Source organism: Mobula birostris, chromosome 25, assembly GCF_030028105.1.
Source record: "Mobula birostris isolate sMobBir1 chromosome 25, sMobBir1.hap1, whole genome shotgun sequence".
Classification (NCBI taxonomy): domain Eukaryota; kingdom Metazoa; phylum Chordata; class Chondrichthyes; order Myliobatiformes; family Myliobatidae; genus Mobula; species Mobula birostris.
In genome coordinates, this window is record NC_092394.1 from 4,236,466 (window position 1) to 4,297,413 (window position 60,948).

The 60,948-nt window shown below is 48.9% G+C and overlaps 2 protein-coding genes across 3 annotated transcripts; one reads left to right on the top strand and one right to left on the bottom strand.

The window, feature by feature from the left end:
* The first annotated feature begins 10,998 nt into the window (after positions 1–10,998).
* On the top strand, positions 10,999–14,946 carry LOC140187788 (cardiotrophin-2-like). Its single transcript, XM_072243512.1, has 5 exons — positions 10,999–11,009; positions 11,451–11,606; positions 13,051–13,152; positions 13,758–13,925; positions 14,538–14,946. Exons 2-5 carry the CDS (start codon positions 11,460–11,462, stop codon positions 14,718–14,720), a joined length of 600 nt encoding a protein of 199 aa, XP_072099613.1. The 5' UTR covers positions 10,999–11,009; positions 11,451–11,459; the 3' UTR covers positions 14,721–14,946.
* A 6,791-nt stretch (positions 14,947–21,737) lies between these two features.
* scarf1 (scavenger receptor class F, member 1) lies at positions 21,738–60,125 on the bottom strand. Of its 2 annotated transcripts, XM_072242917.1 has the most exons (11): positions 59,608–60,124; positions 46,530–46,591; positions 44,655–44,756; positions 43,643–44,165; positions 38,171–38,389; positions 33,809–33,937; positions 32,336–32,439; positions 30,729–30,831; positions 29,944–30,068; positions 27,213–27,338; positions 21,738–26,903 (listed from the first exon to the last, which is right to left on the bottom strand). In XM_072242917.1, the coding sequence occupies exons 1-11, from the start codon at positions 59,730–59,732 to the stop codon at positions 26,065–26,067; spliced, it is 2,457 nt and encodes an 818-aa protein (XP_072099018.1). In that variant the 5' UTR covers positions 59,733–60,124; the 3' UTR covers positions 21,738–26,064. The 2 variants fall into 2 exon arrangements, with proteins under 2 accessions (XP_072099018.1, XP_072099019.1); XM_072242918.1 differs by lacking the exons at positions 30,729–30,831; positions 32,336–32,439 and having other exon boundaries at positions 59,608–60,125.
* Positions 60,126–60,948: the final 823 nt, after the last annotated feature.

A 60,948-nucleotide genomic window follows, 5' to 3' on the forward strand; every position in this document is an offset into this window, starting at 1 on the left:
TCCAGTCCTCTGGCGCCATGCCAGAGTCCAATGATTTTTGAAAGATCATTTCTAATGCCACCACAATCTTGAACGCTACCTCTTTCAGGACCTGAGGGTGCAGTTCCTCTGGTCCGGGTGACTTAAGTACCTTTAGGTCTTTCAGCTTTTTGAACACCTTCTCTCTTGTAATAGTAACTGCACCCACTTCTCTTCCTTCACACACTACAACATCAGGCACACTGCTAGTGTCTTCCATTTCTCTTTTATTTTTAACATACTTGAAAAAAACTTTCACTATCCACTTCGATATTATTTGCTAGCTTGCTTTCATATTTCATCTTTTCCTTCTAATGATTTTTTTAGTTGCCCTTTGTAGATTTTTAAAAACTTCCCAATTCTCTATCTTCCCACTAACTTTTGCTTTGTTGTATGCCCTTTCTTTTGCTTTTACAATAGCTTTGACTTCCCTTGTCAACCACGATTGAATTATTTTACCATTTGAGCATTTCTTCATTTTTAGAATACACATGTCCTGCACTTTCCTCATTTTTCCCGGAAACTCACGCCATTGCTGCTCTGCTGACATCCCTGCCAGCAGCTCCTTCCAATTTACTTTGGCCAACTCCTCTCTCACACCATTGTAATTTCATTTACTCCTCTGAAATACTGCTACCTCAGACATTACTTTCTCCCTATCAAATTTCAAGTTGAACACAATCATATTGTGATCACTGGTTCCTAAGGGTTCTTTTACCTTAAGCTCCCGAATCACCTCTGGTTCATCACATAACACCTAATCCAGTATAGCGGATTGCCTATAGGCTCAACGACAAACTGTTCTAAAAAGCTATCTCATCGGTGTTCAATAAACTCACTCTCTTCACTCACTCTCCATCACCAACTTGATTTTCCCAATCGACCTGCATGTTAAAATCTCCCATGACTACCATAACATTGCCCTTTTGACTCGCCTTTTCTATTTCCTGTTGTAACCTGTGGTCCACCTCCCAGCCACTGCTTGGAGGCCTGTAGATAACTGCCATCAGGGTTCTTTCACCCTTGCAGTTTCTTAACTCAACCCACAAGGATTCAACATCTTCCAATCCCATGTCACATCTTTCTACTGATTCGATGCCATTCTTTACCAGTAGAGCCACACCACCCCTCTGCCCACCTTCCTATCCCTCTGATACAACATGTAACCTCGGACATTCAGCTCCCAACTACAACCATCCTTCAGCCACAATTCAGTGATGGCCACAACATCACACCTGACAATCTGTAATAGTGCTACAAGGTCATCCACCTTATTTCTTATACTACGCACATTTAGATACAACAGCTTGAATACCATATTTGCTGTCCTTTCTGACTCTGCATCCCTAATAATTTGATACTCAGCCTGTTGGCTGCAACTAAGTCCCATCACCTGCCTGCCCTTCCTGACAATCTGACTGTATGCTATCTTTACTTTTTTACCATCTGTCCTGTCCTGAGTCCCTTCACTCTGGTTCCCACCCCCCTGCCAAATTAGTTTAAACCCTCCCCAACAGCTCTAACATACCTGCCGCGAGAATATTGGTCCCGCTCTGGTTCAAGTGCAACCTGTCACCTTTGAGCAGCTCATACCTGCCCCTGAAGAGATCCCAATGATCCAAGAACCTGAAGCCCTGCCCCCTGCACCAGCTTCTCAGCTATGCATTAATTGCCAAATCATCCTGTTTCTACCTTCACTGGTGCGTGGCACAGGCAGCAATCCAGAAATTACTACCCCTGAGACCCTGCTTCTCAGCTTTCTACCTAGCTCTCTAAACTCTCTTTTCAGGACCTCTTTGCTTTTCCTTCCTCTGTCATTGGTACCAATATGTACCAAGACGTCTGGCTGCTCCCCGTCCTTCTCCACGATCACAACGCGATCTGAGACATCTCTGACCCCGGCACCTGGGAGGCAACATACCAACCGGGTGTCCCACTGCCATCTCCAGAATCTCCTGTCTGTTCCCCTCATTACTGAGTCCACTATCGCTACCACTGCCTTCTCTCTCTCTCTTTCCCTTCTGCATCACGGACCCAAGCTCGGTGCCTGTAACCCGGTCTTGCTGTGGCATTCCCCTGGAGGTCATCTCCCACAAAAGTATCCAAAGTGGTATATTTGTTTTTGAGGGGAATGGCCACAGGGGTGCTCTGCTCTAACTGCCTATTTCCATTCCTCCTGTCAGCCACCCAGCTACTCGCTTCCTGCAACTTCGAGGTGACTACTTCCCTGTAAGTTTAATCAATTATCTCCAGACTCTTCCGTACAAGCTGAAGGTCATCCAGCTGCTGCTCCAGATCCCTAACACGGAACTGCAGCTGGATGCGCTTCACGCAGATGTCATTCCCCTGGGAGACACTGTGTCTCCCACTTCTCCAACATCTGGCACGAAGAGCACACCGCAGCCATTTAAATGGTACAGTAAGAGAGGGAAAAAAGCCAGAAAGGAAACCTTAACAGATCCTTTACACATTATCTAACAGGCAATACCCAACAATTGGCCCAAACTCAGCAAATGATATTACCTAACAGGCAATACGCAACGATTCACCCAAACCCAGCCTTGGCTTCATAGCCATCCTGCCTTCCTGCCGCTATTTATTAATATCTGCATTTGCACTGTTTACAGTTCCTGATGTTTACAGTTTACAGATCCTGTTTACAGTTACTGTTCTGTAGATTTGGTAAGTATGCCTGTAGAAAAAGAGTCTCAGGGTTGTATGTGGTGACATGATGTACTCTGATAATAAATTTTACTTTGAACTTTGAGGTTTTGAGCTCCCTGCCTGTTTTTCTTGAAATCCCCCCCTACCCCGTAGCTCAGCCAGGACCCCCACCTCTTGCCAAAAGTCCCAGATATCCCAGGCTCAGAGTCTTTCTTATAATAGGGGTGGTTTAATTTTAAGGGATGAATCTCTTTCTTGACATATTAGTGACGACAGAATCCTCTTGACCTTCTCTCATTCTGACTGCTGTTTTGAGATTTCTAGTAGGTACCCCTCATATGAGGGCTTTCCCAATTCCCTCTCAGAACTCGGACTGGATATGTGTAGAGGTTGCAGTCTGACACCGCAGCCCTGCACTTCCTCATTATCTGAAATTCTTTCAACTGCCTTAGAAATACTCTCCATGCTGTCATTGGGTATCAAGATCTTGCTTATCTGTTCTCTGCCCGAGGTTTCCGATCACGTGATCACAATAAGGACATCACACTCACAGTTAGAGCCCATGGTCTAACGTACAGCAGCAGAGAGGAACCTACAACTAGTCTGCCCTGCTCTTCCCGGCTGGCAGAAGTGACAGCTCAGCCCCGGAAGCTCGACGCCAGCAGCCCCACAGTTACAGATTCAGATTCATTTATTTATCACATGTACACAGAAACATTTGGTGAGACAATCTTCTTTCCCGGAGTTGAAATGTCTAATACCAGAGGGTATGTGCTTGAGGAGAGAGGAGGTAACTTCAAAGGAGATGTGAAGGGCAAGCTTTTTCTCCTCAGACGGTGGTGGGTGCCTGAGGTGGTGGTAGAGGCCGATACATTAGAGATTTCTAAGAAATGTTTATAAAAGATCATTGGGTCCATTGAGTCTGCTCTACCTTTTCATCATGGCTGATTCATTATGCCTCTCAACCCATGTTCCTACCCTCTCCCAGTAACCTTTGACACTCTGACCTATCAACCCCTAGGTTGGCAGGATGGAGATAGGCCTCTACCGAAGGAGGTGTAAGCCTGCAGGCCACCCTTGGGCAAGATGTAGCACCTCATGATCAGGGTCACGGGAAGCCATGCGAGCAGCTGGTGGATGGTCGTATGAGCCGCTGGTGCATATCACGTCCTGGTTATGTGACCACAGATGCCAGGCAAACAATCTCTGAAGAGTATTGATAATGGCTGGGGTCACCTGTCTTGTAAAGACACTGCCCAGAAGATGACAATGGCACCATTTCAGCAGAAGAATTTGGCAAGGACAATCAGGGTCGAATATCATGATCGTCCACGTCATAAAACACAGTGCATAGTGATGTTGACATATGACACAGCACATATTGATGATGTCATATGGCATGGCACATAATAATAATGTCATATAACAGGAAATAATGATGGTGATGATGATCAGCCTCTGTCTTAAGTCTGTGGCAACATAGGCAGATGAATGTGAGGAAAATGGGAGGATGTGGACGTTGTGCAGTCAGAAGGGATTAGTTTAGATGGCCATTTGATTACTAATTTGTTTGTTTCGGCACAGCTTTGTGTGCTGAAGGGCTGGTTCCTGTGCTGTATTGATCTATGTTCTATAGAAATTATTTGCATCAATCACCGACACACCCAAGGATGTGCTGGGGACGGCCCGCAAGTGTTGCCACATATTCTGGCGCCAACATAGCATGCCCACAATGTTCAATTGTTACCATAATGTAAGGTGATTGGAGGAAAGTACGGTGAGGGAGGGGAGATGTCAAAGGAAGTTTTTTTACACGGAGTGGTGGTAGAGGAGATACATCAGGGACATTTAAGAGACTCTTAGTAAGGCAGATGGATGATGACAAGTGGAGAGATACAGTATGTTTCAATGTTCCCTGTTCAGCCAAACAACACAAGCAACACCAATTTGACCAAGGTCTTTATGCCCTCACGGGCAGCCGGCAAGGACCGGATAACCGGACAGTAGCTGATGTTGTTCCTTTGTTCAAGAAAGGAAATAGAGAAATCCAGGAAATTATAGGCTGGTGAGCCTCACATCAGTGGTAGGGAAGCTATTGGAGAGAATTCTTCAGGATAGGATTAGTGCTGATTTTGAAAAGCATGGCCTAATTAAAGGCAGACAGCTTGGCTTTGTGTGGGACAGTTCAAGTCTTACAAACTTGACTAAATGGACTTTAGTGAGGTGTTATTGTGTCATAGAGAAGTACAGCACAGAAATAGGCCCTTCGCCCATCTAGTCCATGCCAAAATCATTTAATCTGCCTAATCCCATAGCCCTCCATACCCCTACCATCTTATACCTATCCAAACTCTTTTAAAAATTGAAATCGAGCTGGCAGCTCTGATTGAAGGTTACCCCTCATGTTCCCCTTAAACTTCTCACCTTTCACCCTTCAGCTATGACCTTTGGTTGTAGGCCTACCCATCCGCAGTGGAAAAAGCCTGCTTGCATTTGCCTATCTGTACTCCTCATAATTTTGCACCTTCTCTCAATCTTCTACATTCTAAAGATACAGTCCTAAACTATTCAATCTTTCCTTATAACTCAGGTCCTCCACGCCCAGCAACATCCTTGTAAATTTTCTCTGTACTCTTTCAACCTTGAGTAGGCACTCAAAACTGCTGTGCAGTTTGACTCTGGTTAAGAAGGCATACAGTGCATTGGCCTTCTTCAACTGTGGGATTGAGTTTAAGAGCCAACAGGTAACGTTACAGCTATACAGGACCATGGTCAGACCCCACTTGGAGTAACATGCTCAGTTCTGGTCGCCTCACTACAGAAAGGATGCAGAGGAGACTTACAAGGATGTTGCCTGGATTGGAGAGCATGCCTTATGAGAATTGGTTGAGTGAACTTGGCCTTTTCTCCTTGGAGCGACGGAGGATGAGAGGTGACCTGATAGAGGTGTATAAGATGATGAGAGGCATTGATCGTGTAGATAGTCAGAGGCTTTTTCCCAGGGCTGAAATGGCTAACACAAGAGGGCACAGTTTTAAGGTGCGTGGAAGTAGGTACTGAGGAGATGTTTTTTTACACAGAGAGTGGTGAGTGCGTGGAGTGGGCTGCCGGCGACTGTGGTGGAGGTGGATACGAGACCCCTGGACAGGTACATGTAACTTAGAAAAATAGAGGGCTATGGGTAACCCTAGGTAATTTCTAAAGTAAGTACATGTTTGACACAGTATTGTGGGCCAAAGGGCCTATATTGTGCTGTAAGTTTTCTATGTTTCTTATTTACATCTTTCCTGTCGGTAGGTGACCAGAATCGCACACAAATGAGGTCTTATACAACTTCAGTATAACATTCCATCTTCTGCACTTAATATTTTGATTTATGAAGGCCAATGTGCCAAAAGCTTTCCTTACAACCCTATCTACCTGTGACGCCACTTTCAACAAACTATGTACCTGTATTTCCAGATCCTTTTGTTCTACCACACTGCTCAATGCCTTACTGTTCACTGTGTAAGACCTATCCTTGCATTTGTCTGCATTAAACTTGTTTGGCAAGGTCCCTCAAGGCAGGTTAATCCAGAAGGTGGACATGGATGAGGTCCACGGTGACTTGTCTGTTTCGGATTCGGATTGCCTTGCCCGTAGAAGATGGAGGGAAGTGGTGGAGTGGTGTTCCGGCTGAAGATCCACGAGGAAGAGTGTTACACAGGGATCAGTGTTGGGACCTCTGACGCATGCGTTGTATGGAAATATAGATGGGTGGGTGAGCAAGTTTGCAGACAATGCAAAGATTGGTGCATTTGTCAAGTGATAGGGTGGAGGGCGGAGAAGTGGCAGATGGAGTTTAAATCAAGGATATGCAAGAGGCTACATTTTGGGAGATCCTGTGTAAGGGAGGACCGTCAGCAGCTGATATACAGAGGTTATCTTACGGGTTAAGTTCATTCATAGTCATAGTCATAGTCATAGTCATACTTTATCGATCCCGGCGGAAATTGGTTTCGTTACAGTTGCACCATAAATAATAAATAGTAATAAAACCATAAATAGTTTAAGAGTAATATGTAAATTATGCCAGGAAATAAGTCCAGGACCAGCCTATTGACTCAGGGTGTCTGACCCTCCAAGGGAGGAGTTGTAAAGTTTGATGGCCACAGGCAGGAATGACTTCCTATGACGCTCAGTGTTGCATCTCAGTGGAATGAGTCTCTGGCTGAATGTACTCCTGTGCCCAACCAGAACATTATGTAGTGGATGGGAGACATTGTCCAAGATGGCATGCAACTTGGACAGCATCCTCTTTTCAGACACCACCGTCAGAGAGTCCAGTTCCATCCCCACAAGATCACTGGCCTTACGAGTGAGTTTGTTGATTCTGTTGGTGTCTGCTACCCTCAGCCTGCTGCCCCAGCACACAACAACAAACATGATGGCACTGGCCACCACAGACTCGTAGAACATCCTCAGCTTCATCCGGCAGATGTTAAAGGACCTCAGTCTCCTCAGGAAATAGAGACGGGTCTGACCCTTCTTGTAGACAGCCTCAGTGTTCTTTGACCAGTCCAGTTTATTGTCAATTCGTATCCCCAGGTATTTGTAATCCTCCACCATGTCCACACTGACCCCCTGGATGGAAACAGGGGTCCCTGAAAGTGACACACAAGTAGATGAGGTGGTAAAGAAGGCATGTGACATGCTTGCCTTCGTTGGTTGAAATCAAATTGCAGCTGTATAGAAGTCTGGTCACGCCGCACTGTGCAGTCCTGGTCTGCCCATTAGATTCAAATTCAGACTCACTTATCACACGTTCACTGAAACAGACAGTGAAATGTGTCTTTTGCATTAACAACCAACACAACCGGGGGACGTGCAGGGAGCAGAGGCTGAGGGGAGACCAGTCACATTCATAAAATTAGGAGAGAAGTAAAGAGGGGAGACAGCCAGAATCTTTTGACCAGGGTAGAAATGTCAAATTTCAGAGCACATAGGTTTAAGGTGAGAGGAGGAAAGTTTAAAGGAGATGTGAGAGGAAAGTTTTTTTTACACAGAGTGGTTGGTGCCTGGGGTGGTGGTGGACATTTGGGAGTTTTTAAGAGACGTTTAGATAGGTGCATGAATGTGAGGAAAATGGAAGGATACGGACATTGCGTAGGAAGATGGGGCTAGTTTAGTTAGTCATTTGGTTACTAGCACAACATTATGGGCCACAGGGTCTGATTCTGAGCTATACTGCTCTACGTTCAGTGTAAATTTTTCTCCTTTCACATCAACCTACAACCTTCAGTCCTAGTCTCACCTACCACGTCTTCTGCTGGCCACTCGTTCTTTCACAACCCCCCCCTCAGGTTCCTCTTAAATATTTCACCTTTCACCTTTAACCTGTATCCTCTAGTTCTAGTCTCACCCAACCTAAGTGGAAAAAGCCTGCTTGCATTTACCTTATCTATACCCCTCATAATTTTGTATAACTCAGTCAAATCTCCCCTCATTCTCCTGCACTCCAGGGAATAAAATCCTAACCTCTTCAACCTTTCCCGATAACTCAAGTCCTCAAGTCCCGGTAACGTCTATGTAAATTTTCTCTGCGCTCTTCCAGTCTTATTTACGTCTTTACTGTAGATAGGTGACCAAAACTGTGCACAGGACTCCAAATTAGACCTCACCAATGTCTTATACAACTTCAGCATAACACCCCAGTCCTTGCAAATCTTCTCTGTACTCTTTCAAGTCTAAGAGATTGTTAGCCATGCGAAGGTGCGGGGAATGTGGGGATCTGGCACGTGTGCAAGTGGAAGCCACTTGGTTTCATTTGGCACAGACATTGTCTGGGCAGGGCCTTGACTAATCAAGAATCTATCAACTTCTGCTCCTGGTCACTGACCATAAGACCATAAGATTTAGGACCAGAATTAGGCCATTTGGCCCATTGAGACAGCTCCGCCATTTCATCATGCTGATCCATTTTCCCTGCCTTCTTCCCATATCCTTTCATGCCCTGACTAATCAAGAATCTATCAACTTCTGCCTTAAATATACCGAAAGACTTGGCCTCCATAGCCAGCTGTGGCAATGAATTCCATAGATTCACCATCTTCTGGCTAAAGAAATCCCTCATCACATCTGTTCTGAAAGGGCACCCCTCCATTTTGAGGCTGTGTCCACTGGCCTTAGACTCCCCCACCATAGGAAACATCCTCTCCACATCCACTCTAGCGAGGCCTTTCAGCGTTCGATGGGTTTCAATGAGGTCCCCCCGCATTTTTCTGAATTCCAGAGAGTAAAGGCCCAGAGCCAGCAAATGTTCCTCAGCCTTTCAAACCCAGAATCAGTTTTGTGAACCTCCTTTGAAGCCTTTCCAATATCAGCACATCCTTTCTTAGATAAGGGGCCCCTCTGTACTGTGTACTCTCCACTGGCCTGTATGAATGTGTCTTCAACACCTTCCCAGGACAAAGTCACCCACTTAATCATCTCCCCATCCATCCCCCTGGACACCCCCTCCCTCTACCATCAACATACAGTGTCTACGGTCAGCACAACCTACACAATACCCCACAGTTACTTGGCCAGGACACCATCTCCCAGAACCCCCATTTGGAGGTTCACCGGCAGGTCACCCACCATCCTGACTTAGAAATCAGTGCAGCACATTCACAGTCTCTGGGTCTAATCGTTAGAACTCATTGCCCTCAGCACAAGGGCAGAACCTTCACCAGAAGAACTGCATTTAGGAGGACATCACCACAAGCTGAATGGCACACAACCTGCACTCCCCTTCAAAACCGCACTCAAATCTGCCCAAAGCATCACTGGCACTGGCCGAGCTGATATAAAGAACGTATATATAGAAGGGTGCTGGCAAAGGGCCAGGAACATCATGAAGGACCCCAGCCACCCTGCTCGTGGACTGTTTGTCCCACTCCCATCAGGGAGGAGGCTACGTCAGGACCACCAGACTCAAAAACAGTTACTTTCCCCAAACAGTAAAACACCTCCACCCACTAACCCACCCCTCCACACCCCCCACCACCACTACATACACATCACATAGCATCACCTTACGTATGTACAATCAGTCTATACAGTCTCAGACCTTGTATTCTGGGCCAGTTCCTCAAGTCCAGGAGTAGCCCACCTATATATCTCTAAGCAAAGATCTCCCCTCTCCCAGGGGTGAGGTCTTTGCAGCTTTTGTCGGTGTTTCTGTAGCCCTGGGGTTTTACGGGATGGGATTGCTAGCCCCATACCCAACCCCTCTTCTTTCACAGCCGAGATTGGGACTGTCCATGGTGGAACTTTTATAGGATTACTTTCATGCTTACGGTTATTGTAGACTCTTGTGTTTTTATTGTGTTTGTTATGTTCATTGTGTTTATTTGTGTTGCATTGCATCCAAGGTAACAATCATCGTGGTCTCCTTTACACTTATACACTCCAAGAGCACCACAACCTTGTCATGGTTCAGAGGCTTGTGTGCCTCAATGTCCTGGAGAGCTGGTGTCAGGGCTTTATGCTTTGGCTCTTGGTAGGGCTGCCCATGCCAAATAGGTCAAAGGGTAGAGGCCAGACTAAGAATGGTCAGTTCGCCGGTCCTCCAGGTTCAGGGGGTCAGCTCAGGGCTAACAACCCTGACTGGTAAAACAAATCTGTTACTGAAACAGCAATGAAGAATGCTTCTACATCTGTGCATGGCAGTATTCCTGAGGCTGCACCCGGGACTTGCATGACTGGCGGTAGTGAAAAGCGAGCTACTGGCACGATGACAGAAGCCCTGAACGCTGGCAGAGATGGAGGACCTTCACTGCTGCCCGAAACACCAGCGGGGTAACGGGCAGTGAAAAGTTACGTTACACCGGCGCACGGAAGAATGACGAGAAACAACCCTGACTGCGACAGTGGTTCAAGAAGGCAGCTCAGTCCTACCTTCCCAAGGCAGGGAAGGATGAGTAAGTTCTGTAAAATCGGCAAAAGATCATGCCTTTTGCAAAATTAAGCTACCCATGTATCTATGAATAAAAAACCAGCTTTAATCTCCAAGAAGTTATACCTCCAGTTTCATTTACGTGTCTGGTCTATATTTTGACTGTAGAAAATACCCTGAAACCTCAGAAGCAAAAGTTGCATTTTTCAATTTCAAGTGCTTGGGTTTTGAACAGTGCGAGTTTCAGAATGGTCCGGGGGGGGAGGGGGGAAATACTGGTCCGGGGGGGGAGGGGGGAAATACCTGCAGACCAAAACACTATAAATCTCACTGACTGCAACCAGAAGACACACTCTTTCCTGGGACAGCCATCTGATCAGAAGGCAAGGTTAACGGAGAAGTCTTGACGGTGAGTTCTACTGCCTCACTCTGTGCGAGATGCCACGAAAGAGGCTGGTTTTCTTCTACAGTGGGGCAGGGCTGGAGGCGAGAAGAGTGAGGGCTCAAACTCACCCGGGCAGACTAGCCGAGGCTGCGCCATCATGGACAGCCAGAAACCCTTCTCCCTGGGGCAGAGATGGCCAGTACAAAAGGAGGCATAATTTTAAAGTGATTGGAAGAAAGTATAGAGGGGATGTCAGAGGCAGGTTTTTTTACGCAGAGAGTGGTAGGTGTGTGGAATGTGTGCCTGGGTGGAGGTAGAGGCAGATGCATTTGGGGCATTTAAGTCTCTTAGATAGGCAGATGGATGATGGAAAATTGGAGGGTTATGTGGGATGGAAGGGCCAGCACAACATAGTGGGCCAAAGAGCCTGGACGCTGCTGCTATGCTCTATGTTCTGATTTGCAGGTACGATTCATGGCGGGTTTCCTGCTCTTTGCTCTCTCCATTACACTCCTTGCTCCATCGACCGCGGATCCACGTGCCCACAGCACCCCTTTCCAAAGGAGCCTGAATCTTTCCCGGAAGATCCTGCAGGATGTTCGCGATCTGCTGATCACCTATGTAAGGACCACGGTTACCTTCACGTTCAGAGCGAAGTGCTGGGGAACTAGGGGCCTCACTGCGTCGGAGGACTGTGGGAGGAGAGGCTGGACAAAGAACAGGCCACCCAGAGAGTTCAACCACGCACAGGCCGGGTGTCTGCTGCAAGTGAACCCCAGCAAAGGGGGTCAGTTATACCCCCTACTCTCCTCCCCAGTGTAACATGGGGGATGGGATTGGTGAAGGAGTCAGGAAGGAATGACAAGTATAGCAGGAATTCTCTCCTTAAAACCTTGCAGCAGAACGAGGCCATTCAGCCCATCGAGCCTGCTCTCCCATTCCATCGTCACTGATTTATTTTCCCTCTCAATCCCATCTCCTGCCTTCTCCCCATAACTTTTGACATCCTGACTGATGAAGAATCTATCAACCTCTGCTTTCAATATACCCAATGACTTGAATCCACCGCCATCTGTGATCATGAATTGCACAGTTTCACCATCCTCAGGTTAAAGAAATTCCTCCTCATCCCTGTTCTATAGGGGCATCCTTCTATTCTGAGGCTGTGTCCTCTGGTCCTGGACTCCCTCACCATAGGAAACATCTCTTCATGTTCAACCTATCTAAGCCTTTCAATACTTGATAGGTTTCAATGGCATCCCCCACCTAATTCTCCAAAACTCCAGTGAGCACAGACCCAGAGCCATCAAACACTCCTCATACCTTAACCCTTTCGTTCTTGGGATCATTCTCATGAACCCTTCTCCAGACTCTCTCCAATGCCAGCACATCTTTTCTTAGATATGGAGCCTAAAACTGCTCATGATATTCCAAGACTGATCAATGCCTGATAAAACCTCGGCAACACACCCTTCTCTTATATCCTAGTCCTCCTAAACGAAAGCTAACATTGCATTTGCTGTCCCTACCTGCGACTCCTCTCCCCTGTCGTGTCCTGACATGGGGTGATGTTGGGTCTGGGGATAGTGGCCACCCATGATTTTGTGGGGTATTGGAGAACTGAAGCGGGAAGCGGGCAGTGGGAATTGGAATTGTCGCCTGTTCGGAGATACGGTGAAAAACCTGCCATGCATACTGTTGATATGAAAGCATTACTCAGTGCATTGAGGTAAAGCAAGGTAAAACAGTAACAGAATGCAGAATAGAGTGTTACAGTTACAGAGAAAGTGCAGTGCAGGCAGACAGTAAGGTGCAAGACCATAATGGGGTAGATTGCGAGGTCAGGATACTTTGTTATCAGACTAGGGTTCAATAGTCTCAGAACAGGGGGTGGAAGCTGTCCTTGAGCCCGGTGGGACGTGCTTTCGGGATGTGGCCACAACTCAGCGATTTCTTGTGGTCACGGGCAAAGCAGTTCCCGTACCAAGTTCAAGCTCAGGGGTCAGGACTAGTGACTGATCCGCGAGAAAACCCTCGCTGACCATCTCCTCTCACTTGATTAAAGAAACGAGAGAAAATTGGAAACGCTGCCTTTGAGGATTACAACGTGGATCTGAGGAGCTTGCCGCGTTCCAGTAATGTCTACAGCTATTGGCTGCAGATGCAGGTAAGCACCGCCTCCTCCCGGCTCCCCCCAGTGGGATCTGAGGCTAGACACACTTTCCATGGGCAGACTGGGTAAGGGGCTTGTAATGTAAAGCACAGGCTTGAGTGCCTTGAATCCCCATCCCATGCTTCTTTCAAAGAGTCATGGACGAGGGATTCCTGTGGGTAAGTGGGGGGAAAAGATTTTAAAGATTAGCTTTATTTGTCTTATGTACATTGAAGTGTAGAGTGAAATGTGTTTGCTTCAATGACTAGCACAGTCCAAGAATTCGCTGGGAGCAGCCCACAAATGTTGCCGTGCTTCTGGCGCCAACATAGCTTAGCAGAACAACACAGACAGTAAGTCCCTTTCCTCCTTCTCAGTCTCCTCCCCACATACTCACAAACAGAGACAGGTCACCAGCTGCAGCGCAGACCACCTCTGGTGCTCCAGTCGCTGGCCGTGGATTCTCAGGCTCTTATTCATTGGACATCCCGTCTCCAGACGCGTAGACTCGATTTTCAGGCCCCTACCTCTGGACCCGCCAGTCCTCCGCAGCCACACTTCCTTTGCCCAGCCTGAACGAGCCCTGCTGCACAGCTGACGGTCTGTTACCCTCTCCCCAGGACGTGGAGCGTCTACAGCGCAATGCCGAGGACCTGAACATCTTCTGGGTCCACGTGGACTTCAAGCGAGTGGATGAGATGGGCGAGTGCCAACAGTGTGTGCTCAGCAAGTCCATCGAGGTGGTGTCCTTGGATCTCAGGGATCTCATCTCTCAGCTGAGCTCTCAGGTATGGGGGCCAAGGAGGGCAGTGCTGAGGCTGGGGGGACTTTAGCTTTTTATTTGATTAGAAATACAGCACAGTAACAGGCCCTTCTGCCCAATGAGCCTGTGCTGTCCAATTATACCCATGTGACCAAATAACCTACTAAAGAAATCGCCCCACATCTCCGTTCTAAAAGGACACCCCTTTATTCTGAGGGTGTGCCCTCTGGTCTAGACTCCCCCACTACGGGGAGGATCTCATTGAAGCTTATCCAATGTTGAAAGGGCTAACTAGAGAGGATGTGTCCTATAGTGGGGAGTCTTGGACCAGAGGGCACAGACTCAGATAAGAATGATATCCCTTTAGAACAGAGATGAGGAGGAATTTCTTCAGCCAGAAGCTGGTGAATCAGTGGAATTCATTTCCATGGATGGCTGTGGAGGCCAAATAATTGACTATATTTAAGTGGAAGTTGATAGGTTCTTGATTAGTCGGGGCATGAAAGGTTATGGGGAGAATGGGGTTGAGATCAGCCATGGTGGAATGCCGAAGCAGACTTGATGGGCTGAATGGCCTAATTCTGCTCCTATGTCTGATGATATAGTCTTACACACTTTGTATGCTTCATTTCTCCAGATCCAGGCTCTCAACAGCAGTCTACCAGAACCGCCAAAATTCAGCATCCCCATCAGCACCCCGAGTGGCAGTAACACATGGCTCAGTAACCTGCAGGGCTACATCATCTTCCGGGACCTGGAGACCTACCTGAACAAGGTTGTCCGCGACTTCACCCTCTTAAGCACCAAGTACCAGGCCTGAGCTCTGGGCACCCGTGGCTGGGATTAGAACCGAATGCTCTGTGATAGTTCAACAAACATTCACGTATCGTGTCAGTGTTCGACATTGAGAAACAAATACTTCCAACCTATTCAACAATCAAACACTGTATTGAATTATACCAGAGTTTTCTCTTCTAAGTCCTTGGTCTTGCTGGTTATTCTATTTATTGTCCAGCTGCTAAGTTTGCCACACTGATCAGAAACAGTTTAATGTCACTAGCATGTGTCGTGAAATGTTTTGGTTTGTGGCAGCAGTACGTTGCAATATGTATTTAAATTATAATAAAATATAGTATATATATATATATATAAAGCTGGCTGGTGGTGTAGTGGCATCTGTGACAGGGTTCAAGGCAAATGGTCCTGGGTCCAAATCTGGCCGGCTCTTTGGCCAACCCATCCGTGCTGGGTTGAGTGTCGAACTCGAAACTTAGCCTCATAAAGAATAAACAAAATGCTACAGAATTGGCAAAATTGTCGCCCGATGTGCCACAAGGCGTGGAGAGGAACAACAACAATATATATATATATATATAAATTAAATCTAAAAATGTATAAAAATTGAAGAAAAATTAAATAAGTGGTGCAAAAAGAGAGGGAAAAACAGCAAATAAATTAGTGAGGTGTTGCTGATGGGCTCATTGCCCACCCGGAAGTCTGCTGGCGAAGGGGCAGGAGCTGCTGCTGAAACACTGAGTGTGGGTCTTCAGGCTCCTGTACCTCCTTCCTGATGATAGCAAAGAGAAGAGAGCGGGGTAATGGGGGTCCTTCGTGAGGGATACTGCCTTTTCTGAGGCATTGCCTTTTGAACGTGTACTCAATAGTGAGGAGGTTGGTGCTCACGATGGAGCTGGCTGAGTTTACAACTTCCTGCAGCTTTTTCCGATCCTGTGCAGTGGCCCCTCCACACCAGACGGTGATGTAACCAGTTACAGTGCTCTCGACTAGTGAAGGCCAAAGCATTCTTAACCACTCAATCACTTGCACTGCAACAGTGAGGGAACTATGGACATGGACCCCAAGATCCCCGTTTCTCCACACTGTCATTAACTCTGCCTTCAGGTTTGACCTTATAAAAGCGAACCACTTCACACTTCTCTGGGGTTTCAACTCCATCTGCCACTTCTCAGCCCAGCTCTGCAACTTGTCAATGTCCCACTGTAACCTAGGACAATCCTCTACACTATCCATAACAACACCAACCTTTGCATCATCTGCAAACTTAATAACCCACCCTTCCACTTCCTCATCCAAGTCATTTATAAAAATCTCCAAGAGCAGGAGTCCCTGTGGAATACCACTGGTCACTGAGCTCCAGACAGAATACTCTCCAACTACAATTACCCTCAGCCTTCTACAGGCAGGCCTCTTCTGAATCCACACAGCCAGATTTCCCTGGATCACATGCCTCCAGCTCGCTCAACCATTCCTCATAAGACATGCTCTCTAATCTAGGCAGCATCTTGGTAGATCTCCTCTACACCCTCTCTAAGGCTTCCATATCCTTCCTATAAAGAGGCGACCACAAATGAACACAATATTTCAAGTCTGAGCCAACCAGAGTTTTGTGGAGCTGCAACATTACCTCACGGTTCTTGAACTCAATCCCCCAACTAATGAACACCAACACACCACACCAATACACACAAAACGCTGGAGGAACTCAACACGCCAGGCAGCATCTATGGAAAAGAGTAAACAGTTGACATTTCAGGCTGAGACCCTTCATCAGGACTGGAAAAAAAATATGAGAAGTCAGAGCAAGAAGGTGGGGGGGTGTGGGGGGAGAGGGGGAAGAAGTACAAGGTGGTAGGTGACAGGTGAAAGTGGGAGAAGGAGGAGCAAAGTTGATTGGTGGAAGAGATAAATGGCTGGGGAAGAGGGGATCTGATATGACAGGGACCATGGAAGAAGGGAAGAGGGAGGAACAGCAGAGAGAAGTGTTAGGCAGGTAAGGAGTTAATGTGAGAGAGAAAATTAGGAATGGGGAATGGTGAAGAACAGAAATTTGATAAACCGATGTTCATGCCATCAGGTTGGAGGCTACCCAGATGCAAAATAAGGTGCTGCTCTTCTAACCTGAGTGTGGCTTCATTGTGGCAGAAGAGGATGCCATGGACTGACATGTTAGAATGAGTTTAGGGTTAACGATGAGATTCTTAGCAGTGTAGATGAACAGAGGTATCTTGGGGTTCACGTCCATAGGTTCCTGGAAGTGTTAGAGTGGATGGAGATTCTTGAACAGGGCACGTCTACCTCAGGTAAGTGGTTCTTGTCATTAGGATCAGCCACTCTATTTCTTCCTTTACCTTTCGTGATTTTGGGTGCACACCTGTTCCACCTGACGTTCTGATCGTGGTGCATGCTGCTGAATTAGTGTTCCTTTGGTGAACTGGTCTGAAACCCAAATGGCTTCACCACTCCTGAACGGCAAGGAAGATTTTGCTCCGTGCCTGAGATCATACATGCTCTTTGTTTTCTCACGTTGCGTTGTCTCAAGGTTTCTCACTTTGTCTAGGTCGGGAAAGTGAGGTTGGAGAAGGGAAGGAAGAAAGGGCAGGATTGTTCTCCGTCTCTGGTCCATTGACAGCTGTGATGGACTGTAGCCATGTGCAAGAGATGTGGAGCGATAAGCTGGCAGTGCTTTGTCGGGATCTTTTACTTCAGTAGGAGACTCTTATCAGTTTGCACTGCTCTTTCTGCCTCTCCATTTACCTGTGGGTGCTGTGGACTGCTTCTCTGGTGTTAGAACTCATAGTCCCTAGCAAAGGCTTTGAATTCTGAGCAGCTGAAGTGTGGACCACTGTCTGACACAAGTGTCCCTGGTATTCTACGGAAAGTGAATACAGCTGTCACATGCTGTGTAGCTGCTGTTGAGGAATTGAGGACAGCATGGACACCTCAACATTCCATGAGTAGTAATCCCCAGTGAGAGGATATTTGTCTCTCTTTAAGTCGGAAATGTCCATGCCTGTAATTTTGCATGGAAGGTTCGGGAATTCTGCGGGACGGTGAGGTTCAGCATGATTTTTCTGCAGGTTTCTGCATGCTTCACTTTGCTTTACTTAATCTCCCAGTTGTGTGCTCAGACCATCCACCACACGGATTGCCTTGGTCTTAGACAACATTTAGAACCATAGAGCATTACAGCACAGAAAGAGGCCTTTTGGCCCTTCTTGGCTGTGCCGAACCATTTTTCTGCCTTGTCCCACTGACCTGCACCTGGACCATATCCCTACACACACCTCTCAACCATATCCCTACACACACCTCTCAACCATATCCCTACACACACCTCTCAACCATGTACCTGTCCAAGTTTTTCTTAAATGTTAAAAGTGAGCCCACATTTACCACTTCATCTGGCAGCTCCTTCCACACTCCCACCACTCTCTGTGTGAAGAAGCCCCATCTAATGTTCCCTTTAAACTTTTCCCCCTTCACCCTTAACCCATGTCCTCTGGTTTTTTCTCCCCTTGCCTCAGTGGAAAAAGCCTACTTGCATTCACTCTATCTATACCCATCATAATTTTATATACCCTATCAAATTTCCCCTCATTCTTCTACGCTCCAGGGAATAAAGTCCTAACCTATTCAACCTTTCTCTGTAACTGAGTTTCTCAAGTCCCGGCAACATCCTTGTAAACCTTCTCTGCACTCTTTCAACCTTATTTATATCCTTCCTGTAATTTGGTGACCAAAACTGAACACAATACTCCAGATTCGGCCTCACCAATGCCTTATACAACCTCACCATAACATTCCAGCTCTTATACTCAATACTTTTATTTATAAAGGCCAATGTACCAAAAGCTCTCTTTATGACCCTATCTCCCTGTGATGCCACTTTTAGGGAATTTTGTATCTGTATTCCCAGATCTCTGTTCTACTGCACTCCTCAGTGCCCTACCATTTACCCTGTGTGTTCTACTTTAGTTTGTCCTTCCAAAGTGCAATACCTCACACTGGTCTGTATTAAACTCCATCTGCCATTTTTCAGCCCATTTTTCCAGCTGGTCCAAATCCCTCTGCAAGCTTTGAAAACCTTCCTCACTGTCCACTACACCTCCAATCTTTGTATCATCAGCAAACTTGCTGATCCAGTTTACCACATTTTCATCCAGATCATTGATATAGATGACAAATAACAACGGACCCAGCACTGATCCCTGTGGCACACCACTAGTCACAGGCCTCCACTCGGAGAAGCAATTCTCTACTACCACTCTCTGGCTTCTTCCATTGAGCCAATGTCTAATCCAATTTACCACCTCTCCATGTATACCTAGCGACTGCATCTTCCTAACTAACCTCCCATGTGGGACCTTGTCAAAGGCCTTACTGAAGTCCATGTAGACAACATCCACTGCCTTCTCTTCATCTAATTTCCTGGTAACCTCCTCGAAAAACTCCAATAGATTTGTTAAACATGACCTACCATGAACAAGGCCATGTTGACTCTCCCTATTAAGTCCCTGTCTATCCAAATACTTGTAGATCCTATCTCTTAGTACACCTTCCAATAATCTATCGACTACCGACATCAAATTTACCGGCCTACAATTTCCCAGATTACTTTTAGAGCTTTTTTAAACAACGGAACAACATGAGCTATCCTCCAATCTTCTGGCACCTCACCCGTAGATACTGACATTTTAAATATTTCTGCCAGGGCCCCTGCAATTTCAACACTAGTCTCCTTCAAGGTCCGAGGGAATACCCTATCAAGTCCTGGGGATTTATCTACTCTGATTTGCCTCAAGATAGCAAGCACCTCCTCCTCCTCAATCTGTATAGGTTCCATGACCTCACTACTTGTTTGCCTTATTTCCATTGACTCCATGCCAGTTTCCTTAGTAAATACAGACCCAAAAAACCCATTTAAGATCTCCCCCATTTCTTTTGGTTCCATACATAGCTGACCGCTCTGATCTTCAAGAGGACTAATTTTATCCCTTACTATCTTTTTGCTTTTAATATACCTGTAGAAGCTCTTTGGATTATCCTTCACCTTGACTGCCAAAGCAACCTCATGTCTTCTTTTAGCCCTCCTGATTTCTTTCTTAAGTATTTTTTGCACTTTTTATACTCCTCAAGCACCTTATTTGCTCCCTGTTTCCTATACACGTCATACATCTCTCTCTTCTTCTTAATCAGAGTTCCAATATCCCTTGAGAACCAAGGTTCCTTATTCTTATTCACTTTGCCTTTAATTCTGACAGGAACGTACAAACTCTGTACTCTCAAAATTTCTCCTTTGAAGGCCTCCCACTTACCAATCACATCCTTGCCAGAGAACAACCTGTCCCAATCCATGCTTTTTAGATCTTATTTTTTCAAATTTGGCCTTTTTCCAGTTTAGAACCTCAACCCGAGGACCAGATCTATCTTTATCCATGATCAAGTTGAAACTAATGGTGTTTGTTGATGTCAAGAGTGGTGAGTGTGTCTTTTTCAAGCCAGTAAGGTCTGAGTTGGTGAGCTCCTTTTGGAACACCTGGCCATCCATGATCACAGTATTGCATGACCTAACTGCAGATTTCATCCTTTATCAACTCAGCACGAGTTTTGTCATGTACTTTGTGCGGGAAAGCTTTCACATACCTGAGCTAAGTAGACGTTGGTATCCTCCATGAGTGCAGGGTCAGCCTTCGTCCACTCACTTCCGCAAGACATCCTCGACAGAGCATCCGGTGTTGTAAAAGATCTGCTGAGGCCATGTTCAATGTCATAACCGTATCACATGAGCCTCATCCTGAATCTTTGCAGACGCGGAGTTAAGATATCCAAGTTTGGAACCAAGGAAACTGACAAGGGGCTTGTGGTCTGTTTCAAGTAGGAATTTTGTGCCTATCAAGTAGCAGCTGAACCTCTCACAATCCCACACAAGAGCCGTTTCTGATAAGTAGGAGTTAGTGCTCTTGATGCATATGCCACCAGTTTCCGTACACCACTGCGGTGGTGCATTAGCGTATGCTGAGACCATGGTTGCTTTGTTCAGATCAAAGAGTGCCAATGTTGGCAGAGAAATGAGCTCTGTTTTCAGTGATGAGAATGACTTCTCCTGTGGTGCGTCCCAGCTCCAAGCTTTTGTCTAAGAGAAGGAGGTCACAGAGTGGCTTTACTCTCTGCCGAATCTGGAATGAAATTTCCCAGCTGGTTTACCATGCCAAGGAAACTGTGGATCTCTGATAGGTTGTTCCATGCTCCAAACTCCTGCCTGTTTGTCTGAATCTGGTTTCACTCCCTCTAAGGACAGTGGGTGGCCCAAGAATATCACCTTCAACTTTGCACATTCACATTTCTTTTGGTTCAGGGCGACTCCAGCCTAATCCACCCAAGATGTCATCTGCTTTGTCACATGCAGTATATCACTGGGCTTACTTGATCCTCTTCTGAAGCCTGAGCGAAATTGTCTAAAACCCTCAAAGCATCTGAGCAATCTCTCAAAATCCCCTGGTTTAGAGATATCAAATGCCTGGGTGGGGTGGGGGGATTCATTAGGTAAGTAGATGTGGGTACTGCAGGTTTTTGCTCCATTTTCCTTTTTGTTTGCTTATTTTTATTTTATTTACAATATTAAAAGTCTTCTTTTCTCCCTCTGAGAGTTTGACTGACTTCTCTCCTGTGTCTGTGTCTCTGTGCACTTCCCAGGCTAGTGGCCCACAGATTAGTACAATGTATCCACTTTTGGGTGTAGCTTGCCAGCATTCCCTGGCAACCCTGGCCAGGTCTCAGCTTAGTTTCAGTGCATACTGTTAGCAACTAGCATGGGCAGTTCAGGCCGACAAGTCCCTGAACACCTCCCACAGATACAGTATATGCAAACAACAAGAAACTTACTGCAAATTGTTTGGTTTTTTTTTTGCTGGGATCTCCTTTGGTCTGCAGCCCGAATTCATTGATGATCAACCACTTCTGACATCAACTTTTGTTCGATATTGAGGGAGAGTGCAGAGCACACCAGGACACCAGCATGCAGGATTTTCAACTGAACTTTATTGATAACTCTGCTTGTACAGGATGTGAACTCCTCCCATGTGGGAGTGGCTAGCTGAATGACATTGCATTAACGAGGAGGGGTGAAAACGGGGTGGGGACAGAGGGGGGCATAACGGGGTAGGAGGGGGAAATGTGGTTATAGAGAAAGGGGGAAGAGGTGGGGACAGGGGGTTGGGTTGAATGGGTGGACCCGGGGAGGGGGTAAAGAGGTGGGAACAGAGGGGGGAGTAGAAACCTGTGGGGGAGACAAAGGGGGAGGGATAAGAACGGGGTGGGGCAGAGAGAAGACGTGGGGTGGGACAGGATGGAGGTGTTAGAGTGTGGTGGGGATAGAGGGAGAAAGGGATAGGGACAGAGGGGGAGTAGGGGAACTAGGTGGAGATGGTGAGAGTGGAGAAAGAGGTGTGGACAGAGGGGGTAGGGAACAAAAGGGGAGGGGAGAATGGGGTGGGGCGGAGGGGTGAGGGGAGAGCAGGGGACAGGGCGGGAGGGTGAAAATGTGGTGGGAACAGCGGGGGAGGGATCAGAAGGGGTGGGGGCGGAGGGAGGATGAGGAGGGCTGGGGATGGGAGAGAGAGAGAATGGGGCAGGGGTAGAGAGGGTGGGGTAGAACGGAGTGGGGAAGGAGGGAGGACGAGGAGGGCTGGGACAGGGTGAGAATGGGGTGGGGACGGGAGGGAGGGGGAAAGAGGTGTGGACGGAGGAGGCAGGGGAACGGGGTGAACAGAGTGGGGGAGAAAGGTGAGAAGGGGTGAGAACAGGGTGTAGCTGGGGGAGGAGTGAGCGGGGTGGGGACGGGGGAAGGGATGAGAATGGGTTGGGGACAGAGGGAGGAAGGGGGAGGGATGGGGAAGGGGGGAGGGGTGGAAACAGGTGGGGATGTCTGTCCAGGAAACAGTGACAATAGTGGAAGTATGCAAACTCAATAACTGATTTATTGTAACAAAGTCTATTTTTAATCAAAAATCATCTGACAAAAACAGGCATTGCCAAACATTGGCATTATAAAGGAACTGAAATTTAGTGTCTTGCACAGAGAGGTTACAGTGTCATAGGGCCTCGGACACAGGGAGAGAACGGCGGGGGTGATGGACGTTCAACTTACTCTCTGTGGTGCTGAGGGGAAAGTTCAGGAACAGGGGCACCCGGTCCAGGAGCTGAAAATCACGGCACACACTCTCACACTGAAATACACGGAGAATTAACTTCACTCTCACACACAGTATTACCCCCACTGTCACACAGAACCACCCACTCTCCCACAGAGAATTACCCCACTCTCACAGAATTACCACCAGCCTCACACAGAATTACACCATTTCACACAGAATTACCTGTTTCACACAGAACCACACACACTCTCACAGAATTACACACACACAGTAAATTAGCAACACATGCAGAAAGACACAGAGAATTATTCAAGTACATACAGAGATGTATCCCCACAGTCACACAGAATTATCGAACACACAGACACACAAACACATGAAAAACAGGATGGGACGGTCACTCTGTGGGAGGGGTGGTACTGAGGGAGAGTCACACCGTGGGTGGTGGTAACGAGGGAGGGTCACACTGTGGGAGGGGTGGTACTGAGGGAGGGTCACACTGTGGGAGGGGTGATACTGAGGGAGGGTCACACTGTGGGAGGGGCGGTACTGAGGGAGGGTCACACTGTGGGAGGGGTGGTACTGAGGGAGGGTCACAGTGTGGGTGGTGGTAACGAGGGAGGGTCACACTGTGGGAGGGGCGGTACTGAGGGAGGGTCACACTGAGGGAGTGTCACACTGTGGGAGGGGTGGTACTGAGGGAGGGTCACACTGTGGGAGGGGCGGTACCGAGGGACGGTCAAACTGCGTGGGAGAGGGTGGGCTCTTGGTCCAAGTCGAGGAATCGCGTGGCATGATGGACTCCCATTCTTCTTCAGTTTGTTCCGGAATAGCATCTCCTTCACAGCCTGGGTCTTGAGGTTGGAAGCTTGTATGAAGATACTTTAATATTAACAAGGTTTTGGTATTTTGCCTGAAAAAATTCGGCGGCACTGATGGAGGGTCACACTGTTGGAGGTTGGCTCACACTGTGGCAGTGCCAATTCACATAACGCAGGCATCTCGGAGCGATGCCCGTCTTGCCATTTCGCGACGCGCCAAAGCGTTTCCTGTACAGGCTGCTCCTGTACACGTTCCGCTTCTTCACCCTCGTCTGGCGACCGGACTCGTCATAGCGGTCCGTGTTACCATCCGACAGTCGGGGAGACCCCCAGTACATTGGCGACCTGGGGCAGAAGGTGTTTCATGGGGCATTGTCGTGCAATAGACTTTTAGGTACGTTCACCGTCCAACTGTCCATTCTGCGGCCGGGGGGAGTCAGTGTGGGACCGACGTATAAAGGGAGTGTGGGAGGTTGCAGCCCCTGTTTGAGTTTCTGAAAGGGCCGCTGCTCAGGCTCTGGTCGGACTTCAGCCGCGAGCTTCATATGGACGGGCACCCAGTACGGAAGGGAGCGGGTCACTCTGTGGATTTAATAGTCAGCTTGCTCCTGGGCCCGGCCAAAATGGCATTGATGGGTCTAGGCGGCGGGCAGTCGAGGGCTCTGCTGGGCCGACTGCCTGCTCCTCGTCCGAGGCTACGTTCGTGCTTGGCTGTCCTTGGAGAGGGAGCATGCGGTGGCAAGGGGTACAGTGAGGGATTTCCGGGAGCGGTGCCCCTCTCCAGGAATTGGCTGTTTTATAGACAGTAGTAATCACATTTTAATTTCAATTTATTCACTGCCTTGTAAATACTAGATGTTCGTATTTTCTGTATTCTTGTGTAAATAAACTTTAGTAGTTTTGTAAAAAAAAAAGGGGGGGCAGTCCTGAGAGGGGGGGAATGAGACAAGTGGACAGATATTTTGACAAGGCCTTTGACAAGGTCCCGCATGGGAGGTTAGTTAGGAAAATTCAGTCGCTAGGTATACATGGAGAGGTGGTAAATTGGATTAGACATTGGCTCGATGGAAGAAGCCAGAGAGTGGTGGTAGAGAATTGCTTCTCTGAGTGGAGGCCTGTGACTAGTGGTGTGCCACAGGGATCAGTGCTGGGTCCATTGTTATTTGTCATCTATATCAATGATCTGGATGATAATGTGGTAAATTGGATCAGCAAGTTTGCTGATGATACAAAGATTGGAGGTGTAGTAGACAGTGAGGAAGGTTTTCAGAGCCTGCAGAGGGACTTGGACCAGCTGGAAAAATGGGCTAAAAAATGGCAGATGGAGTTTAACACTGACAAGTGTGAGGTATTGCACGTTGGAAGGACAAACCAACGTAGAACATACAGGGTTAATGGTAAGGCACTGAGGAGTGCAGTGGAACAGAGGGATCTGGGAATACAGATACAAAATTCCCTAAAAGTGGCGTCACAGGTAGATAGGGTCGTAAAGAGAGCTTTTGGTACATTGGCCTTTATTAATCAAAGTATTGAGTATAAGAGCTGGAATGTTATGATGAGGTTGTATAAGGCATTGGTGAGGCCGAATCTGGAGTATTGTGTTCAGATTTGGTCACCAAATTACAGGAAGGATATAAATAAGGTTGAAAGAGTGCAGAGAAGGCTTACAAGTATGTTGCCAGGACTTGAGAAACTCAGTCACAGAGAAAGGTTGAATAGGTTGGGACTTTATTCCCTGGAGCGTAGAAGAATGAGGGGAGATTTGATAGAGGTATATAAAATTATGATGGGTATAGATAGAGTGAATGCAAACAGGCTTTTTCCACTGAGGCAAGGGGAGAAAAAAACCAGAGGACATGGGATAAGGGTGAGGGGGGAAAAGTTTAAAGGGAACATTATGGGGGGCTTCTGCACACAGAGAGTGGTGGGAGTATGGAATGAGCTGCCAGATGAGGTGGTAAATGCGGGTTCTTTTTTAACATTTAAGAATAAATTGGACAGATACATGGATGGAAGGTGTATGGAGGGATATGGTCCGTGTGCAGGTCAGTGGGACTAGGCAGAAAATGGTTCGGCACAGCCAAGAAGGGCCAAAAGGCCTGTTTCTGTGCTGTAGTTTCTATGGTTTCTATATTAGTGAGTCCACTATGTGCATTCAGTGAGCCCAAAGCCGGTCTCTCCCTTCTGTCCTTGTATCCACAACCTTTACCCACCCCACAGGCCCATCGGCCCCTCTAGCTCTCCTAGCCCCACTCCCTTCAGGGATATGCCTTGCTGCGGAGAGGGCATCCCATACGGACTGCTGCTCGCTGCAGAAAGAAGGGGAGTCTTTCTCGGACACGGGACATAAACACGCACCCCAACACCCAACCCCACTCGCCGCTTCTCATCAGCGGTCCTGCTCAGCCGACCTGGAGGAGTCAGGCGGGGCCGGCATGTCGTGCGCTTGCTGCCCCTCGGGGGAGCAGCCGTCCTGGGCGGGGGCAGTAATAGGGATCACCACCCCCAGCTGGGCGCCGCTGTCCTCGACCACGACCACATTGGCCACTAATTTACGGAGGACGGGAGTAGCGGGGATGAGGGGCCTCCTGCTCAGGCTGCCACTGGCCCCGGGCGCAGATGGCCCCTCTTGGGGACCAGGCTGGGCCCGGAGCGTGCCCTCCCCTCGGTCAGCGGGACCTGCCCGCCGCCGGCGCCGGGAGCCGCCGAACCTCCTCAGCGCCGCGCGCACCGTCCCGGCCGCCACCACCCCTCCTGTCGGGGAGAGGCCCCAGCTCCTTGGCCTCTTCCCGGCCGCTGGCCCCTCGCCACCTGAGGGTGCCTGTGGACCTTCTGTAGCACCGGGGTCGCTCCCCTCGGGGCCCGGGGAGCTTGGCGCAGCGCCGGGGTCGCTGGCCCGGGGCTCGGTGAGCGGGTTATGGCTGGGGCTGGGGTCCGCCGGCTCCCCTGGTGCCATGAGCAACCGGCTGAGCCTCCAAGAGAGCTTTGCCTTCCTCGGGGGGCGGGAGCCTGGCTCTGACGCCGAGGCCCGGCGCCTCTCTGGCTCAAACTTGGTGCCCTCGGCGAAGGAGACCGACGGCCGCTTAGGAGCAGCCACGCTGGAGGTGCGGGGGATTTGCACCGGCTGCAGCCGCTCCTCGCTGGCCGCCTCCCCCGTCTCGGCCGGCAGATAGTTACAGCGGGAGCCCGGCTCCTGGTAGGTGTTGCCTGGTGCTGACGGGAGACTCTCTATGGAGGAGAGAGAGCGCAGAGGATTAGTGCTCCCATCGGATCCCGATCTACCCTTTAGCCCCACCCTGATCGCCCTTCACCCGCTCATCACTCTCCTCTCCCCAACTTCCCACCCTCAGTTACCCCCTCAACTGTCCCCACTCACAGCCCCCTCCACTCTTGTTACCCCCCCCACCTGCGCCTGCAAATCCCTGACCCTCCCCTCTCACATCCCACCTCCTCCAGTAGGGGATTCGCCACCCATTCCTATTGCGTGTCCTACCGCGCCCCCACCCTCTCCAACAGCACTCACCCCCTCCCGCTCACCTTCCATGGGCGGGGTGCAGTACACTGGACCCTCGTCGTCCGTGTCGAACGAGTCTGAGTCCCAGACCGCCGAGGGGGTGTCAATGAAGCTGCAGTTCAGGGTGAGGTCGGCGTCGTGGGGCAACACTGGGGGGGGAGGGGTGAACAGGGAGGTAACTATTACTGGCATCAAGCAGTGCGTCCCGGGTCTAATTCCAACCATCCCTTCTTGGCACACTCACCGTCCTTCCCGATACACTCACCGGTCACACTCACTACCCCTCCCGATACACCCACCAATCACACTCACTACCCCTCCCGATACACTCACTACCCTTCCCGATACACCCACCGGTCACACTCACTACCCCTCCCGATACACTCACTACCCTTCCCGATACACTCACCAATCAGACTCACTACCCCTCCCGATACACCCACCAATCACACTCACCGTCCTTCCCGATACACCCACCAATCACACTCACTACCCCTCCCGATACACTCACTACCCTTCCCGATACACCCACCGGTCACACTCTCTACCCCTCCCGATACACTGACCACCCTTCCCGATACACCCACCGGTCACACTCACTACCTCTCCCGATACATTCACCACCCTTCCCGATACACCCACCAATCACACTCACTACCCCTCCCGATACACCCACCAATCACACTCACTACACCTCCCGATACACTCACTACCCCTCCCGATACACCCACCAATCACACTCACTACACCTCCCGATACACTCACCAATCATACCCACTACACCTCCCGATACACTCACTACCCCTCCCGATACACCCACCAATTACACTCACTACCCCTCCCGATACACCCACCAATCACACTCACTACACCTCCCGATACACTCACTACCCCTCCCGATACACCCACCAATCACACTCACTTATTATTATCTAAATGGAGTCAAGTTAGGAAAAGGGGAAGCACAATGAGATCTGGGTGTTCTTGTACATCAGTCACTGAAAGTGTAGAAAGCTAATGGCATGCTGGCCTTCGTAACAAGGGGAATTGAGTATAAGAGCAGAGAGGTCCTTCTGCAGCTGTACAGGGCTCTGGTGAGACCACACCTGGAGTACTGTGTGCAGTTTTGGTCTCCAAATTTGAGGAAGGACATTCTTGCTATTGAGGGAGTGCAGCGTAGGTTCACAAGGTTAATTCCCGGGATGGCGGGACTGTCATACGTCGAAAGACTGGAGCGACTGGGCTTGTATACTCTGGAATTTAGAAGGCTGGGAGGGGATCTTATTGAAACATAGAAAATTATTAAGGGATTGGACACGCTGCAGGCAGGGAGCATGTTCCCACTGATGGGTGAGTCCAGAACCAGAGGCCACAGTTTAAGAATTAGGGGTAGGCCATTTAGAACGGAGTTGAGAAAAAACTTTTTCACCCAGAGAGTGGTGGATATACGGAATGCTCTGCCCCAGAAGGCCGTGGAGGCCAAGTCTCTGGATGCTTTCAAAAAAAGAGATGGATAGAGCTCTTAAAGATAGCGGAATCAAAGGTTATGGGGATAAGGCAGGAACTGGATACTGATTGTGGATGATCAGCCATGATCACAGTGAATGGCGGTGCTGGCTCGAAGGGCCGAATGGCCTACTCCTGCACCTATTGTCTATTTTCTACCCCTCCCGATACACTCACCACCCCAGGACACACTCGCCTGACGGACTCGGCAGTAGCCTGTATGCTTCTGGGTACTGGGGGAATTGTGGATATGGGTACACTGCAGGAAAATGATCAGTACGAGTGCAGAGCACAAGAGGGGAGTGCTACCGCCTTACAGCTCTGGAGACCCGGGTTCAGTCTCCGGGGATGCTGGACATAGTCTGCACACTCTCCGTGTGACCGACTTGGTGCTCTCCTTCTAACCAGCTCTAAAATCAGTCTTCAGCCAGTGTTGCAGTGGCTTCGGCCGTCAGACTTCGAAGCCGGCCTGGGTTTGAATCCGGCCGGCTCCTTGCACGCTTTTCATCCGTGCTCGGTTGAGCGACGAGCTAGCAACTCGGGCGCGTAAAGAACAGACAAAATGCTGCAGAAGCGGCAAAAATGCCGCCCGATGCCCCACATGGCGGAAAAGGAACAACAACAAAGTTAATCTAACCCTTCACCTCTACATAACCCTCCAGTTTTCTATCATCCATTTGCCTATCCAAGAGTTTCTTAAATGTCCCTAATGTACCTGCCTCTACCACCACCCCCGGCAGTGCGTTCCACGCACACACCGCTCTCTGTAAAAAAAACTACCTCTGACATACCCTGTACTTTCATCCACTCTCCTGGTATTAGCCATTTCTGTCCAGGTTCATTCTAATCTGCATCTGCACCGTCAAATACAGCCCGGGTTCAATTTCCTGTGTGGCCATACCAATCTCAACCCGGGTTCACTCTCACTTGTAGATACACTGTCCAATCACAACCATGTTCACTCTCACTTGTAGACACATTGTCCAATCAGAACCATGTTCACTCTCACTTGTAGATACACTGTCCTATCACGGCCCAGGTTCACTCTCACTTGTGGACGCACTGTCCAATCACATCCATGTTCACTCTCATTTGTAGACACACTGTCTAATCACAACCATGTTCACGCTCACTTGTAGACACGCTGTCCAATCACAACCAGGTTCACGTGGACGTACTATCCAATCACATCCATGTTCATTCTCACTTATAGACACACTGTCCAATCACAGCCAGGTTCACTCTCACCTGTAACCTTTGGCAGTTTCTGATTGCCGAGGGTGAAGCAGGAAGCAGGAGAGCGGAGATTGGCGAGCACACACCAGACGTGATGCTTCATCCTTGCTATTGGTCCACTGTCGTTGTCCACGACCCTGAACAGATCCGACAGGAGAACTCCTCAATATTTCGGGATATTTAAACCATGGGGAGGGGAGAGGAGAAAGGAGCCCGTGAAAGGACCAAGGCAGTAGGGATATCAGACACAGGATCAGTCTGGGATGAGCTGAGAGGCGGAAGCGTGGCACAACAGTAACGTTAGCCTAACACTTCACAGCACCGGTACCAAGGGTTCAATTGCCGCCACTGTCTGCACGTTCTCCCTCTTGAATGTGTGGGTTTCCTCCGGGTGCTCAGGTTTCCTCCCACAGTCCAAAAGGACATGCGGGTTGGGGTTAGTGAGTTGTGGGCATGCTACGCTGGCACCAGAAACATGGCGACACTTGTGGGCTGCCCCCAGCACATCTTCAGACTGTGTTGGTCGTTGACACAAAATGATACATTCCACTGTATCGCCATCTAAAGTCCTCAGAAGGCCGACACCATCGAGATGGGCAGAATAGACTCCTGGGCCTCACCTGCCTCCCTGTCCTCAATGACACACAGGGGACCTCTGACACGCTGTCACGACCTAAGCGTTGAATATGCAGAGGGCGGCGGCCACTGTTTCCCACGAAATACCCAATACTTCCACACGCAGTCCACCTCCCCCCAGCTTCGGCCCTCGGCCCCAGCAAACGCCGGTGACTCCCTACCTGCCAGCGGGATCGTCCGCCTCACCTCCACAGCAGCAGCAGAGGAGGCAGAGGAACAGGAGGATCGAAAGGAGAACGGCAGCTGTCACCACTCCAGCCGTACCTGCGGAGTGGGAGAAGAACACGGAATTCGTAAAGGGGTTAGAGGGAAGCCGCGAAGTTCAGAGGAGGGGATTTTGGAGGTCAGGGCCGATGCTGGAAAATCGATGATGGGGGCATTGAAGTGAGCGAGGACAGGAGGGGGTCACTGTACCGGGGAGGGATTAGGGTAAATGTTAATCGACAGGGAAATGGCAAAGCTGGGACCTGGGCCATTTACACCTCCCTTTAACCAGGAGCCAGAGGTGAAATTCCTGTGGGATTAACCCTGCTTTAGCGGCCCAGCGGGACCACCTGCACAACGGAGCTCAGGACCCCGCGGACGCTCGTTCTCCCAGCGAGGCAGCAGCGCCGGCAATGGGACGTGAAGAGATCCCGGAGAGGAAATACTACCGAGTGGAACGGGATCCCGCCACTGCAGCCCCCATCCAGCGTGCGACCCTGGAGAAAGCGGGCCTGATCCTAAACATTCCAGGGAATGTTAAGGAGTAGATCCAATCCCAATCTGATGTGGGATACCAAGAGCACTAGCATCTGGCCCAATCCCAACCCAATAAAGTAAAGGCATCCGTTAGTCTCGCGAGACCATGGATCTGCGCCTGGAAAGTCTTCACTCTGGGCAAGGTTGTATGGAAGACCAGCAGTTGCCCGTGCTGCAAGTCTCCCCTCTCCACGACACCGATGTTGTCCAAGGGAAGGGCATTAGGACCCATACAGCTTGACAACAGTGTCGTCGCAGAGCAATGTGTGATTAAGTGCCTTACTCAAGGACACAACACATTGCCTCGGCTGGGGCTCGAACTCACGACCTTCAAGTCGCTAGTCCAATGCCTTAACCACTTGGCCACGTGCCCACATCCAACCCAATATGGATGGTATATTGGAGAGCACGTTGATCCCAACCGAATGTGGAATCTGGGGAACGGTGAAAAACAGATCGAATTCCAATTCAATGTGGAAAACCTGGAAACAAGAATTAGCCCAATCCCAATCTGATGTTAGATATCAGGTAGTGGCGGGACCAGGTCCAATGCCAATTTAACGTGAGGTACCGGGAGCAGTGCGACCAGGTCCAATCCCAGTCTAATGTGGGATATTGGAAAGAGGTGAGATTTCACTTTGACATGGTGTATTGGGCGACAGAGTACGAGGTCCAAATCCCTTCGGTAGAAGTTGGGATGCGTCCCTATCCCTGTGGTCAGGGACAGATCGATCACTATAGGCAGCATGGTAGAGGTAAGTCTTTACAGCGCCTTCGTCCCGGGTTCGATTCCAGTCACTGTCTGTAAGGAATGTGTATATCCTCCCGTTGACTGTGTGGGTTTCCTCCGGATGCTCCGGTTTCCTCCCACATTCCAAACAGATACAAGTTAGCGTTATTAAGTTGAAGGCATATTATGTTGGTTCCGGAAGTGCGTTGACGCTTGCGGGCTGCCCCCAGCACAAACAACACATTTCATTGAAAGTTTGGATTACGCGTGACGAATAAGGCTGATCTTTACACTCACTGAGAGGGCAGCTTCCGGTCACGTGGTCACACGTCGCTCCCAGACAGCGGCAGCTCATCGAGCAGTTCACGCCGTGCGTTCCCATCTGGCAGCTGGAATTACAGCTGGAATACAACAAGAACTCTGGGAATACTGAAGTCTGGGAGAGAGAATCAACCAATGGCCAGGACAGTGTGAAAACAAAGGATCAATATTGATAGATAGTATTGACATAGACGGGTGAATGGTCGCAGTCTTTTCCCCAGGAGTTGGGGAATCAGGAATCAGGTTTAATATCATTGGCAGACAGTGTGCCATGAAATAGGTTGCTGTACCTTGCAATACATCATCCCAATAATAAACTATAAATTACAATTAGAAATATATATAACATTGATAAGTATTGCAAAGAGGAGAGAAAAAAGAATGAAAATAGCGAGGTAGTGTACATGAGTTCAATGTCCATCCAGAAATCTGACAGCAGAGGGAAAAACGTGTTCCTGACTCGTCGAGTGTGGGTCTTCAGGTTGCTGTACTTCCTCCTTGATGGTAGCAATCAGAACAGAGCATGTGCTGGGTGCTGGGTGATGGGGTGGGGTGGGGCAGTGATGGATGCTGCCTTTTCCAGGCATCACTTTATCCCGGATGGCGGGGCAGGCCAGAGCTCATGATGGAGCTGGCTGAGTTTACAACTTTCTGCCGCTTTTTCCGGTCCTTTGCGGAGGCTCCACCATATCAGGCGATGAAGCGACTAGGACATACAACTAGAGAAAATAAGTTTACGATGGGGGGGGGAGACTAAATAGGATTCGGAGGGGCAACTTCACCCAGAAGGTGGTCCAAATATGTAACGAGCTGCCAGAGGAAGTGGCTGTGGCAGGTACATTAACAACATTCAAGAGGTACTGTACCTGGACAGAGACATGGACTGGAAATATTTCACAGGATGTACACCAAACACGAGCAAATGGAACGAGCTTGGATTGGCATCCTGCTTATGGACTGGTTGGGCCATATTGTACAAGTCTAATGTCTGGAAGCAGCAGACCATCCAGCCAAACATGCCTGTGTGATTGTACAGAGTCACTGTGTATTCACAATGAGGGTCACTCACTGTGTGACTGTACAGAGTCACTGTGTATTCAGGATGAAGGTCACTATGTAACTGTATAAAGTCACTGTTTATTCAGCTGAGGGTCACTGTGTAACTGTACAGAGTCACTGTTTATTCAGGTTGAGGGTCACTCACTGTGTAACTGCACAGGGTCACTGTTCATTCAGGGTGAAGATTGCTGTGTAACTGTACAGAGTCACTGTGTATTCAGGGTGAAGATTGTTGTGTAACTGTATAGAGTCACTGTTTATTCAGATGAGGGTCACTGTGTAACTGTACAGAGTCACTGCCGGATACCTATTGTGACGGTGTTGCTGTGTGGTTGGTGTCAGCGATGGGTGACCCTGTGTTGTGCACCTGGCTCTTTCCTGGTTACTGACCTGTCTCCGGTATACCCCGCATCGCAGATGCATTCCCCTGTCACGTGGTGGCATGTCCCATGGTAACAGTCCGGACAGGATGATCGACATTCGGCGCCGTAGGTTCCAGTCGCACAGGGAGTGTCACACCTGGTCGGTAACAGGGAGTGTGGTCACCGCGAGCTCAGAGCACGCAGAGATTCCCAGCAATCACAGCCTGCACTGCTGTGCACAGGCCGCCGGGCCACGCAGCCGTCCGACCACGCACTAGAGCACCAGACCTCACAGTGAACCAACGGACCGTGCGGTGGCTACCGTGAACTGCGGGACCGCGCGCTGGATACAGTGAACAGGGATCCATGCACTGGATACAGTGAACAGAGGAACCGTGCACCGGCATTGTGTCTTACAACATGCAAGTCAATGTGAAGAGGCGTCGACCTGTAGAAAGCACAGTGGAAGGGGAAATACTGAGGGAGGTTCACACACTTGCAGGATTTACTCGTGGGCTTGGTCGGGGCCTGGTCAGGATTGCTGTTCACAGGGCCAGGTGGCGGACAGTCGAGGGCTCTGCCGGGGCCGACTGTCTGCCCCTCGAATTGCCCGGCCGTCCTTGAAGAGGGAACATGCAGTCATGATGGAAACGGGGGGGGGGGGGGAGATTACCTTGAGTGGTGACCCTCCCCAGGTAATTAACCGTTTTATAAACAGAAACAATCATATTTTAATGTGAATTTATTCACTATTGTGAATGCTGAATGTTTGTATTTTGTGTAGTTTTGGAGAGAATAAAGGGGGCAGGATTGAAGGAACATCGCACTGTAGAGGGCGTATTCAGGAAGCGCCACAGCTGAATTGCCCCACACTCTGGAATTGCACTGGAGAGGCTGCAGCGCATACTTAGTGGGGTGGTGTTCGGGTGGGACGGTTCCAGGAGCGGACAATGGACGGTCTGAGGCTTGTGAGAAGGTTAGGTGTATGGAACGAAGAGGGAGACAGACAGGTGATTCTGTGGACGCGAAGAAATACAGCATGGTAGTTTGCCTCCCAGGTGCCAGGGTCCACTAAGTTTCTGAACGCATCTACAATATCCTGAAAAGGGAGGGTGAGCAGCCAGAAGTTGTGGTACATGTTGGTACCAACCACATAGAAAGAAAAAGGTAGGAGGTCCTGAAAACAGAATACGGGGAGTTGGGAAGGAAGTTGAGAAGCAGGACCTCAAGGGTAGTAATCTCGAGATTGTTCCCTGTGCCACGTGACAGTGAGGATAGGAATAGAATGACGTGACAGATAAATGCATGGCTGAAGAATTGGAACAGGGGTAGGGATTCAGATTTCTAGATAATTGGGACTCTTCTGGGGCAGGTGTGACCTGTACAAAAAGGGATGGGTTGCACTTGAATCCGAGGGGGACCAATACTCTTGCAGGCAGGTTTACAAGAGCTGTGGGGGTGGTTTAAAATAATATATCGGGGGATGGGACCCAGGTGATAGAGCTGAGGATGAGCTAGCAGGTTTACAAGTCGATGAGGGGTGTAACATGAATGTAAGGAAGGACAAGCCAATGATTGGGAACAAATGCAGACAGAGCAAAGAGTTAAATTGTACCACAGAGGCAAAATTCAAAAAGGTGAAGAATGCAGAACTGAAGATGCTGTATTTAAATATGTAGTATTCAGAATAAGGTGGATGAACGCTCGGCATAATTAAAGATTGGTCAGTATGATGTTGTGGGCATCACTGAGTCTTGGCTGAAAGAAGGTCAGAGTTGGGAGCGTAACATCAAAGGATAGACTTTGTATCAAAGGACAGGCAGGAAGGCTTAGGCAGTGGTGTGGCTCTTTTGGTAAGAAATGGAACTACATCTTTAGAAAGAGGTGACATTGGGTCAGAGAATATTGATTCTTTGTGGGTGGTGTTAGGAAACTGCAATGGTAAAGAAAAACATTATGGGAATCATATATAGCCAAGATGTGGGGTTGAGATTGCAAAGGGAGCTGGAAAGGGCATGTAATAAGGGTAATGTCACAATTGTAATGGGGGACTTCAAAATGCACGGGATTGGGAAAAACGAGCTGGTGTCAGGGAAAGGCTATCTTAGATTGACTGTTGTGCAACAACCCAGATCTTATTAGGGAGCTTAATGTAAAGGAACACTTAGGAGACAGTGATCATAATATGATTCAATTCATACTGCAATTTGAGAGGGAGACGCATGTCAGTATCACAATGGAATAAAGGGAATTACAGAGACATGAGAGAGGAGCTTGCCCAGGTGGATTGGAGGAGGATACTGGTGGGGATGCCAGCAGAGCAGAGGTGGCTGAATTTTCTGGGAATAGTTCACAAGGTGTGGGATAGATATGTCCCATAGCAGGGTACCAAACATTTTTCTTTTTCAGTTATATAAAGAGTAAAGGGGAGGTGAGAGTTGATATTGGATCACTGGAAAATGATGCTGGTGAGATAGGAATGGGGGATAAAGAAATGGCAGATGAATTTAATGGGTATTTTGCTTCAGTCTTCACTGAGGAAGACACTAGCAGTGTGCCAGTGATCTGGGAGTGTCAGGGAGCACAAGTGAGTGCCATTTCTATTACAAAGCAAAAAAGTGCTTGGGAAACTCAAAGGTCTTAAGGTGGATAAGTCACCTGGGCCAGATGAACTACAACCCAGAGTCCTGAGAGAGGTTACTGAAGAGATAATGAATGCATTGGTCATGATCCTTCAAGAATCACTTGATTTTGGCATGGCCCCAGGGTAGTGGAAAATTGCAAATGTCACTCCACTCTTTTAGAAGGGAGAAAGGCAAAAGAAAGGAAATGATAGGCCAGTTAGCCTAACCTCGGTGGTTGGGAAAGTGTTGTACTTCATTATTAAGGATGAGGTTTCGGGTACATGAAGACTAATGATAAAGTAAGTCAAAATCAGCATGGTTTCTGTCAAGGGAAATCTTGCTTAGCAAATCCATTAGAGTTCTTTGAGGAAGAAACTCGCAGGATGGACAAAAGAGAGGCAGTGAATGTCATTTACTTGAATTTTCAAAAGTAAGATAAGGTGCCATACATGAGGCTGCCTAACAAGATAAAATCCTATGGCGTTACAGGAAAGACACTGGAATGGCTGACAGGCAGGAGGTAGCGAGTGGGAATAAAGGTGCCTTTTCTGCTTGACTATCAGTGATTAGTGATGCTCCTCAGGGGTCAGTATTGGGACTGCTACTTTTCAGATTGTTTGTCAATGATTTGGATAATGGAATTGATGGCTTTGTGGCAAAGTCTGCGGATGATACAAAGATAGGTGAAGGGTAGGTGGTGCTGAGGAAGCAATGCAATTGTACCAGGACTTAGACAAATTGGAAGAATAGGCAAAAAAGTGGCTGATGGAATACAGCGTTGGGAAATGTATGATAATGCATTTTGGTAAAAGGAACAATAGTGCAGACTATTATCTAAATGGGGAGAAAGTTCAAACATCAGAGGTGCAAAGGGACTTGGGAGTCCTCGTGCAAGGCTTCCAGAAGGTTAATTTATTGGTTGCGTCTGTGGTAAAGGTGGCAAATGTAATGTTGGCATTTATTTCAAGAGGAATAGAATATCAAAGCCAGCAGATAATGCAGAGGCTTTATAAGACACTAGTCAGGCCGCACTTGGAGTATTGTCAACAGTTTTGGGCCCCATATCTCAGAAACAATGTGTTGTCATTGGAGAGGGCCCAGAGGAGGCTCACGAGGATGATTCCGGGAATGAAGGGGTTAACATATGAGGAGCGTTTGGCAGCTTTGGGCCTGGACTCACTGGAATTTAGAAGAATATGGGGGGGATCTCAATGAAACCTACCGAATTAATAGGATGGGTGTGGAGAGGATGTTTCCTATGGTGGGGGTATCCAGAACTAGAGGGCACAGCCTCCAAATTGAGGGGCGACCTTTTAGAACGGAGCTAAGGAGGAAGATTTTTTTAGCCAGAGAGTAGTGAATCTGTGGAATGCTCTGCCACAGACTGCGGTGGAGGCCAAGTCCATGGGTATATTTAAGGCGGAAGTTGATAGTTTCCTGATTGGTCAGGGCATCAAAGGATACGGCGAGAAGGCAGGTGTATGGGGTTGAGTGGGATCTGGGATCAGCCATGATTGAATGGCGAAGCAGACTTGATGGGCTGAATGGCCTAACTCTGCTCCTGTGTCTTATGGAGCGCGGAACTGGGAGAGCACGCATGTCTGGGGGCGTCCAACCAAGAGCGAGCGGCGCCGGGAGCATGCGGGACAGGAAGAGCGCGCACGGATGGAAGTGCACAGTGCGTGGAGTCCGTCTCGGGCCGAAGTCGTGAACGAAAACAGGAGAACGAGCGGCGCCGGGAGTACGCGCAGGCCGGGATCACGTACCTGGGTTGCGTCCATCCCGGGTCGCAGGCCGCACAGTGACCTGTGTGGACGTTACAGGGCTCACCATCCCGGCACCGGGGACACTGGCCCGCACAGCTCTCTCCGTGGGAGCCGGCGGGGCAGAGCTGGTCGCAGCGGCTCCCAGTCCAACCTGCCTCACACACCAGGCAGGACCCGTCCTCGGGAGAGCAGGGCTGGTCTCCCTTACAATGGCCACACCTGGCAGAGAAAGCACACTAAGCGGACAGACGGCACTGCACTCCAAATCCTAGCACTAGACACTAAACACGGGGCACTGGGAGGCTGGACAGTGGGCACTAGGCTACGGGCATGACACTACACTGGGTATTGGGCAGTGGGCAATGGGTGCTGTACATTGAGCACCAGAATCCGGGGGCTGGGTGCTGGGCACTCGGCACTGGATATAGGGCCCTGGGTGTATCATTAGACGCCAGGTGTTGGGGACTAGAGCTGGACACTGACACTGGTAATATACACTGCGTGCTGGGCACTGGGACAGCGCAGTTCACTTTGCATCAAAGCAGTGGATGATCAGACCCTCCGATCCGCATCTTACCGCACCAGCTGAACCCCAGACTTTATGCGGGCAGTTCAGGAAACTGTCACAATGCAGTTCCAAATTCCACTGCGTTTATTCAGGTCCACGGGTGAGCGGAAACATCCCGGTTCACAGTGCTTCCCCTTACGGTTTCATGTAGAAACTCTGAGCTCCGGTGCTCTCTCCTCTGCGCTATCTGTCCTACTGAGAGGTCCCCGCGGTTTGTTCAAGGCTTTCAGCATCTGTCTCTTCTTTTCTAAAGTCAGTGCAGATTTTCTTAACTCCCCCAGCTAACTCCACCATGGACAGTCCCAAGCCCGGCTGCAGAATGAGGAGGGTTGAGTGTGAGGCTAGCAACCCATCCTGTAAAAACCCGGAGCTACAGAAACATCAACCGAAGCTCCAAAGGCCTCAGCCCTGGGAAAGGAAGGATCCTGGAAGATGATTCACACCTGCAGACTGGCCCAGGACAGACGACTTTGAAGAGCTGCTGCCGATGGCTTAAAACCCCAGTCAGGGTGAGGGGCTCCGAAGAGATTAAATCCCGCCCCCTCCCCCCCCCCCCCGCTCATGGTTATGGTCAGGATTTCAACTAGTAATTCCAGGTGATGTTCTTTAAAATTCCAAAATCTAAACAATATTCAGAATAAAATCTATATAAACAAAAAGAGAAGCACTTTGAAAAGCTCTTCACATTCTTGGTGTCATTTGGCTAATACATTAAATATTGTGAACACTATTTTTAAAAACCACACTACTATAACCACTGATGTGCACCTCCCCCGCCACCCCCCCCCACTCCCCAAGCTGATTACTCCTTTCATTGTTCGAGGGCGTCTCCTCCCAACTCTGCCCTTCCATGTTTGGCAGCGGAAAGAGCCTATATTTCATCAGGAGTTTGAGATTTGGTCTTTCTCCAAGGACTGGCAAATTTCTACAGATTTACTGCGGAGAGCATTCTAACTGGTTACATCACCATCTGGCGTGGAGGGGCCACTGCACAGGATCGGAAAAAGCTGCCGAGGGTTGTAACCTCAGTCAGCTCCATCATGGGCTCGAGCCTCCCCAGCACTGAGGACATCTTCAAAAGGCGATGCCTGAAAATGGCAGCTTCCATCACTAAGGACTTTCATCACCCAGGCCTGGCCCTCTTCTCATTGCTACCATCAGGGAGGGGGTACAGGAGCCTGAAGACACGCGTTTAACGTTTCAGGAACAGCTTCTTCCCCTCTGCCATCACATTTCTGAACAGACATTGAACCCGTGAACAACCGGCTTACTACTTTTTTTTCTTTTAGTGCTCTTTTTGCACACATTTAATATCTATATCTATCTATCTATATACTTATTTGTATTATTTTAATTGATTCTATTATGATTATTATTCTATAGATTTATTAAGCCCAGAAGAAAATGAATCTCAGTACATATGTACTTTGATAATAAATTTTCTTTGAAAATTTAGTGTTTAAAATTATTATGCTTTACACTGTATTTCTGCCTCAGAAGAACAAATCTCACGACATATGCCGGTAATATTAAGCCTGATTCTGATTTTGAGTCTGACCATGGTTCTTCCCCACCGAGCCCCCTGCAGCGGCTGCACGAAGATTCCCCGAGTCCCCCGTGCACGTCCTGCTGCAGCCCGCAATCTGCCAGTCGGCCGGTCCTCCGCGGACGGCTCTCTGTGCTGGTTTCGTCCAGATCCGGGGACGTCTTTCGCCGAGTTGATGGGCTTCCAAGGCCACACAGTGTCTGTCTCGCTGCGTGTCCCCAGAAACAGCTGGGGTAGACCAGAGTCCTCTGTCACGCAGCCGCTGAACAGAGGGATCCCTGCAGGTGCGGAAAATCCAGAGTGCACAAAACACTGGAGGAACTCAGCAGGTCAGGCAGCATCCATGGAGAGACCATAGACTACAAGACATAGGAAAAGAAATAGAGCATTCAGCCCATCGAGTCTGCTCCGCCGTCCCACCGAGACCCTTCATCAAGGCTGGAAAGAAAGGGGGAGAAGCCGGAACAGGAAGGTGGGGAGGACTACAAGCTGCAGGTGACAGATGAGGGGAAAGTTGGGTGGGTCGGGGAGGGGGTGCATTAGGAGCTGGGAGGTGACTGGTGAAAGGGGAGAAGGGCAGAAAAAGAAAGAGAGGAAAGATGACCATGGGAGAAAGGGAAGGAGATAGGGTGTGTGTGTGAGATAGAGGGGGGGGGTGTGAGATAGAGGGTGTGTGTGTGTGAGAGAGATAGAGGGTGTGTGTGTGTGAGAGAGATAGAGCGTGTGTGTGTGTGTGTGTGAGATAGAGGGTGTGTGTGTGTGTGAGAGATAGAGGGGGTGTGTGTGTGAGAGAGATAGAGGGTGTGTGTGTGTGTGAGAGATAGAGGGTGTGTGTGTGTGAGAGAGATAGAGCGGGTGTGTGTGTGTGTGAGATAGAGGGTGTGTGTGTGTGTGTGAGAGACAGAGGGGGTGTGTGTGTGAGAGAGATAGAGGGTGTGTGTGTGTGTGAGAGATAGAGGGGGTGTGTCTGTGAGAGAGATAGAGGGTGTGTGTGTGTGTGAGAGATAGAGGGTGTGTGTGTGTGAGAGAGATAGAGCGGGTGTGTGTGTGTGTGTGAGATAGAGGGTGTGTGTGTGTGTGAGAGACAGAGGGGGTGTGTGTGTGAGAGAGATAGAGGGTGTGTGTGTGTGAGAGAGATAGAGCGGGTGTGTGTGTGTGTGTGAGATAGAGGGTGTGTGTGTGTGAGAGAGATAGAGCGGGTGTGTGTGTGTGTGAGAGAGACAGAGGGTGTGTGTGTGTGAGAGAGAGACAGAGGGTGTGTGTGTGTGTGAGAGACAGAGGGTGTGTGTGTGTGTGTGAGAGACAGAGGGGGTGTGTGTGTGTGAGAGATAGAGGGTGTGTGTGTGTGAGAGAGACAGAGGGTGTGTGTGTGTGAGAGAGAGACAGAGGGTGTGTGTGTGAGAGAGAGAGACAGAGGGTGTGTGTGTGTGTGAGATAGAGGGTGTGTGTGTGTGTGAGATAGAGGGTGTGTGTGTGTGAGAGAGAGACAGAGGGTGTGTGTGTGAGAGAGAGACAGAGGGTGTGTGTGTGTGAGAGAGAGACAGAGGGTGTGTGTGTGTGTGAGAGAGACAGAGGGTGTGTGTGTGTGAGAGAGAGACAGAGGGGGTGTGTGTGTGTGAGAGAGAGGGTGTGTGTGTGTGTGAGAGAGACAGAGTGTGTGTGTGTGTGAGAGAGAGACAGAGGGTGTGTGTGTGTGTGAGAGAGACAGAGGGTGTGTGTGTGTGAGAGAGACAGAGGGTGTGTGTGTGTGAGAGAGAGGGTGTGTGTGTGTGAGAGAGAGACAGAGGGTGTGTGTGTGTGAGAGAGACAGAGGGTGTGTGTGTGTGAGAGAGAGGGTGTGTGTGTGTGAGAGAGAGACAGAGGGTGTGTGTGTGTGTGTGAGAGAGAGACAGAGGGGGTGTGTGTGTGTGAGAGATAGAGGGTGTGTGTGTGTGTGTGAGAGAGACAGAGGGTGTGTGTGTGTGAGAGAGAGACAGAGGGTGTGTGTGTGAGAGAGAGAGACAGAGGGTGTGTGTGTGTGAGAGAGAGGGTGTGTGTGTGTGAGAGAGAGAGACAGGGGGTGTGTGTGTGTGAGAGAGAGACAGAGGGTGTGTGTGTGTGAGAGAGAGGGTGTGTGTGTGTGAGAGAGAGACAGAGGGTGTGTGTGTGAGAGAGAGACAGAGGGTGCGTGAGAGAGAGACAGAGGGTGTGTGTGTGAGAGAGAGACAGAGGGTGTGTGAGAGAGACAGAGGGGGTGTGAGAGAGAGACAGAGGGGGTGCCTGATGACGGGTCTTGGCCTGGAGCGTCGACTGTTCATTTCTCTCTATAGGTGCTGCCTGACCTGCTGAGTTCCTCCAGCATTTTGTGCGCGGGGGAATGAACTGCGACATGGAGCCTCCGTCTCTCTCCATGCCCTGATAGAAGTATATAAGATCACAAGGGGTACAGACTGGGTAAAAGCTGACAGACTTTTCCCAAGGAGGGGCTGCTAAAAACACGAGGGCACAGGTTGATGAGAGGAGGCGGTCGAGCAGGTACTGTAGATTAACAACATTTGGACAGGAACTCGGATAGGAAAGGGTTAGGGTTATGGGCGAAACCCGGCCAAATGCAACCAGTTTAGATGGGAATCTTGGTTGGCGTGGAGCATTCGGGCCGAATAGTCAGATTCCTCTATTTCCCCTGCTCATCAGCTCTCGGGATATCACCTTGCGATATTCTGTTCCTGGCTTGAAATATTACATTAAATATCGCCACAACCTTCTCGACTCCAGAAACAATCCCGTTGTCTCCACTGTCCCAACAGACCATTAACCCTATTGTCTGCACTGTCCCAGCACAACATTAACCCCGTTGTCTCCACCGTTCCAACAGAAATTTAACCCTGTTGTGTCCACCGTCCCAACAGAACATCAACCATTACTTGGAGCTAATTCCAGTCGAACATCTTCGCACTCAGCAATTCTACTCAATCAATATATACAGTATATATTCTGCGTGTCCGTGTCTGTGTTTATAGTCATAGTCATACTCATACTTTATTGATCCCGGGGGAAATTGGTTTTCGTTACAGTTGCACCATAGATAATAAATAGTAATAAAACCATAAATAGTTAAATAGTAATATGTAAATTACCTGTGTGTATGTGTACCCATCTGTGTACGTGTGTGTGTGTGTGTGCATGTGTACCCGTCTGTGTACGTGTGTGTGTGTGTGTGTGTGTGTCTGTGTCTGTGTGCATGTGTACCCGTCTGTATACGTGTGTGTGTGTGTGTGTCTGTGTCTGTGTGCATGTGTACCCGTCTGTGTACATTTGTGTGTGTGTATCGGCCACGCGGTGACAAAAGCCGCCGCAGACCCCAGCACATGACTCTTACCTATTCTCGCAGTCCGCTCCGTAGGTACCGGCGGCGCACGGCTCACCGCAGTCGCTGCCTCGGTAGCCGGGCTGGCAGACGCAGCGGCCGTTGCGGGGGTGGCAGCTGCCATGTAGGCAGGCGCACGGCTGTTCACAGCGGTTACCCCACCAGCCGGGCTGGCACAGGCACTCCCCGGCGCTCTGGCTGCACGGCAACTGGCCGCAGTAACAGGGGATGTTACAGCGCCGACCCCACCAGCGCGGCGAGCAGGAGCAGCGGCCAGTCTGCGGGTCGCACTCGGAGCTCTCCCGCCGGCACTGGCATAACCGGGAGCAGTCTGCACCCCACCAGCCTGCTTTACAGCGGCAGCGGCCGGTGTCCGGCTCGCAGACTCCGTGCGAACAGCGGCAGCTCCGGCTGCAGTCGGGGCCCCAGCGGCCGGGCCGGCAGGAGCAGCGTCCGCTGACGGCATCGCACACACCGTGGGGGTGGCAAGAGCAGAGCTCCCGGCAGTCGGCGCCCCAGAACTGCTCCGGACAGCCTGCGGGACACAAACAAACAGAGGTCTGCGTTGATGTGACACCTACCGACGCCCCACGGGCTTCTCAAATAACGGGAGGGGTGTGGGTCTTGTCTCCGCCCTGTCATCTGAGAGCAGCGGCGGACAGCGCATGGCAGGATCCCACGCCCCTCCAACGGTGCGGTCATCCCTCATGCCGCCGCTCCCACAGTGTGACCCTCCCTCAATACCAACCCTCTGGCCACCTGACCCTCCCTCGGTACCAACCCTCTGGCCACCTGACCCTCCCTCAGTACCAACCCTCTGGCGACCTGACCCTCCCTCGGTACCAATCCTCTGGCCACCTGACGCTCCTTCAGTACCAGTGGAGGGGAAGGGAGGAGGAGGAAAGGAAAGGAGGGAAGAGGGAGAATGGAGGCAGGGAGCGGGAGGGGAGGGTGGGATGAGGGAAGGCATGCAGTGGGTGAGCACGGGCCGGTGATGGGATTCACTGGGTCTCTGCCCACTCACGGGTGACACAGTTGGCTCCGAAGTATCCGTGTGGACAGCGACACTCCTGGGGTCGGATGCAGAGCTCTCCAGGGCGACAGGAGCTCCCCCCTTCACAGATCGCTGCAGGAAGAAACATCAGGTCTGTGGCTGTCCCGTCACATTTACCATGAATACGGTGGGGGGGGGGGGGGGTCAGTGTGGAGACTGAGCAACCCCCGCCATCTTACACACCCCCAACTCAATCCCACCCGGCCACCACCAGCACCCATCATCTCATTCTCATCTCACCCCTCAGCCCCTCAATCCCACACCCTGCCACCATGCCAGAACCGCACCCCCACTCCACCATCACCCCAGCCCCCACCTGAATTCCATCTCACCACCCCACACCCCCCACACACATATTGGGAAGATGTGATCACGGTATCTATCTACTTCACACGCGCTCAGTTCTGCCCCTCCTAGACCCCCAAACTGCCAAACCTGGGACACATCTCCCTCTACAGTGGGATCCTTGACTTCCTGACCAACAGACCACAATCAGTAAGGAGAGATAGCTACATCTGCAGCTTGATTATTCTATTATGCTGATGGTCCGCAATGTGGTTCTCAGTTTCCGACTCTGCTCCCTCTCCGCTGTTGGCAACGGGGCCAGATTCTGCTCCGACTCCGACCACTGGGTTGCAGACGATACCGCCATAGTGGGGTGTATCCGTACGAGTCGGAGAACAGGAAGGGGGTAGAGAGCTTGGTGACACGGTGTCACGACAACAGCCTTTCCCTCGAGGTCAACAAGACAGGAGCCGGTCATTGACTTCAGAAAGGGAGGTGGAGCACAGGGTTCTGCCTACATTAACAGTGTTGAGTTTGGGAGGGTTGGGAGTTTCAGGTTCCTCAATGTCAACAGCCTGTCCTGGTCCAGCTACACGATGTCACTGCCAGGAAAGTTCACCAACGTCTCTACTTCCTCAGGAGGCGAAAGAAGTTCAGCAGGTCCCCGTCGATCCCGACCCATTTGTATCGATGCACTGTGGAAAGTGCCTATCCGGATGCAATCCGGCTTGGTATGCCGGCGTCTCTCTGACCAGGACACAAGAAACTCCAGAGAGATGTGGACCCCACTCAGCACATCACAGAAACCAGCCTCCCCCCCTCCATGGACTCTGTCTACACTTCCCACTGCATCGGTAAAGCTGCCGATATAATCAAAGGCTCCGCGCACCCGCATATTCTCACTTCCCCCTCTCCCAGTGGACGGAAGATACAAAGGCCTGAAAGCACATCCCGCCAGGCTGAAGGGCAACTTCTACCCCGCTTTCGACCTCACAATCTGCCCCGTTGTACTGTCTGCCGGCACTGCACTTTCTTTTAACTTTTTTAATTCTTTTTTTTAATTGGAGATAAAGCGCAAAAAAAAGCCCTCCGGGCCAAACAGCCACGCCACCCGAGAACCCATTTGTTCAATCCCAGGACAATTTTATAATAACCAGTTCAACTACTAGCAGTCCGTCTTTGAACCGTGGGAGGAAACCAGAGCACCCGGAGGAAACCCACGTGCTCACGGGGAAGAACGTACAAGCTGCTGACAGCTGACACCGGAATCGAACTCGGAACCGTGCCGCACTAACTACACCACCGCGGTGCCCACTCTGTAACGGTGACACTTTATTCGGCATTCTGTTATTGTTTTCCTCCCTACTGCAGCTTTGTAATGAACTGATCTGAGTGGATGGCATGCAAAACACAGATTTTCACGCATTCAATACACGTGTCAATAATAATAATTAATAAACAATCCATCCCACGGTGTGGCCCCTCCTCAGCTTTACCAACCACCCCCGATGACCCGTCATGGAGGTCTGGACTTTGGCGGGAGTTGTACTGAGCACTTACCGATTGTGCAGTCGTTGCCCTGTTGTTTCCACCCCGCGCAGCAGCTCAGCGAGGCCAGGCCACTACGAGACAAGCAAAGTGTGTTCATTGCTGGCGATACACGTGGGAAACTCGGGCCACGTCAGACACCCTCCCCTTTCTCCGGGCCGACAATCCAGTCCTTCAGTGGAAGGGTGGGTTAGATGACGGGAAGGGTGGTGGTGCTGTGGGTTGTCGAGGGTTACAACGGGGCACTGACGGGGTGCCGAGTCAGGCTGAGAAGTGGCAGATGGAGCTCCCTGGTTAGCCCACGTTTCGAGTTAAGGTGCATCACGTTAAAATCATGCCCCCTGGTATTAGCCATTTCCACCCTTGGAAAAGATCTTGGGTTATGCACTCAATCTGTGCCTCTTATCATCTTGTACACCTCTATCAAGTCTCCTCTCATCCTCCTCCTCTCCAAAGAAAAAAAGCCCTAGCTCACTCAACCTACCCTCAAAAGTCATGCCTATGATGGGAACAGACAGCTTACTTAAATGGTTCGGCACAGACTAGATGGGCCAAAAGGCCTGCTTCTATGCTTCTATGCTCTATGCTGTCTAATCCAGGTAAATCTCCTCTGCACCCTCTCTAAAGGTTTCACATCCTTTGTGTAACGAGGCGACCAGAACTGAACACAATATTCCCAGTCTGATATAACCAGGGTTTCATAGAACAGCAGTGTGACTTTGCGGCTGTTAAACTCGATCCCTTGAGAATGAAGACAATAAATCTGAAGGTAGAATAGTACATATAGTTTTATAATAAATTTGACTGCCTTTGAGGTATGAATGGAATCGAACACAGTATAATTATCAGACTAGATGATTACACAAACAACAAATTTTACAAAAAGTATGTCAGTGATGCTGAATATGATTCTGAAGCCATCCCCCTTGTGACAGATTACGGATCTGTATTGCAGATCCCTTTGTTGCACTAGATGCTTTGCCAATAAGACTTGTGAGTGGATGAAACACAAGAGATTCAGCAGATGCTGTAGATCCAGAGCAACTCACGCAAAATGCTGGAGGAACTCAGCAGGTCAGGCAGTATCTATGGAGGGGAGTAATCAGTCAATGTTTCAGCTGAGACCCTTCATCATGACTGGCAAGGAAGGGGCAAGAAGCCAGATTAAGAAGGAGAGGGGAGGGAAATAGTACCAGCTGGCATAGAAACTGTATGTCACAGAAACATAGAAAACGTACAGCACAATACAGGCCCTTCGGCCCACAAAGCTGTGCCGAACATGTCCTTACCTTAAAAATTACCTAGGGTTACCCATAGCCCTCTATTTTTCTAAGCTCCATGTACCTGTCCAGGAGTTTCTTAAAAGACCCTGTCATATCCGCCTCCACCACCGTTGCTGGCAGCCCATTCCATGCACTCGGCACTCTCTGTATAAAAAAACTTACCCCTGACATCCCCTCTGTACCTACTTCCAAGCAGCTTAAAACTATGCCCTCTCATGCTAGCCATTCTAGCCCTAGGAAAAAGCCTCTGACTATCCACATGATCAATGCCTCTCATCATCTTATACACCTTTAACAGGTCACCTCTCATCCTCCATCGTTCCAAGGAAGAAAGGCTGAGTTCACTCAACCTATTCTCATAAGGCATGCTCCCCAATCCAGGCAACATCCTTGTAAATCTCCTCTGCACCCTTTCTATGGTTTCCACATCCTTCCTATAGTGTGGTAACCAGAACTGAGCACAGTACTCCAGGTGGGGTCTGACCAGGGCCCTATATAGCTGTGACATTACCTTCTCAGCTCCTAAACTCAATCCCACAATTGATGAAGACCAATGCACTGTATGCCTTCTTAACCACAGAGTCAACCTGTGTGGTAACTTTGAATGTCCTATGGACTCGGACCCCAAGATCCCTCTGATCCTTCACACTGCCAAGAGTCTTATCATTAATACTATATTCTGCCATCATATTTGACCTACCAAAATGAACCAACTCACACTAATCTGGGTTGAACTTCATCAGCCTAGTTCTGCATTCCATCAATGTCCCGCTGTAATGTCTGACAGCCCTCCACACTATCCACAATGCCCCCAACCTTTGTGTCATCAGCAAATTTACTAAACCATCTCTCCACATCTTCATCCAGGTCATTAATAAAAATCACAAAGAGCAGGAGTCCCAGGACCGATCCCTGAGGCCCACCACTGGTCACCGACCTCCATGCAGAATGCGACCTGTCTACAACCACTCTTCGCCTTCTGTGGGCAAGCCAGTTCTGGATCCACAAAGCAATGTCCCCTTGGATCCCATGCCTCCTTACTTTCTCAAAGAGCCTTGCATGGGGTACCTTATCAAATGTCTTGCTGAAATCCATATACACTACATCTACCATCATCTACCAGGCACGACCTGCCTTTGACAAAGCCGATATGACTATTCCTAATCATATTATGCCTCTCCAAATGTTCATAAATCCAGCCTCTCAAGATGTTCTCCATCAAATGTGGAAACCATAGAAAGGGTGCAGAGGAGATTTACAAGGATGTTGCCTGGATTGGGGAGCACGCCTTATGAAAATAGGTTGAGTGAACTCAGCCTTTTATCCTTGGAGCAGCAGAGGGTGAGAGGTGACCTGATAGAGGTGTGTAAGATGATGAGAGGCATTGATCATGTGGGTAGTCAGAGGCTTCTCCCCAGGGCTGAAATGGCTTGCAGGAGAGGGCACAGTTTTAAGCTGCTTGGAAGTAGGTACAGAGGAGATGTCAAGGGTAAGTTTAGTTTTCTACAAAGAGAGTGGTGAGTGCATGGAAAGCATCGAGTTGGATAAGTCACAGGGACCAGATGAGATGTACCCCAGGATACTGTGGGAGGTGGGAGAGGAGACTGGTGAGCCTCTGCTGCTGGCAGCCATGGTGGAGGCGGATACGATAGGGTCTTTTAAGAGCCTTCTGGATGGCTACATGGAGCTTAGAAAAATAGAGGGCTATGGGTAAAGCTAGGTAGTTCTAAGGTAGGGACATGTTTGGCACAGCTTTGAGGGCCGAAGGGCCTGTATTGTGCTGTAGGTTTTCTATGTTTCTATGTAACTTACCAACCACCGAAGTAAGACTTACTGGTCTATAATTTCCTGGGCTATCTCTACTCCCTTTCTTGAATAATGAAACAACATCCGCAACCCTCCAATCCTCTGGAACCTCTCCCGTCCCCACTGATGATACAAAGATCATCGCCAGAGGCTCAGCAATCGCCTCCCTCACCTCCCACAGTAGTCTGGGGTACACCTCATCCAGTCCAGGTGACCTATCCAACTTCATGCTTTCCAAAAGCTCCAGCACATGCTCTTTCTTAACGTCTATATGCTCAAGCTTTTCAATCTACTGTAAGTCATCCCTACAATCATCAAGATCCTATTCCGTAGTGAATACTGAAGCAAAGAACTCATTAAGAACCTCTGCTATCTCCTCCAGTTCCATACACACTTTTCCACTGTCACATTTGATTGGTCCTATTCTCTCATGTCTTATCCTCTTGCTCTTCACATATTGTAGAATGCCTTGGGGTTTTCCTTAATCCTGCCCGCCAAGGCCTTCTCATGGCCCCTTCTGGCTCTCCTAATTCCTTTCTTAAGCTCCTTCCTCCTAGCCTTATAATCTTCTAGGTCTCTATCATCACCTAGTTTTTTGAACCTTTTGTAAGTTCTTTTTTTCTTCTTGACTAGATTTACAACAGCCTTTGTACACAACGGTTCCTGTACCCTACCATCCTTCCCCTCATTGGAATGTACCTATGCAGAACTCCATGCAAATATCCCCTGAACATTTGCCACATTTCTGCCGTGCATTTCCCTGAGAACATCTGTTCCCAATTTATGACCTGCTAAGTTTGTCAAGTCTTTTTTGTATGTGTCACTCTGAATTGGTTGAACATGGTGCCTTCACCAACCCTGACCTGTGGCTGAAAGGAAGGTCTTTATGAAGCAGCTGACAATGGTTGTGCCCAGGACATTGTCCTCAGGAACTCCTTTGTGATATCCCGGCACTGGTGTGAGTGACCCAGCCAGCCTTCCTCTGGGTGAGATGTGATGCTGTCCACAGGAGAGCTCCCCCTCGATGCTCACTGGGATTCTTGATGCATACTCGGTCAAACACTGCCTCAGTCACTCCCACATCATTCCAGAGATCAGCTCTCTGGTCTGCAGAGTCACAGAAAAGTGCTGCACAGAAACAGGCCCTTTGGCCCATCTAGCCCATACTGAACCATTTAAACCACCTACTCCCATCGTCCTTCACTGTGACCATAGCACCCCCCCCCCGCCATACCCCTACTATCCATATACCTATTCAAACTTTGCTTAAACATTGAAATCGAGCTCACATGGACCACTTGTGCTGGAAGCTCTTTCCACGCACTAACGAGCCTCTCATATTGCCCTTAAACTTTTCACCTTTCACCCTTAACCCATGACCACTGGTTGTAGTCCGGTTGTATCTTGCATTGATACTATTTATACCCCTCATAATTTTGTATACCTCTATCAAATTTCCTCTTAATCTTCTACATTCCAAAGAATAAAGTTCTAATCTATTCAATCTTTCCCTATAACCCTTATCCTCCAGCAACATCCTTCTAAATTTTCTCTGTACTCTTTCAACCTTACTTACATCTTTCCTGTAGGTAGGAAAGAGGATTTCCCGAGGACATCTTTCCTGAGGGAAGTTAGTATGGAAATAGCAGGGGCTCTGACAGAAATATTTGAAATGTCATTAGAAACGGGGATGGTGCCAGAGGATTGGCGTATTGCTCATGTTGTTCCATTGTTTAAAAAGGGTTCTAAGAGTAAACCTAGCAATTATTGGCCTGTGAGTTTGACGTCAGTGGTGGGTAAATTGATGGAAAGTATTCTTAGAGATGGTATATATAATTATCTGGATAGACAGGGTCTGATTAGGAACAGTCAACATGGATTTGTGCGTGGAAGGTCATGTTTGACAAACCTTATTGAATTTTTTGAAGAGGTTACTAGGAAATTTGTCGAGGGTAAAGTGGTGGATGTTGTCTATATGGACTTCAGTAAGGCCTTTGACAAGGTTCAACACGGAAGGTTAATTAGGAAGGTTCAATTGTTAGGTATTAATATCGTAGTAGTAAAATGGATTCAGCTGTGGCTGGATGGGAGACGCCAGAGAGTAGTGGTGGATAACTGTTTGTCAGATTGGAGGCCGGTGACTAGTGGTGTGCCTCAGGGATCTGTATTGGGTCCAATGTTGTTTGTCATACACATCAATGATCTGGATGATGGGGTGGTAAATTGGATTAGTAAGTATGAAGATGATACTAAGATAGGGGGGAGTTGTGGAGAGTGAAGTTGGTATTCAAAGCTTGCAGAGAGATTTAGACCACTTAGAAGAGTGGGCTGAAAGATGGCAGATGGAGTTTAATGCTGATAAATGTGAGGTGCTACATTTTGGTAGGACTACTCAAAATAGGACATACATGGTAAATGGTAGGGCATTGCAGTAGAACAGAGGGATCTGGGAATAATGGTGCATAGTTCCCTGAAGGTGGAATCTCATGTGGATAGGGTGGTGAAGAAAGCTTTTGGTATGCTGACCTTTATAAATCAGAGCATTGAGTATAGGAGTTGGGATGTAATGTTGAAATTGTATAAGGAATTGGTAAAGCCAAATTTGGAGTATTGTGTACAGTTCTGGTCACTGAATTATAGGAAAGATGTCAATAAAATTGAGAGAGTACAGAGGAGATTTTCTGGAATGTTGCCTGGGTTTCATCTCCTAAATTACAGAGAAAGGTTGAACAAGTTGGGTCTTTATTCTTTGGAGCATAGAAGGTTGCGGGGGTACTTGATAGAGATATTTAAAATTATGAGGGGGATAGATAGAGTTGACATGGATAGGCTTTTTCCATTGAGAGTGGGGGAGATTCAAACAAGAGGACATGAGTTGAGAGTTAAAGGGTAAAAGTTTAGGGGCAACATGAGGGGGAACTTCTTTACTCAGAGAGTGGTAGCTGTGTGGAACGAGCTTCCAGCAGAAGTGGTTGAGGCAGGTTCGATGCTGTCATTTAAAGTTAAATTGGATAGGACAGGAAAGGAATGGAGGGTTGACTGCAGGTCGGTGGGACTAGGTGAGAGTAAGAGTTCGGCGCGGACTAGAAGGGCTGAGATGGCCTGTTTCCGTGCTGTAATTGTTATATGGTTATATAGGTGGCCAAACATGCACACAATACTCCAATGTCTTATACAACTTCAACATAACATTCCATCTGCTGTACTATACTTTGAACTATGAAGGCCAACATGCCAGAACCTCTCTTTATGACTCTGTCTACCTGTGACACCACTTTCAATGAATTATGGGCCTGGATTACCAGGTTCCTTTGTCCTACCACACTCCTCGGTGCCCGACTGTTCACTGTGTAGACCTACCCTGGCTGATCCTACCAAACTTGTCTGCATTAAGTTCCATCTGCCAGTTTTTCAGCTGGTCCAGATCCCCTGCAAGCTTTGACTTGCTGTCCACTACACCCCCAGTCTTGGTGTCATGCACAAATCTGCTGATCCAGTTAACCACAATATCATCCAGATCATTGATATAGACGGCAAAACAGCAAAGGATCCAGCACCAATGCCCCAGGGACACCGATAGTCACAGGCATCCATCTCCTACCACTCTCTGGCTTCGCCCAGAAAGCCAAAGTCTAATCCAGTTTACTACCTCCTCCTGAATGCCAAATGACTGAGCCTTCTTGGCCAACCTCCCATGCAGGACCTTGTCAAATTACTTATTAAATGCCTCACGGGTGTTTGGGCTCATTCTGGCGGCCCCATCAGTGGCAGGAGCAGGCCACAGCGACGAGATTTCTGACAGGACGGTGACGCTTGTTTGAAGTACAGAAGGGACAATCGGGGTAGCCACTGTTGAGAGTAGGCCACTGGTGAGGGTTGGACTGTTAGGCTTGGGTCAAAGGAGGCTTCGGCTCTGGGTAATCTTATGTTAACGTTCCTTTTTCTCTCTTTCACTGTACCTGGTGTAGTAAATGGCAGTTGTGTGTTCTTCGTGCTGAATGTTGGAGTCCTGGGAGACCCAGAGTCTCCGAGGGAACTACATCTGCGTGAAGCGCATCCGGCTGCAGCTCCTTGAAGACCGTGTTAGGGATCTGGAGCAGCTGCTGGATGACCTTCGGCTTGTACAGGAGAGTGAGGAGATAATTGATCAGAGTGACAGGGAAGTAGTCTCCCTGAAACTGCAGGAGGAGCGTAGCTGGGTGACTGTCAGGAGAAATGAAAATGTGAATAGGCAGTTAGTACAGAGCACCCCTGCAGCCATTCCCCTCAATAATAAGTATACCGCTTTGGATACTGTAGTGGGGGATGACCTCCCAGGGGAATGCTACGGAGACCAGGTTACTGGCACTGAGCATGGGTCTGTGGTACAGAAGGGAAAGAGGGAGAGAGGGAGTGGTCGTGATAGGGGACTCAATAGTCAGAGGAACAGGTAGGAGATTCTGTGGACGTGAATGGGACACCTGGATGGTTTGTTGCCTCCCAGGTGCCAGGGTCAGGAATGTCTCGGATCCAGTCCACAACATTTTGGATGGGGAGGGGGAGCAGCCAGATGTCTTGGTACATATTGGTGCCAATGACATGGGAAGGAAAAGCAAAGGGGTCCTGAAAAGAGAATTTAGAGAGCTAGGTAGAAAGCTGAGAAGCAGAACCTCCGGGGTAGTAATTTCTGGGTTGCTGCCTGTGCCACGTGTCAGTGAGGGTAGAAACAGGGTGGTTTGGCAGATTAACCTGTGGCTGAGAGGCTGGTGCAGGGGGCAGGGCTTCAGGCTCTTGCATCGTTGGACTCTCGTCTGGGGCAGGCATGACCTGTTCAAAAGGGACAAGCTGCACCTGAACCTGAGGGGAACCAATATTCTTGCAGGCAGGCTTGTTAGAGCTATTGGGGAGGATTTAAACTAAGTTGGCAGGAGTGTTGGGAATCGGATTGAAGCGACTCGGGATAGAACAGATGGTAAAAAAAGTAAAGATAGCATGCAGACAGACTGTCGGGAAGTGCAGGCAGATGATAGGACATAATTGCAGCCAGCAGGGTGAGTATCAGTGCATTAGGGATGCAGAATCAAAAAGGGTAGCAAATGCAGTACTCAAAGTGTTATATCTCATACAGAGTATAAGAAATAAGGTGGATGATCTTGGTGCACTATTACAGATTGTCAGGTGTGATTCCTGAGTCCTGCCGAAGGGTCTCGGCCTGAAACGTGAACTGTCCTCTTTTCCATAGATGCTGCCTGGACTGCTGAGTTCCTCCAGCATTTTGTGTGTGTTGCTCGGATTTCCAGCATCTACAGATTTTCTCTTGACTCTCGGGTATGCCGTTGTGGCCATCTCTCAATTACAGCTGAAAGATGGCTGTAGTTGGGAATGCCCAAGGTTAGATGTTGTATCAGAGGGATATGCAAATGTCACTCCATTAAGAAAGGAGGAAGGCAGCAGAAAGGAAACTGTAGAGCAGTTAGCCTGTCTTCAGTGGTTGGGAAGATGTTAGAGCCAATTGTTAAGGATGAGGTACTTGGTGACACGGGACCGGATAGGAAAAAGTCAGCATGGTTTCCTTAAGGGAAAGTCTTGCCTGGTGAACCTGTTGGAATTCTTTGAGGAGATTGCAAGTAGGATACATAAAGGGGATGCAGTGGATGTTGTATATTTGGACTTTTGGGCGGCCTTTGACAAGGTGCCACACATGAGGCTGCTTACTAAGTTAAGAACTCATGGTATTACAGGAAAGTTACTGGCATGGTTAAAGCATTGGCTGATTGGTAGGAGGCAGCGGATGGGAATAAAAGGATTCTTTTCTGGTTGACTCCCTGTGACTAGTGGTATTCCGCAGGAGTCGGAGTTGGGACCACTTCTTTTTATGCTGTATATCAATAATTTAGATGATGGAATAGATGGCTTTGTTGCCAATTTTGCAGATGATACAAAGATTGGTGGAGGGGCAGGTAGTGTTAAGGAAACAGGTAGGATGCAGAAGGACTTAAACACATTACGAGAATGTGCAAGATAGTGGCAAATGATATACAATGTTGGAAAATGCATGGTCATGCACTTTGGTAGTAGAAATAAATGTGCAGACTATTTTCTAAACAGGAAGAAAATCCCAAATTCTGAAATGCAAAGGGACTTGGGTCCTTGTGCAGAACACCCTAAAGGTTAACTTGCAGGTTGAGTTGGTGGTGAGGAAGGCAAATACAATGTTAGCCTTCATTCAGGAGGTCTGGAATATAGGAGCAGGGATGTGATGCTGAAGCTTTATAATATGCTGGTGAGGCCTCTCCTTGAGTATTGTGAACAGTTTTGGGCTCCACATCTGAGAATATACGTACAGGCATTGGAGAGCGTTCAGAGGTGGTTCACAAAGACGATTCTGGGAATGTAAAGATAATCGTACAAGGAATGTTTGATGGTTCTGGGTCTGTACTCACTGGGATTCAGAAGGATGGGGGGAATCTCATTGAAACCTTTTGAATGTTGAAAGGTCCAGACAGAGTAGATGTAATAAGGATGTTTCCCATGGTGAGGGAGTCTAGGACAAGAGGGCACAGCCTCAGGATAGAGGGGTGTCCATTTAAAACAGAGATGCAGAGAAATTTCTTTCACCAGAGAGTTGTGAATTTGAGGAATTTGTTACCACAGGCAGCTGTGGAGGTGAGATCATTGGGTGTATTTAAGACAGAGCTTGATAGGTTCTTGATTGGACATGACATCAAAGGTTACAGGGAAAAGGCCAGGGAGTGGGTCTTTGGAGGGGAAAAAGGATCAGCCATGATTGAATGGTAGAGTAGACTCAATTGGCCAAATGGCCTAATTCTAATCCTATGTCTTATGATCTTATAGTCTAAAGTCCATGTGAGCAACATCTACTGCCTTGCCTTCATTAGCTTTCCTGGTAACTTCCTTTGAAAACTCCTGTAAGATTGGTTAGACATGACCTACCACACTTGAAACCATGGTGACTATCCTTAATCAGTCCATGTCTATCTAAATAATAACATATCCAATCGCTTAGATTAGAATACCTTCCAATAACTCTCCCACTACTGATGTCAGGCTCTCCAGCCTATAATTTCCTGGTTTATTTTTAGAGCCGTTCTTAAACAGCGGAACAACATTAGCTATCCTCCAATCCTCTGGCACCTCATCTTCACTAAGGATGATTTAAATACCTCTGCATGGTCACAAAGGGCTGCTGCAATTTCTGCACCTGCCTCCTCGTAGGCTTCAATGCCCTGTGGATTTATCCACCCTAATTTGCCTCACAGCAGCAAACACCTCCTCTTCTGTAATCGGTGCAGGGTCCACGATCTCACTGCCTCTTTGCCTCACTTCCATAGACTCAGTGTCTGACTCCTTGGTAAATACAGATGCAAAAAATCCATTTATGATCTCCCCCATCTCCTTTGGCTTCACCCATGGATTACCACTCTGATCTTCCAGTTACTTGCAATCCTTTTGCTCTTAACCATCTGTAGAATCCCTTGGGATTCTCCTTCACCTTGTCTGTAAGGGCAACCTCGTGCCTTCATTTATCTTCCTGGTTTCTTTCTTAAATGTTCTCTTGCGTTTCTTATACTCGATAAGCACCTCATTTGTTCCTACATGAATATACCTGCTATGCACCTCCTTTTTTCTTAACCAGAGCTTCAATATCTCCTGAAAACTACATCGGTTATCTTTACCTTTTATTTTGACAAGCTTTGTACTCTCAAAATTTCACTTTGAAGGCCTCCCACTTACCAAGCACACCTTTTGCCAGAAAACAGCCATCCAATCCACACTTGCCAGATCCTTTCTGATGCCATCAAAATTGGCCTTTCTCCAATTTAGAATCTCAACCTGTAGACCAGACCTACTTTTTGACATATTTACTGTGAAACTAATGGCATTGTGATCACCAGATGGGAGAAGTTTCCCTACACAAACTTCTGATGCCTGCCCTGTCTCATTCCCTAATAGCAGATCCAGTATCACATGCCCTCTCTCATTGAAACTTCTTCATACTGATTAAGGAAACTTTCCTGAACACGTTTGACAAACTCTATCCCATCTAGTCCTTTTACAGCGTGGGATTCCCAGTCAATATGTGGAAAGTTAAAATCACCTACTATAACAATCTTACGTTTCTTGCAGCGTTGTGCGATCTCTCTACAAATTCATTCCTCTAAATCCTATTAATATAATATAATGTAATACAATCCCATTAACATGCTCATACCTTTCTTAATTCTCAGTTCCACCCATAATCCTCACTAGACCAGTTCTCCAGACTGTCCTGACTGAGCAATGCTGTGACATTTTCCTGAGCAGTAATGCCACCCCTCCCCCTTTAATCCCTCCACTCTCCCACATCTAAAACAACGGAATCCCGAATACTGAGCTGCCAGTCCAGTCCCTCCTGCAACCTAGTCTCAGTAATGGCTACAGTATTGTACTTCCATGCATTGATCCATGCCCTGAGCTCACCTGCCTTTCCTACGATACTGCTTGCATCTCAGAATAATAGTCCCACCATACACCATGCTTGACCTTTTGATCTCTGACTTTTCTGAGGTTTAACAACATTGGTCTCCTCAACCTCTCCACCATCTGTTCTGGCCCTCTAGTTCCCATCCCCCTGCAACTCTAGTTTAAACCCCACTGTGCAGCATCAACAAACCTTCCCACTAGATATTAGCCCCCTCCAGTTCAGGTGCAACTGTCCTTCAGTACAGGTCCCACTTTCCCTGGAAGAGAGCCAATGATCAAAAATCTGACGTGCTCCCTCCTACACCAATTCCTTAGCCACATGTTAAACTGTACAACCTTCCTAGTTCTGGCCTCACTAGCGTGTGGAATGGGTAGCACTCTGAGATCACAACCCTGGAGGTTTTGCTCTCTAACTTAGCACCTAACTCCCTGAACTCCTTTTGCAGACCCTCGTCACGCATCCTTCTCATGTCATTGCCACCCGCATGGACCACCACCTCCGGCTGAAGAATGCCGAGGACTTGATCCAAGATGTTCCAGAACTTGTGTTGGGACCCAGGCCGTGGTGAAGGCTGGAACTGTGTGGTCTGAGGCACTGGGGAGCAAGTAATTGGCAAGTAATTTAACCGTGTTATTATCTCACACACTGCTGAACATCCTCTGGAGCCAAACAAACCAGGTGACTTGTCTGGGATAGTCAACCCGGCTTTATACATTGAAAATCATGCCTCATTGAGTTTTTAAAGTGGTTACCGAAACGATCAACAGAAGGTGTGGGGTGTCCAGGGAGGGGTGACACATCTGCTGACGAGGCTTGTCATGTCTACTGCAGTGCTGGGGAGGAGCAGTGGAGAGGGGATGGCAGAGATACACAGTGGGACAGAGAGAGAGTGAGAACAAGAAAGAGTGAGAGTGACAGACGGACAGAGACAGAAAGAGAGAGAGATAAAAGTAGAAAGAGAGAGAGAGAAAGGCAGACAGAGATGGAGAGAGAGATACAGAGAGTGAAACAGAAAGACACAGACAGCGAGTGAGGAAGAGAGACAGAGAGAGAGACAGGGATACAGAGCAAGAGACATTGAACAAGCAAGAGAAACAGAGAGTGAATGAGAGACAGAAACGGGGAGAGACGAACAGAGACTGTGAGTAAGTGAGAGAGACAAAGACTGAAACAGGGAGAGGGTGAGCAAGAGAGACTGAGAGAGAGACAGACAGACAAAGAGACAGAGAGCGAGAGGGAAGAGAGAGACAGACAGAGAGAGAGAGGGAGGGAGAGGGAAAGAGAGAGACAGACAGAGAGAGAGAGGGAGCGAGAGGGAAAGAGAGAGACAGACAGACAGACAGAGAGCAAGAGAGACTGAGAGAGAGAGACAGACAGACAGAGAGACAGAGAGTGAGAGGGAAAGAGAGAGACAGGCAGAGAGAGAGAGAGAGGGAGCGAGAGGGAAGAGACAGACAGACAGAGAGCCAGGGAGTGAGAGGGAAAGAGAGAGGACAGACAGACCAGGCCACACAATACATTCAGCTGAAGGACCTACCTTCCTGAGTGACACACGTTGGCTCCATTGGGATCGAGAGGCTGGAGACCGAAGCCCACAGCAATGGGCAGACGGTGACCAGGAGGAGTAGCGTGCCCATGGCTGCCCTCAGGGTACCCGGGCATGAGATTCCTGGCCTGCCCGAGCCAGCTGTGTCTCTCTGTCCCACTGGCCTGAACAGGGCTGCGCAGTGTACTTCAGAACGGCTCGGATACAGAGATCAGAGGCCTACTTCCTTGCAGGAAGTGTGGCTTGTTCCTGGGGAAACTGCTCTTGAGGCCCAGTTCTGTGATTCAGCTCGCATGGAACAAAGAAAGCTGACGGTGGAGACCCAGCGTTTATGTTGGACGGAGCACTTGAAGCCTCAGTGATGCCTTAATGAACAGGACTGATTCCAGACAATCCCAGAATCACTCTGCCCCGTGTGAGGCCATTCAGCCCATCTAAGCCCAGTGCTGGGAAGCTGGATGAGCTTCACACTCCATCACAACCTCTCCGATTCCCACTGGAAATCTGGTGTTCAGGCTGTTCTTGTTGGATCTCAGCACGTCCCCTCACCAACCCCCACCCCGCACAACCTCTCCGAATCCTGTCGGGAAGCTGGTGTTCAGGCTGTTCCTGCTGGATCCCAGCAGAGCACAGAGATCTCAGCAAGTCCCTGAACCAAACCTCTGTCCCTCTTGTATTTCACAAATACTGCCCGGGTCCCTCCGTGGGCTCTGTCTGCCTCAGTAAAGTCGTCAGCCCACCTGGACCATCCTCTCTTCTCCTTCCTCCCATCGGGCAGAAGATACGAGACTGAAAGCACGTCCCACCCAACTCGAAGACCACAACGGCATAAGGAATTAGGCCATTCAGCCCATCGGTCTGCTTTCTGTTTCCATCTTGGCTGCTTTATTTTCCCTCTCAACACTACTCTACGTGTAACCTCAACGAAATGACTAATCATGAACCTACCAACCTCCACTTTAAATGCACAGCTGTCTGTGGCGATGAATTGCACAGAGTCATACCCTGAAGACATTCCTCCTCGTCTCCGTCTGTTCTAAGGCTGTGCCCTTTGGTCCTAACAGTTCTCTGTCCTATTGAAGAGTCCCTGGTACGATGAAATGGACTCCTGACCTCACAATGTAGCTCGTTAAGACCTTGCACCTTCCTGTCTGTCTTTCTCTGTAGTTGTTACACTTCATTCTGCATTCTGTTGTTGTTTCCCCTTGTTCTACCTGAATGCACTGTAATGGTTTGATCGGTGTGAACTGTATGGAAGGCCTCGCAAGGTCCAGCCCCGCTGTCGGACTGTTGTGGGAGGTGGAAACGGGACGGGGTTCTGGGGAAGCCGTA

What these genes read in the sequence shown, in the direction of transcription:
- scarf1 (XM_072242917.1), bottom strand. Translation starts at nt 59,732, where the DNA reads ATGCCCGGGTACCCTGAGGGCAGCCATGGGCACGCTACTCCTCCTGGT. An exon ending in AACGTGTGTCACTCAGGAAG is followed by an intron (nt 46,592 to 59,607) that starts GTAGGTCCTTCA and finishes CTTGTCTCGTAG; the next exon opens with TGGCCTGGCCTCGCTGAGCT. An exon ending in CGGAGCCAACTGTGTCACCC is followed by an intron (nt 44,166 to 44,654) that starts GTGAGTGGGCAG and finishes TGTGTCCCGCAG; the next exon opens with GCTGTCCGGAGCAGTTCTGG.
- LOC140187788 (XM_072243512.1), top strand. Translation starts at nt 11,460, where the DNA reads ATGGCGGGTTTCCTGCTCTTTGCTCTCTCCATTACACTCCTTGCTCCA. An exon ending in GCTATTGGCTGCAGATGCAG is followed by an intron (nt 13,153 to 13,757) that starts GTAAGCACCGCC and finishes CCCTCTCCCCAG; the next exon opens with GACGTGGAGCGTCTACAGCG. An exon ending in TCTCTCAGCTGAGCTCTCAG is followed by an intron (nt 13,926 to 14,537) that starts GTATGGGGGCCA and finishes TCATTTCTCCAG; the next exon opens with ATCCAGGCTCTCAACAGCAG.